This window comes from Aphelocoma coerulescens, chromosome 1A (genome assembly GCF_041296385.1).
Source record: "Aphelocoma coerulescens isolate FSJ_1873_10779 chromosome 1A, UR_Acoe_1.0, whole genome shotgun sequence".
Classification (NCBI taxonomy): Eukaryota; Metazoa; Chordata; class Aves; order Passeriformes; family Corvidae; genus Aphelocoma; species Aphelocoma coerulescens.
In genome coordinates, this window is record NC_091014.1 from 43,685,788 (window position 1) to 43,757,876 (window position 72,089).

Sequence of the window (72,089 nt, forward strand, 5' to 3'; positions counted from 1 at the left end):
AGTGCCTAAAATCTTAGCTATCCACTGTGTTGAAATGGATGGAGTTGATTGAAATATTCACTAGATAAATTTTAAAGACATTCCTTAAAGGGGAATCTGGAAACCTAGTTTCATGTATGATTCCTCTAAATGTGATTCTGTTTCATAAGTGAAGAGTAACAGACTTCAGCCAAGGTTTGATGGATGAAAATCAGAAGTTGCTGCTTGATTTGGACACTCTCTAAGACTACTTGCTGCTTTGAGCCCTTTAGGCAAGAAAGACGGAAAAGCATGAATTTGGAGGGGTTGATGTAATCTACTTAATATGGGCAAGACTATGGTGTTTCCAAGTACTATTGATTCATAAGCAGTGACTCAATGGTTTCAGGAAATTGTAGCTAGAGAAAAAAAATTCTAGAATTTCTGTTTAAGACTTACAGGGCTATGTGGCACCTGCAACTCATTTTGGGATCCTCAGTGTGCCTGCCATTCCGAACAATTTATAAAAAGGGACTAATTTAGATTTCAAAGAGGAAAAAAGATAGGAAGTTAATATTAAAAGATTTTGTCACTACAGAAATAAAGAAGAAAAAACAGGCATATATCAGTTTTTCACTGAGGATAAGGCAACATATTATTAATTGTATTCTTTCTCTCCGATTTTATCCAGAGCATAGTGGAATATAAGTGGAACTGTGTGAAGGTTAATGAGAATGTATATGTGGAAATAGATCAAAGAATTTAGTGAACTTAAAAGGGAAGGTTGATACAAGAATAAAGATGTTAGAAGTGGATCCTACGATAAAGGCTTAAAATATTTAGCCGACCAAAATTAAGACTGTCTGAAAATATACTTGTCCTTAAATATTCAAGAACTTGAAAAGTAGGGAGGGAGGATTGCTATTCAAATTCAAGGACAAAATTGTCACAACAACAAATGGATTTAAGTGACAGTAAGTAATGTTCACCAGAAGTGAGAAGGAGATTTATGATTCTAAAAGAGAAGAGCACTCAACAGCACAGGAAAAACCACAGCTAACGTGAATTTAATTACCCTATGAAACAGACTTAAGATTATATGACATAATTGTGTTTAGGCACTAAGCTCTATTTTAGATCTTTCCTTTCCAATATTTGTACTATATTCCTAATAAAAAGATATTAGAATATATATGTTGATTTCAAATGTGTCACACTTCTATCTAGATTGCTTCTATTTTTTTCCTGTCAATCACTTTTTTACACTACTTTAGGCAGCATTTAACTGATTCCATGTTTTTCAAGGTAGGTTTGATGCTTAGCTTAAAAGAAGGTCTTACTGTATTTGATCTAACATCTTTGTCGTCTTAAAAGCACATACTATATGTATAATAAACATAAGTTCTCATTAGATACGTGCAAATGAAGCAAATCTACTTGCTATACTGGTCTGATCATCTGTAAATTTATAAGAATATTTGCACCAACATTCATAAAAAATAAAAATTTGTCTAAAGATATATTTAGGGAAACAGTGTCAGCAGGAATTCACCTCAATATTTATACTGGAATTTAAAAAACACTGCACTCAGAAGACACCTTTTGTTTTCCCCTACAAAATTAAGACACCAATTTTCCTGTAACTAGAGTGTTTGGATATACACACCTATAGCATTTCTTCATTGAGATGTGTTATCTATGTGACAGTCACAATGTCAGTTTGCACTGATTAGTACTATTGGAAATCATCTCTACTAATGTTGTCCTTCCTCGTGCTCCTCTCCTTGAATGATAGCCACAAAGACAGGGCATAGCCTGTCCCTTCTTTTCAGTTCCTCTTAAAACATACAGCAAATTAGGTAAGACTTTGAGAGAATGAGAGATAGAGGGAGTATTGTAAATATCTTTGAAGTAATTGTCTATATGTTCTCTCACACCGTGGGTGACTGAGAAGAGGAGCAACTAACAATTACCTGAAGGAGGACCCTTAGAGTTCTTAATTAAACAAAGATTGAAGAATAACTCCCAAAGGCAGCATGATCACTGGATGCTTCAGCAAGTGCATAATGCTTAGTATAAGTATGAACAGAGCTCCAGGTGGCCTCTCTGCAAATGCCAAATGTGCAGTGTTCCACAGAGAAGCCGCTGCCACTGTTTAAAATGGCCAAATGAGCCTTTGCAAGAAGGGAGGTTCTCTGCCAGCAGTTTGATAGCATTAATTTGCATGTTATGATAACCAGGATGGCAACTTTTGTGAGGACACTGACACCCCCTGAGGTCTTTCAGCCTTTACACTAGGACATTGAGAAACCTCTTGAAGGAGGTTTTCCAGTGTGAAAGGACAGTGAGAATTTATACTCTAGTGTGTAGAGAGTCGTATTTACTGAGAAATCGTGAGACTCAGAAGAGGCATGGCAGTCAGAAAACTCCTCTGGTAAACCTTGAAAAGCCTGTTAAATGTTGCTTTTTCCTTATGGAAATGACACAAGGGGATTTAGACTTAAGACCCTGTATCTGATCTAAGCTTTCCTGTAGAAATCATAGCTACTGAAAATTATTTTGATAGATAAATGAGGAGACATCATAACATTCGAGGTTAGCAGAGCCTGCATTTTGAACTGAAAGAGCCTATCCATATCATACTGGAAAGCAGATCTTTAGCTGTAGGTAAAGCCTATTAGACCCTTCAAAAATTTCTCCAGGGGAGTGAGAATGCTGATTAATCTTTTACCTGAAGACATAAAGCCACAATGACTGCTATATTGGCTGTAACAGAAGAAAATTACAGGCTGCACATCTTTAGTTTTGAACTGGAAATTTCATTGAGGCTGGGAAACATGACTTATGACAGCACCAGTATACAAATGCAACTATTTAATGTGTCAAGTAGATGTACTAGAATTTCTTCTGCTGTCTATAAGAGTGTTCTCTAGAGAGCAAATATGCTCTAAGTCAAAGTCATCTAGTAGTTTACTCTGAGACAAACTAACTTTCATTTTTCTCATGAGAAAGAGGTCTTGAGAAGGACAAAGCCAGGGTGACAGAGTGGTGGTATCTTAAATACAACAAAAAAAGGATGGCAGAAACCTTGCCTGTGATAGCCATAACTCAGTCACCAGAAATTATAATTTGGGATGTTTAATGTAAATTTGACACCTAGTCCCTTGAAAGAGGCTGGGATGAGAAATTTGATAGTCACTCTAAGGCAGGCAACAATTATGCACGTCATCATACTATGAAAATATTGTCTTAATTCCATCAGTCTTGTCTCCAAGATTATTTATGCAAAGACAGGCCTGTACATAGACCAAGGCCTACCTGGAAAAGAATTAGTGTGTAAAATAAATAGTGTCTGTGTGGACATATATATATGGACTTGGATCAAGACTGAGTCAAATTTAAAGATTTCATTATGTCCATCAAATATTTGTGGGATGTAGTTCACATCAGTATATACACTAAACATGAGTCTTGCCCTTGGAGCTGCAATTCCTTAGAGATATCTGCAGCCACAACCATGTGCTTTCTCAGGACAGTTCTCACCATTATGGACCTAGATGTGATATCCAAAGCAGCATTGTCCTACATACAATTTTCTCAACTAGGATATTTCTATATATATGTTATACATATATATAATTATCTATATTTTCTAGGCGTTCTGCATGGGAAAAAATTCATACATTAAGTTCTGTCACATTTTGAGCTAGCAGCCTTCCAGACTGCAACACATAATCCTAGTTTCTGAATTGCCATTTGTGGATTAGAAAAAGGTCAAGGCCTAACAGCTAACTTATTTCCCTTTTGGATGGTATGCTTCTCTCTTTTAATAATTATAATCAGAAGCAGATATCATGCCATCTTTCGCTGCACAGTGGAACAGGAAACACAATAGTAAATTAATTTTTATTTTCTGGAGAGTAGAATGGTTTCAATGTCTGCACTTTGGGTGAGTCTACATTTCAGATCAACAGTATGTTTTCAGTAAAAATTTCTGAATTTTTGTGACAATGTCCAGGACTGGACAATGAGAGATGCACTGCAGCAATACTGATCACAAACAGAAAAATACTAGCTTAATACACATTGAATAGAAAATACTCCTGTATGAAAAAAAAGGCAGTATAAATAACAAATATTTTTAAAAAGTCATGGATGTTCTCTGTCAAGGCTGAAGACATTTGTTTACTGCTAGTAAGTGTATATAGATGACAGCAAGGAAATGCAGTTCTATTGACTCACTACAGCAAGCAGCAATAGTAGAACAACTCTTTTAATAGTTGCTATACTGCAGTGCACTATGAAGGCGACAACAGCTGTTTCTGAATGACTGTTCATTAAACGTATATACACAAGCTTCCATTTTCACCCGAACTGTGCAACTGAGTGGGGAAGAGCTGATACATCCCCCAACAGCTGATATATACCTCTATTTTTCCCATAAACTGTCCCTGTTATCCCCATCTCCAAGCATTTACAATTGCAAGAGGAAAGTTATAAGTTTTACAAAACATTAACTCTACCACTGGAAAACAGATGTAGCATGCTCGTCTTGGGACAGAAATAAAAAAATAACCTGCAATCACCACAAAATATCCAACAGTTTTTGGTTGCACTGCTGGGATTGAGCACATCTAGACTGAATATATAGTCTTAACTACTGACAATAGGTACTGACTTTAACTAATTAAAAATATTTTCACGATTCTTCTAATTTGTACACTATTTTCACTGTCCACAATCTCATCCTGTAAATTTCTCAGAGAATTCAGGACATTGCCAGCAATCCAAATAACAAACAAACATGAAACATTCCAACTTCAGATTTTCATGCATCAATAGACATAAAAAACCTTTTTGTCTCTCCATAATGTAATGGCATACTGTGCGTAGCCCAATGTGAGCAGAAAGTGTCAACTGAAGAATCTTTTACTAAATAACTAAAGCCAGGAAATTTTTCTGGCCAGGAAATTGCAGAGGCTCTTTTGTGAGGTAAGGCATGATCCACAGCTTCAGAACAAAAAGCAAGAACTTGTTGTACAGAAGCATTTACTTCTGTGTTAATTTGCCGGTTTTATTTTAGGGAAGCTATGATGAAGACTGAGAGCTCTATGACAAATAAAAATATCATGGAAAAAATTGTTTGATATAGAGTTTCAGAGTTGAGTCAGAATTCACTTGTTTGATTAAACATGCCAAATAAATGCAATGTAAAGCCAAATACTGCATTTGCTAAAATAAATACTCATTAAAATGAATATAACTATAGATAGCTACAGTGCTTAGAGAAATAAATAGAGCTCAAACTGAAATAAATGTAACACACTGAAAAAAGCATGCAACTTTTACAGAACATGATAAAATGGAAACTGCACCATTTAAAACTGATTGACAGGTAATGAACTATAAAATCTATATTGAAATGGAAATGACAGAGAAAGAATAGCACAAGGCATGAATGCAATAGTCACAGAGCTGAACGATGGGAAAATTTCTGAGACAACAGCTCCCTGAAATTAAGCAAATTAAATAATGATGAAAAATCTTTGTATTCTGATTGAATTAACCAGTTGCTGAGAGACAGAACAGCACTGTAATTTAACATGACTTTTAAATGGATTCTCTGCTTCTAGCAAACTTCCTGTACAATTGAAAATGAGACACCAGTAAAACACAAAATGCATTCCTTCACATCCAGCCTTTCCTTGGTTGTAGCAACATATCTTAATCATGTTAACAGTTTATTATCCAAGTATCAATATGGCAAGTGCTTAATGAAGCAAACATCAGTTTATTCTGAACTTTCAATCCAGGACTAATTTGCTTTGCACCTCTTTTGAATTTGTTTCAAAGCAAATCTGCCAATCTATTTGATAAGCAAAATTCAGATAGTAGTATTCAGTTGCAACATTTTCTGGGACTTGGATTTATTTACTAGAATGGTTTTTAGTTTCTTTTTCCCTAAGGATCCCTCTGGTTCCTTTCCTGCACAGAACATCACCTTTCAATATTTGTAGTTTGCATCAATGGACTGCAATCCAAAACTCACAGCCTCTAGCTAATCTGCAGAATATATCACTTTGAAAATGTTTTCCAATAAACACTGTGGTAAGAACTCATTAGAATCATGATAAATTTTGTTACTAAAAAGTTATCTGTACTGTGCTAAAAGTCTGAAGATCACTGTTCCAAACCATTCATTTTATTACAACTCTATGCATTAAATCAAACAAGGAGCCACTTTTTGTTTGTTTGTAGGTTTTTTTCAGTTTTTTTTTCATCTAAACAGAAAAAATATCAACTTGGGAAAAGACCTATCTTCAGGAAATCAAGGAATATATTTCCAAATTGATTGGTTCTTTAGGGGCGTTCTCAAAACATCCTATCTGCACACAAGTTGATTTCTATATGAGGCATTCTACATCCTAAGGTACTACCTCTAGAGACAGTCAATAAGCAAGTAGGAATTTTCCTGAAGTTTTAGCAACAATTGAAAGAATATGAAATATTATAGTCTAGCTATTATATTAAAGGACTTTAATTTCAAGATTTCGGTAACTTCAGTCAGATGTTATTAGCCAAAAAAAAAAGTTCTATTAGGTTGGATGTTCAAATCTTTCTGCTAGTAGGTCATTACATTTTTCCTTGCATTGTGTTTGTTTAAACAGGTTTTCAAAATGTAATTTGTTCTTGCTTAGAAGTCATCAATAGTTATCCACTGTATTTTTAAGGATGTACTATACAATTCCAGGCTTTCTCTCTCTTCAAAACCTGCTCAAAGGTTTATCTCTTCAGTTTATAGTAAATTGAGAAACATGGGTGCTCTGTATCTTCTTAGCATAGCCTAAAAATCTCACCCAGATAAGTTCACTGACAATTTCAACTTATCAATCATCAAGATAGCCTTTTAAAGTATATCCCTGGTGAATCTTTGCATCTTATATCTTGCTACTTCTCTTAAGTGTTTTTAATGCTCTGTTCCTCAACTTCATGAAGAAGCAACGTTTAAATATCAAAGACCATGATATTCCTTCACTGGGCACTCCAGATAATGTCTGAGGCTAACAGACATCCAATTTTTCTGGCCCTTTTCCACCTGCATGGTATGGGGGTAGCATGAAAAGGAGCTAACTACCTGCATTATAAAGCTCCTTTTCTGTATTTTTGAAATCCTGAAATTGTGAAAGCATCTGGCTACAGTTCATCTCTGAATCAGATGTCACAGTATTTTCTTTATTTCCTGTATGATTTATTTTTATATTTATTTGTCATTAAACACTCAGTATTATTACATTTTATGTCATGCTTAGAGCATTTCCCTATTTCCATTCCTCCTGAACACATTTAATACTTTTAATGCTAAGCTTATGGTAATTTTTCTGCAAGTTTAAACCAATCTCTACTGTGTTTAAATTATTTCATATAAGTAGCTATTTTCAATAATATGTACTTCAAATAAGAAAAAAATATACATTTTCTTTGTAATGTCTGCTTCAGTTTTAATCATACTCATTTTCCTTTGAAGAATTTTATCATTTTTCAATTCAGATTATCAAGAGGAAAGTACATTTTCTTGAAGAATAGGACATGACTGCAAGAATGCTGAGAAAGAATAAAATCCATCTTTCTGTCACTATGCAAAGGATTATTTTTAACTACCTGTGGTTTTTTCCTAGTCAATAATAACCTCCAAATACACATGTTAAATAAACCTCTGAATAAGGAGGAATGAAATGGAACAGATCTATTAAAAAAAGTATAGTGAAGCGTGTTCGCTGCTCTAGTGCACTGAAAGGAATTTAGTTTGAATTAGTTTTACTACACTGTTGTACTGGAATACTAAACACAAGATTGTAGGCAATTTACAAAAGTAACTGAGTAATGCACTGAGAAAAATTGCAGATCTATATTGACAGATCTCAATCTTCAAAACACACCTCAGAATAATAAATAACAGGATCTCCAGCTACTAAAATATCCAGATAGAGACATTCCATCAATAACTGAAGAAATAAAATGGTTTGTACCACCATGTAAAATGTAAATCCCTGAAGTTACTGTCTAGCAAAAACTTCACAGTTAGATACAGATCTAAGAATACTGTCAAGAAATGTCAAAATTTGGAATAGCAAAAATATTCCTCCGGTGATAAAATATCTTAAAGTGGTCTGTAAAATGGTTTTGTCCAGGAGTAGTTACCTTTGTCAAGGACAAAATTCAGAATGTGTCTGGTTAGTATGGGAAATTTATAACACATAATTCAAGGAAATCTGAAACGTTTAAAATACTTCTAAAGGAGAAAGAAAGATATTAAAGAATACACATAGCCACAGAGCTAAACTACATTTTGATTTAGTACTCATCAATAGGCAAGCTGAAATTCATCCAAAGGAGTCACAATAAGAACAGTACACAACCTAAACATCAAGCTATAAAAATTTCAGAAAAAGAAAAAAAGTCAAATTGATACATATATGATACCAAAGATATGTAAGAAAGACATTTTGCAGACACTAAATTGAAGTGAGAGTTGTATGATGTGGCACTGAACTAAGATATGTTACATGGAAATTGGTATGGGGTTTTTTTTTGGTTTGGGTTTTTTGGTTTGTTCTTTTTAGCAAGATTTTAAAAAAGAAAAGGAAAAAAACAAGTCTTGCTTATTCATTCAACTTTAACAAAGAAACTCAAGATACAATGTTAAGATGGCACCTAAAATGCCAATTATTTGGGCTTTTCAATCAGTAACTGACAAAAATTTTGTTAAAGGAAGAAAGAAAGAAAGGAAGATGAATTTCAGAACTTATTATAGGGGTAATGGAATGGTAAAAAAAAGAAGCCCTGATTTCCTATTGTTAGAGCACCAGTCATTAACTGCTAGAAAATTACCTAAAGAGCATCACATAAAGAGCATGAGATGCAGAAGACGTAGAGAAATAGTGCTTTATATATTCTTAATTTTGCATGATTTATAGATAATGGCCTCTGGGATTAATATTTTCTCACAGCTAATGACTTTGGGGCAAACTCCTCTGGATTGTCATTAATTGTCAAGAAATGCTGACCTCAGAGGTCATTCTTATGGAAGTGCTACACAACGCACATAATAGTTATGTAAATGTTGAATATCACTGCAATAAATATTCAAATGAGGTGCTTACAGAAATCTTATGGGTTATTCTTGAGCAAATGCTTTGGCTGGGTGTGAAAAGTGGGCAAAAGGAGGGTGTGTGAACACTTACAATCAGTGGTAACCAAGCCTAAATGTTTTTATTCTCTGATAAAATGTATCTGGGATTAAGGTTTAGTACTAGCAAAGATAAGGGATACTGAGATTGTAGGATAAACTCCAGTTTGGAGCTCTGCCCTTTATGGTATTTGGCTATAGTTAGAGGAATTTTGCATTGCACTGCAAAATAAATAGAATCCACTGCCAAATATTCTCAATGTGTCACAGAGGCACATGTTCAGAATCACGGCATTCTATCTTGCTCATCCTCCTCAGATTTGGATGGTTAGTTCAGACACCTCCCTTTAGGAGCACAACTATTTTTATCTCTAGTGAAAGCTGTGCATCACCAAAGAGTATCCCTGAATTTTAAGCTCTGAGCCTCCTTGAGTTTGCCAGTCAGACATATTGATGGAGGAGGAAGTTTCCCTCATGAATTTAGATAGCAGGAAAGGAGGTTGCTATCAAGCTCATCTACTCTGAATTCAGGGCACTGGATTTTGTACTGTGGATAGACATATAACTATCATGAGTTATAGAGGCAGCTGTCACTCTTTTTGAAATGATGATGTCCACAGTGTCCACTTTTTACATGATAATAGCCACTAAAAATAGAGAACACATGTAGGAAATCAGTGTTCATGGATCATTTCCTTCCTAAATATGAGAGGAATTCAACTTACTTTACCCTCTTTCCAGTACCTTATCTTCTAGATTATAGCATAGACAAGACTTCAATCACTGTCCACAATTGTTATGGAGGTAGGACTCCTGCATAGGCAGAACCCCCAAGAAGCAAATCCCCAGAAATCAAATATTTAACCTATTCTTCAAGTTTTTAGGTAGAATATTATTCATGGAAAGAAATGTTTTCTTATATGATCCATAATCCAGGTTCTGTTTTGATTTCTCTGTCAGATCAAACACTAAATAAAAAAGGAACTGCTTGTAAAGATTTCCCTATCCCAAATCCTACATTATTTAGATGCTACTTCTGTGAAGAAAAGCATTGTCCCTCTCTAAGATGCTGGGTGTCTGCTCACCATTTATCTGAAATGCAATGAGTTTTGAGCAGAAACAATACTCCTACCTTCTTACATTGATTCACTTCTGTAAAACATTAGACAATACTAACTGCTGCATTAGGGTCACTGATTAGGATAATCAGAGAATAACAATATCCAGTCCTTCAGGTTTAGGGTGGAAATATCCAAGTCACTAAATTACTTTGCTATAGGCATCACAAACCCATTTTATGCATCAAAAAGCCCACTTTGGTTATGAATTCTCTTGTTAAATTGCTAAAAGCACAAATGACAGTAGACATCACTGCTAACAATACAGCTTCTAGTCCATGGTATAGTATAGTCACAGCTAAATTATAATAGAAATGCGAAAGGATAACAGTATTGTGTGTGTGTATATATATATTTATAGGTATTGTATATATATTAATAATGATGCATTGAACTGATCATAAGAACTGATGAATTTACAAAAAGGATTGACCACTTATAAGCAGTGTGTCATTAGCGAATGAACTTCATTTACAGTTGAAAACTGATTGGCTATTAGTCCTCTAAATCTTCACATCCCAGTGATCTTTGATTTCATAAATGATGCTTATATATGTTGCTGCTCTACAAAGATTTTTACAAGAAATTATGCATATGAAAGCAGAATAGAAATAAAATTTAGAGATACTTAACTGTGGGGTGGCCATCACAAAAGATGCTGCATTTGCAAAAAATGGTCATTGCCAGAATGTAACTCAGAGATGACAGTATAATTAAAATCTTTGAAATGCCTCTAAGAACGTATCTGGCATGAACAATTACTATCAGATCATAACTTCAAAATAAATGATAGAGAAAAATGGGTGGTTTTGATTGTCATTAAGACAGATTTTATTGTTATTGTTGTGTTATCTTCTAAAGAGATTAAATTTTGTGTCATATTTTCAGACAAAAATCCAAACTGACTGATGTATACTCCACCTTTTGAGCTTTGACAGGAAGTAGGAACTGCCTTAATCCAAAGCTAGTGTCTGGGATATATTTGAATGCTTTGGAGTAGAGTACACAGACCACATACCAAACTGTCTCTAAATAAAAATGATAAAGATGTAATTAACCAGTATCTCGTGTTTAATGCATAGCACAGATGTACATTCTCACAGCAAGTATATATATATATATATATATGTATATATATATATATATATATATATATGTATGTATATATATATATATATATACACACCAGGCATTCAAAACTAGAGATTTTTTTCCAGTTTTAAGCCTTTTTTCTTACATTTCATAGACTATGTGGGGCAGAACATACATGTGCTCTCTCTCAGATTTGACTCAGCTAGAGAACTGCTGTGCTGCCACATACTTTCAGGATTCTATGAAATTGAAAAAAAAGAGTAAAATATTTTCTGTATTGATAAACAAACTTAAAGGCCTATACATAGTAGGGAAATCTTTTTGTGCTCAAGTGATATACACACTATAACAGTAACCCCACAATATTTATGATTTTCTGAATACAGATCTCAAAGACTGTCATTTGAAAAAAAAAAAAAGACCAACAGCAAAAAAAACCAACCAACCAACAAAACCACCACAAAAACACAGAGCAAAAGTTCATCAAAATGTGTATTATCTCTAAGAGCCTTTGTGCAATGTAGACAAACTTCTTGATAGTTTTGCTCCCTGTAACCATGGTTAGAATTTCAAAGGACTTTTGAGCAAATGAGAGGCCATTGAAGTACCATAAGTTGTTGTTTCATACCCAACACCCTGAGATGGGAAAGTTGTACCATTTAAGCAAAAATGCAAACACAGCTCAGGATGCAGTTCAACACTTTTGCATGGAGAAAATTATGCTATGGGTATTAAACATCAAAACAACAAATCTGAGGCTCTTCAGGACCACTCCTAAAAATAAAGGGGCTTCTCACATTTGCAGAGTCCAGTCACAAAAATATATCTTAGGGATGAGATTATGTTTCTTTGGTTAAAAAATAATTTCCTGTTTTAAGTGGAATTTGGAAATCTTTGTAAGTATCTAACCTCCTTTCTTTCCAAAAATTGCTTGAGACAAGAACACCACTTTTTTAGGTGGGTACAGGGTTATGTAGACTGGTACAGGTTCAAAGTAAGGCTTAACAACCATCTTTGGTGTCAGCATCAAGGGATCCAGGAGATGAAGATTTTTGCAGATAGTTCTGAGGGTTAATGTTCAAGTTCTGTATGTCTGCTCTCTGATAGGACAGATACAGTCTCTAATGCATCTATGTAACCACATGGTGTACCTGGAGAACTTGCTATTATGACACAGTACCTACCATAAGCTGTAGAATACTACAGGAAGTCTGAGCCTTTCTGTGGAACAATAGTTTTCACCCATCAGGCCCTCAGTGTAGCTGTCCTACTGAAAAAACTAGTTAGTCTGAGTATAGGAGACCTAGAGACAAAAAGAAAAAGCTGTTAAGAAATTCAACACACAAAGGGAATTCAGATTTTTGAAGGGAAATAATGTTTGCTTCACAACATTGGTTTGTTTTTATGTATTTAGGGAATGCTATGTTCTAGCATATATTTGTTTAAATAATGATTGTCACATATGCAGTTATCTGTTATACTTTTTTGTTTGTGCTGCTAGTGGACATTATTCATTCTTTACAGCTTAATTTTATGAAACTGTATAAAATATACTGTTACAGGATTGGCATAAAATCATGTGCAAACAAGATTCCAGTCTGAGTTTGTCTTTTTTTTTTTACTTAAGAATAAAAACCTGAAAAGAAAGTTGGTTAATAGAATATTCTTTTCTGTAAGTAAAAGCAGGGGTTTCTGAAAAGAAACATAAATAGCAGAATTCAGAAAAGAAGGTATTTCTGTTACAAAGAAATTATGCATGCTATGCACATGTTCACTACTGCCCAAAGCTATAGGATGAGACGCTGAGTTAAAAACGACCTATTTAGCCATAGCCCAAAAAATGTAAGAAAATCTCTTTCTTTTCCAAAGCAAAACTCCTTGAGAGAGAGATGATACGGCTTCCTCTACATGAAATCTTTACTTTTTAATATTCTTAACTTCCCGTAGAAGTTATAATCATTTTTTAAATATTTTACCTAATCTACTTTATTTTCATTGTCCTTGGAAAACTATATTTGAATTATGTAAATCATTATCCATCTTTCAAGATGAAATGTCATAAAGAACATTTAGAAATAATGTATAACAATAAAAAAATGCAAGTGTCTATGCTGTAGAACTGCACAAGTAAGCAAAACCTATTTTATCCCCTAGTCCTGTTTGCAGGATATTAAATCTCAGTCAGAACTAGAAGGATTGTTTTCATTGTTTTTTGTGCCCTCAAGAACATTATAAGAAGACATGGGATTTTGTGGGGGAAGACTTGAAATTTTGCATTAGCTGGTATTGAAGAAAAGATGAAAAATTCAATTTTCATATTTTGAGAGCCAAAAAAACATTATTGATTTCAGAAGCAATAGCAACATTAGTGAACACAATAAATAACCTAGATGACTAGCTGCCATTTTATTCAGGCTCTGAAAATGCAATCTCATGTTTGACATGAAATCTTAAACCTTTTAAAGAAATATTCTGTTACAGAACCTCCAAAACAGAGTACTTGTATTTAGGAGATAGCAATAGCATTGTTCTAATGTCAACAATACCCTTATCACAGTGCTAAATCCTTGTAACACGTAAATCAAGTTATATGTCAATGTGAAAAATTTCATTTTTATATATTAGGAATAAGAATTTTGCTCACATGGATTTACTTTTCTAGAGAGTCTACATATAAATCACAGGCTTGGTTTGGCTTTCAATTTCTTAGAATTTTGTTTTATTTAGCGAATTGCATAAATCTACTAAATAGTATAATCTCTGCAATAACCTTATCTGACTTTATATCTTAATTCTTACATGAAAAGATAACCAGACACAAATGATAACTAAATCCTCCAGCAAGATGTTTTTAAATTACAGAAAATAGTTCACTTAGAATTTTTGACTTGGAATATTACAGGTATTTTAGCATAAATCTTAGAAAAATTGTGCAGTTTTTCTTAACACGTACTCTTTCAAAAAATACATGACTTCTTCATTGATGAGAAACTATAGAAGATATTTTATGTGCATGCACATACATTTAGATACACAAAGTCCTTTATTTATGTTTTACTTTACAAAATAGTTGTCACAAACTAATTGCCTAACTTTCAGGTAATTTCTAGTGATTCAGATGGAAGGGTTTTTGTGTCACTCAAAACCTGCCAAGTCTCTCTCTCCAGCATGACTTGGCTGTGTAGCTAAATACTAATATTTACTGTACAGCTCTGACTTTTCTTGCCTCCAAGAGAGCATTCTATTTTTCCAGCTGTAGGACTACCACATACCTGAATCTAGTCATCTCTCTAGTAAAGTCAAAAGCATTATTTACTTTACTTTCAACCATGCAGAATTGGCCAGAATGCATCCCATCATTTTGTTCTTGCACTATCAAACCTTACCCAGTAGAGCCCTAATCTGTGCTCAGTGTTATCGCCATTGTATTTGACAGCAATATATAACACATTCTATTGTGAGAACAGTTAGAAATGCGCTGAACTATGTAAATGAGTCTCACTGCAAGAACTTTTATAACATATTTAAATTCAGTGGGTGCATACTGAATCTAAAATTCTGCATTAATATACATTTCACTAAATGATTTACAGAAATGCAAATCAATTCACTTCCATAAAGTAATTATGGCATTTCCTAATCTATCTTTACAAAAAAACCCCCGAAACTTCCTATTCACTTTCCACTGTAGTTTAAATCACACAGTGATACTTAACAGTGAAGACAGAGAGAACTGGGAGGCTTCTCATTGTCTTCTAAAGGTTAGAAAACAATCTTTGTACAGACTTCTGATATTTCTTCTGAAAGAAATATCCAGAACTAAAGGTCTTTCATTTAAAAATATCATGTACCTAGAAAAAAAAACCTTTCTGCCTGAAACAGAAGGCTTTTTCAACCAGGTAGAAGAAAAGTGTCCTAAATGCTATGTAAGATTTTATTATCTTCTACTCCATGATCTTGCTATTCTCTTCCTTAGTCAGATAACCCAACATGCATGATTTAATGAGTTTAAAAATTGTTGTCTCCTTTTAAGTATCGATCATAAGGTCTCCAAGAAAAAATACATTTTTATGTATTTGAATAGTATAGAGTACATGTAGAACAAATTCTGGATCTCTAAGAACCATGTCAACAATATCATGATTTTTCTGTTGTTTAAGTGCTCCCAGATTTCATCTGGATACAAACCAAGAAGTACAAATCTAACATCAATAGTTCCTTGTATGTCCAAAATCCAGACTAGCTCAGTTTTTGAAAAATTTTTAAGCTAGAACTTCCTCACAATATATAAATTTGCTAATTTTTTTTTTTTTTTGGCAACTAATAGAACTAATTATAGATTGCAGACACAGTAAACTATACAATTTTTTCTGACCTGTCTTTTCAGTGAAATGAAAATTTTCACAGATTTTTGAAGTTGTGTCACAGTGCCCATTAAGTCAGAATCAGAAACAAAATTTCCCCTGAAGATGGACCACTATAAACTACAGATTTCTTTTTCTTTTTCTTTTCTTTCTTTTTCTTTTTCTTTTTCTGGGGGGCGGGTAGCTGGTTGGTTGGTTGGGTTTTGCTTATTTTCTCATAAAATAAAAAAGGCCTTGGCACGAATAGGAATATCCAATCATCCATAAGTAAAGCACTAACAGGTTAATAATGATTTAATTTGAATCTCTCCCCAGCAACAGAGCCCCAGACAGCTGTTCATTCACTTGGTGGAATGAGGGAGGCAATTCAAGAGTAAAAGTGGGAAAGGTCTTATACTGAGATAAAGACAGTTCAGCAGGTAAAGCAAAAGCAGCACACACAAGCAAAACAAAACAAGGAATTCACTAACCACTTCCCATGGGCAAGCAGGTGTTCATCCATGCCCAGGAGCGCAGGGCTCCATCACTTCAAACAGTTACTTGGGAAGACAATGGCATCAGTAATAATGTCCCCTCTTCTTTCTTTTTCCCCCAGTTTTATATGCTGAGCATGAAGCCCTTAAGGCCATATGGTCCCTTTGGTCAGTGGGGTCAGCTGGCCCAGCTGACCCCCCCCTCCCAGCTCCTCGTGCAGCCCCAGCCTCCTCGCTGGTGGGGCAGTGTGAGGGGCAGAAAAGGCCCTGACTCTGTGTAAGCTCAGCAACAGCTAAAACATCCCTGTGACATCAACACCATATTCACCACAAACCCAAAACGCAGTCCCATACTTGCTACTATGAAGAAGATTAACTCTTCATCAGCCAAAACCATCATATTTTCATAGATTTCAAAACCTATCCACAGTACACACTGAGAAGAAGGATCAGCCTTGATTACTAGGTTAATTTGCATTGCCAGAGCGAAAGAATCCAAATTTTAATTGGATCAAACAAGATCTGTGTTGATCTTGTTTAAGTTTCATGAAATAATATTGGGAAATAAATACATTTTTATTTAAACTTTTTTGAATTAAAATAAGATGACAAACTCAATATGATGTGTTTAATTGTTATGCATGTAAACCTTATTAACATTGTCAAAATTTAATAAAAATATTTTATTCACTATTTTATAATTATTCTGTACTCTGCTTAAATATATAAACAGCAAGAATAAAACGTGCAACACATTAACGGGGATATCTCATTACTAAAACCAACCTAGTACTATTTTGTTTGAAAGATAAGGATTTCTGCAAGAGCATAGCCCAGCTGATTTATCTCTGGAACTCTAAATGATGTTTCACAGAGCAAGAGTCACTCCATGCAAAAAGCAGTAACAACATTCTTCCCTTCTGATAAATAATTTTCTGCAGTGCCATAATTTTAAACGCATCACCAGAACTGATGCTTCACTGTCCCTTAAAATTCACCTCTCACAAGAAAAATAATTTTGGAGAAAATAAGACTGATGTTCTGTTTATCTAAGCAATCCTGTAATTTTTGTGAAGATAGGTTACTAAATCCACAAGTGAATAAAATATTTCAACTGGAGAAAAAGCATTGAATTACCACCAATAAAAGAGTGCATCCTCTTTAAAACACTTCTGCTTTTTTTTCATTCAACTTAGAAGACTGAGTCAGATCAAGTGACAAGTAGTAAGGCAAGAAACATGGACAAGTTTTGAGAGTAGGTCTTGACTAGAAGTTAGTGATGTCAGATATTAGAGAAGCTAAGGGAGTTGAAGGGTTTGGGGGTGTATAGATTTCTGAAGAGGTAGATGAATCAGGTTATTTTGCAGTCAGGGGCAGGTGGGAAGGAGGGAAAGTCTCTACATTTGTGTTAATCCTGGAGATGACTTAAAACTTCAAGCTCTTTGGGACAGAATAGAACAGATCAGTTCCGGGCTTATAAGCCACTGTCTTATAAGCCACTGACTTATAAATACAAAATTATAATATAAAGCCTTGCCTTTAATGCAGAAATCATCCATTTCTGTTTCTTGACATGAGACAGCATTTTTTTTTTCTACTAGATTAGATTTCTTCCAGCTTGGCATTTTGAATCCATTTATCAAAGGATAAAAAAGCACTAATACTAGCACACAAAAAAAGGAGAAGGCACTTGCAGCTGGAGCTGGAATTGCACTGGGGAGTGAAAGTAGGAAGCAGCTCAGACTGATTCAAACTGTGTTGCAAGTAACACTAAATAAGCTAGATAAAATGCTGTGAAATTTAAGAACAAGTAGCTTCTTCCTGTGGTTGCAAAATCTGTTGGAATTAATTTCATAGTTTATATTACTGATTTGAAGGAAAAGGCACTGAGTATTAGCTCAACCTCCAGTTAAACAGTAGTTTTCAACTACAGCCCTTAAAATGCCTAGTACCTCTATGTAATCTGGTTTGGGATTTCATCACCCACACCATAAAAAGGTGTTCTGTTATATTTAGATGGAATATCCTGTGTTTTCTCCTGTTTGTGTCCATTGCCTCTTTTCCTGTCACTGGGCACCACTGAATCTATCCTGACCCTGTCATTTTTCCCTTTCCCACCAAATATTTGTACACCTTGATAAGGTAAAACTTGAGCCAGACTAGACAGCCTCACTTCCCTCAGCATCTCCTCATATGAAAGATGCTCTAGGCCCTTCATCATCTTCACACAATTCACTCCGGTATGCCCAATGCCTCTGTTGTGCTGACAAGTCCAGAGCTAGACTCAGCTCTTCAGATGTAGCCTCCTCAGGGGTGAGTAGAGTGGTAGGATCATACCCCTTGGCCTGATGACTGCGCTGTACCTAGTGCAGCCCCAGAGACTGCTGGCCTTCTTTCCACAAACATGCTTTTCTGCCTCATGCTCAATTTGGTCCCCATCAGCACCGTCATCCCTTATTTTGCGAACCTTCTTCACAGCCTGTCAGAATCCAGAGGTACATTATTCTTCCCGAGTGCTGGACTTTGCACTTCAGTTTGTTGAGCATTATGTTCCTGTCAGTTCTTTCCTCCCTCAGGGGGAAAGGTCTTCTGTTCAGGTCCCTCTGGATGGCAGCACCACCCTCTGGTGCATCAGTTACCACTCCCAGTTTTGTATTATCAGCAAACTTCGTGAGGGCTCCTTCTGTCCCATCACTAATGATGATGCTAAATAGTGTAAGGCTTGCTATCAGCCTCTAGGGTACATTACTTGGAACTCTCCTCCAAGTAGATCAGCTTCCTGATCACAACACTCTGGGCCTAGATGTTCAGCTAGTTATCTGTCTATACTCTAGTCTGCCCCCCAGTTCATGCTCAATCATCTTGTCTATGAGAATGCTAGAGAGATTGTGTCTAGATAAGTAAAATTCACACAACCCTGTAACTATTTTACAGACTGATATCATCAATATATTATGTATATAAAATAATTCCTTATTTTTCAAAATTCAGTTATCTGCCAAAAATGTTGGAAACAGTAATAAATATTTTACTGCATGACTCATGCTGTCTGGAACAAATTTTAATGAATTATATCTTAATGCTGCAATCCAAGCGTTAAAGTTGTGATTAATAAAATTGCTTTTTAACAAAAGAAAAAAAGGTCTATAAGAGAAAAAAAATCATATTATTATTACAATGACAGTGGCATGATAAGGCTATTGTATCACAAAACATTTTGTAATAACAGAAATTTATAGGAAATATATTTTATGGAAATAGAGCTGAATCACTTTTGAAAAGCCATACATGAGGCAACTACACAGTAACAAACTTCTTACTATTGCCAATGCAATAAAAAGAAGGGGGAACAAATATCGGTATTAGGTTCATAGAAGGTCTACTTTTTAAACAAAACACCAATTTTTAGGGCATAACTGAACTACACAGTAATTATTTCAATATCAAATATTTAATACATTTAAACCTTTTCTTTTTGTTTTCAGCATGAAAATCCAAATCATTAAATGTGTTTATTTCCACAGTTGTTTCTTTCAGCCAATGAACCAAAAAAATCAATTAGTTGCACAGCCTTGTTGTGATGGTACTCTTCTTACTTGACTAGTCTCGGGGAGAGTAAACAGCATAATGATCCAAAGAGTAATCTACAATCAAACACAAGTTCTCAAACTAAATACATTAAAACATACAGAGAACCCTTACTCCATACTAATACTTTGAGAAAGTAGTTATTTATGTGTATATGACAGAATACCATGGATCAACTGCAATTAATTTTCTTTTCATTGCTTCTAGATTCTTCAAAATGTTCAAACACAAATCAAACTATATTGTGCCTCCAGCTTAGAGAAATAACATGGATTATATTTCCAGAACTTTAGTCAAGTATCCACACAATTTATTTGTTGTACTGAAGAAAAACAGAGGCATAGAGGTGAGATTTGAAGTATTTTATCATTTAGATCTAAAAGATTTTTCTCAGGTTGGAAATGTGACTTGATATTTGTGCAAGACATACTTGAGGATTAGTTAATTGTCACCTGAGTAGGAGTGCTTCTCTAACATGTCCTAGTTTACTCTTTACTTTGTGACTTGGTATCAATCCTATTGCTGTGAAGAAGTTTGGAGCAGAGTGCACACACAAAGACCCAGACTAAGACACACTCTTTGAGCCCTAATTTACTTATCCTATAAATAATTTAACACTAATTTACTTAATAGCAAAAGATAGCACTTTTAATTTTACTAATGAGTTTGCAGTAATAAAATGTGTTTGATAGCAAATTAAAAACAAGAGGGTTCTTTTATCTACAGAAGGTGAGGGAGATCCTGCTACAAATAAGTAGCAACATTGCTTTTACAATCATTAGTAAAGTTAAGGAGCAAGAACTAGACTTATTACATTAGAGTTTACCAACTATGAGGCAGGTATTTGTATATTGTTATAATTAGTTTTCACGAGAAATATTTGTAGGACAAATTTTGTATTTTAAACAACCATAAAGAAGATCACAAAGACTTCTTGTTAATTTTAACTGTAAACTGTGTAGCCATTTTTCTCAAGAACAAGACATGAGTAACTGTTTTGGCCTTAATAGAGGGTAATATAATATCTTCAGGATAACTGAAGATAATTTTTACTTCCTCCAAGAGTACAATGCTAAATCAAACCAGTGTATTTTTCTCCATATTAATAAACAGAACTCAGAATCACTGTAAAAATGTGCTGAACATGAAATGCATATAAACAGCTACTCCATTAGTGAAGCAGGTCAAAGGCAGAACCATTTTTGTCTCTAGCTAAGCTGTTCTGACACAATGCCCACTCATCATTAGCATATCAGTTTCTGATATCTTAAGGTCCTGACTCCATTTCTATGCAGCTGAGCTCAATGGTTGATGAAGAAAATCAAACTCTAAGATTTTTCATAGGTATTTAACTCTAATTTTACCCATTAAGGCCATTTGACAATATTAAAGAAATACATACATGAAACACCATACCCATAGATCAGGGAGATTAGTAAATAATCATCCTTTCTGTGTTCTAGAAAATAAAAAAATCAGCAACCCCCTAAGCCTAAAGTTACATTTACTAACAAACCTCTGATGTCCTGAGAAAGAAAAAGTTTTTGAAATCATGTGTGCATGTATATATACACACATACATGCAAATAGATATATTGTTTTAGCAGTACAGTATGACTACTAAGGTCTCCAACAGCATACCTGTTGGTATTTTGAGGGGGGAAAAAAAGATCCTCTGCTCTGATCTGTGAGGAACATCCTGCTTATGGCCTGTTTTGTGCACATATTAATTTCTATTAAAAAAGCATTATTATTTTTTGCATTTCTTAGAAATATTTACATCCAATTTCACTAGACCAGACAATTTTTACTCCTTTACTTCTTTTTATTTCTTTTACTTCTCCTCCAGTCTAACGCAGAAATCCTGGCATATCAATGTAAATGGCTTTTTTGTAAGTTGACTAAAAAATTTGATACCATACTCATTGTCTCATTTCTTCAGATCCTGTAGAACTTTGAGTGTATATCATCACCAAAATTAGAGAGCTCTTGCTGACTCATCCTTGAAGTTAAAGTAATTTGAATAAAGTGAAGTGAATAAAAGCAACATAGTCTTTAATTTTTTCCCTTGAAAAACACACATGGTGGTTGTTAGCTCCATACCATAACTTCTTTTCATAATTAATGCACAGATTCTAAGTACTTTGGATTATTTAACAAAATATGCCAAAAAGAAGACTGTTACCATCTTGCGTTTTCAATTGTCCTGAAAGATTGGCATCATAGGCTTCAGAACACAGGGAGTTTGTTGTCAAAAACAGACTCAGATTTTTAAAGCTTTGCCAAACCTGTGTTTTGAGCCTCAACACAGAACATTTATCAAATCATCGTGCCACACTTGATTTTTTCTAGCAGAAATCTTTAACAAAATAAATGTTAAAAATAAACCAATAAAGAAAAAAAAAAAATACGACCAAATGCATGATTAAGACTATGTTTTTCCCCCAGCTGCTATTTTTGCCTTCTGATCTACATTTTGCAAACACAGGTTTGTTAAACTTGCCAAGTGATGGATGAATTACTCAACATCTTTAATGCACATATGGCCAAAGAGATGAAAAATGAAGAAGTATAAGCATTTGATTTTAAAACATGAATATTTACAACAATCACTATTTGAATGTAATGAATTTTAATTTAGAGCTTCCTACACTTAGCACAATATATTATACCGAGGCTTGTCATTCTTTTTTACAAATGGCCTTCTAAGCAATCAAAAAATTTAGAAAAGGCTAAGTTGAACAATGTTATCACTCACATTTCTTAATTTATTTCCTTTAAATTTGGTAAATATTAAATATTCTTGCTGTTAGAATTTTTAAAATTTAATTAATTTATGCTCCTTTACTTATATCAGTTGCACTGTTTAAAGGATCCTAATATGTATTAAAAAGTTACCATTGAGGATAAAAGTGTCAGCAGATAATCACATTGTTGCTATAATAGGAGTATTCTCTATCTTACATTTCAGCACACTCAATGAAGAATGTTGCCAGACATCCCAAATTAATGTCTTCATTTATTCTGCCTCTTTTTAAACAAAACACATACTATGTCAAGAAAAGAATTCAAAGGTTTGTGGAGTTTCCAAGCAGATATGGCAGGTGAAAGTCAAGGAAAGTTACAAAGCTTCTTCCTATCCTGTCACTTGGAGTTACTCACTAGACTAAGTCACCACCTCACTATATTCCAAATAACTTCAGAAGCAGCCCATATCTTTAGATGAAAAGCAGAAAGACAGAAAAGGGTTTCCAAGTTTGTTGGTTTTTGTAATACTGAAGTTCCAGGTGTGCCAGCAGGAGCCACAAGCACTGTTTTACAAATGTGCCATCACAACTGGAAAAGACACTTGGGCAGTTACCTGCTTTGTGCTGAAAGCCACGTGCAGGCTGCAGGTGGCACTTGTTCCTTCTGTCTTCTCCTTGCCTCAGCCTCCCATCCCTGCAAAGGTGCATTTTCAATGTTAATACTTCCTTGCTCTCCTGCCGTTGCTCAGCCTGCTTTCTTCACCATCACAAAAGAGGCCCCTCTCACACCACAGCCATGCTGACCCTTATACCCCTGTCTTGGCCTTGATCATAGCTATTGGACAGGTACAGCCTGTCTCAATGTCACTTGAGGTTCCTCAACCACATTGGCACACCAATGTGGTTGATTATCTGAAGTTACTTTTGTGTACAATTGTTAATTACTACCAAACATCCAATTAGTAACTGGCTGGTAAATTCAGGTAACTGCATTATTATTATTATTATTATCATTATCATTATCATCATTATTTACATATTCAAGGTAACTTGTCACATGAAGACAGCCAACCATTCTCTCAGTAATAGCTCAACTACAGAAAAAGGGAAGGTGCTGCCATACTGAAACATTTCAGCACTGTCTCTAGTATGTTTTAGGAACCTTGATATATAGGAGATTTGACAACAGATTAATATCATTGTACGAGTATGCGATGTAGAAAAAAGAAAAAGGAAAATGAAAATTCTTTTTGTTAAATATTTCTCAGTGGTAAATTTTAAAAGGATTTGCAGCAAACTTACATGGTCTTTGCAAGACAGGTTTTTGTTTTTTTTAAGATTTCTTTTACCACAGAGCTTTGAAAAACTGCAACCTCTCCAAGATTTATTTGTGCAGTCTACTAGAGTCTAGATATCCCTAGACAAGGTCTACCATCTGCCCTTCACTTTATTCAAAAGCTATCATGGTGGATTAACCTTGTCTGGCTACCAAATTCCCACCAAGGTGTCCTTGCATACCTCCTCAATAGGACTAAAGATTAAAAAACCACATGTGAGCCAAGATAAAGGAAGTTTAATGGGGCAAAGAAGGGAAAGGGGTGGGGGGGGGGGGGGAGGGGAAAAAAAAAGGCAAAGGCTGAAGCAAAGCAAAACCAAAGGAGATTTATTCTCTGCTTCCTATCAGGCAGCAACGTCCAGCCAGTTCCTAGGAAGTTGGCCCTCAGTATGCAACAGTGTTTGGAAGACAGAGAGGATATTTCCTTTGCACATCCAGTTTAACACATACAATTGTGACACTAAGAGGAACTGTGCTTCATTAGCAGCAACTTCTGAAGTGGCTTTAACTCCCTCATAATGTGCTAGTATTTCTTTTCTGTTGGGGTACTGGGCTGCAAAATATTCCTGCCTGAAACCGAAGCAATTGAAAACACATCTCATGTACCTATTCCTTTGACAAGATACCCTAGTACCATGAAGTCCCTTTTGATTTCCCTAGGGCTTCTTCCTTCAATCTCATCACTACCAGCTTGGATAACCAACAGAGAGTAACAGTCAGAGGGCCATACCAGATCAGAGAGTTTCCTAATGAAGTATCGTACCCATGCCTCAGGGAGGCAGCAAAATTCCCTGTGGATGTGTCCTGTCAGTATATTGTACCCCTCAGAAGGGAGTTGCCTATGATGATTCCCTTCTTTTTTGCTTTGTAAAGCCAGTTTCAATACAGGAGGTTGGCTGACACCCGAGGCAATGTCCAACATGGTCTTTCACCTACCTTATAATTTTCCTGGCTTCCAGTTTCTGGAGCTTTGTATCTTTTCCATAGGAGCAGCCAGCGTGGGAAGGGAGACCAAGAAGGGATTTGTCTGCTACCCCAAACAGAGACCTGCCTCCACTCTTTCCTGTCTCTTAGGTCCCCCTCCTGCCTGTGAGGCAGAGCACAGGAGATCATCCACTTCCTGAGGTGCAGTGGGCTGCTACCCTGCCTCAGGGCTGGTACAGAGCAGCTCCAGTAGTCAATCCTCCTCACATGTCCTGATACTCCCTCACCTTTCCACCTTCTCTTTAAGTTGTACCACCAGGCTGAGTAGAACATCAACCTGCTCACACCCCACACAGGTATTGTCCCTGATGTTTTTGACACCAATTATATATATAAGAAATATTATAAATATATATATATATTTATGAAATAATTTTATTCTGAAGACTATACAAGAATGAAGAACCAACTGTTTAAGCCATACTAGAACATCAGAACTCAAATCTTCCATGGGCTTCCATGGGAGCAGACAGCACAGTGACTAGTCTTACTGAGAACAGTGTTACGCTACAAAGAGAAATTGACCTTCTGAACTGACCTTCTCAATCTAGGAGAAGCACCTAGGGCATGGTATTAGGAACCATGAATGTAACAAAAACCACCACCTTTGGCAGGAGCCAGCTCCTCTCTTATGGATTAAAAGCCTGATGCTGGAGAGGCTCAAAAGTACTATTTAGGAACACTTATTTATTGAAATATTTGTGTATTTCAAGCCAAGTGAGCCAGACTTTTTTTGCCTTCTTTTTGTTGTCCATAGGCAGGATAGGAAACAATGGATTAAAATAAACAGCACAGATCAGGAATTATTTAGTCTGACTGAAGGAAGGAAACATTATGTATTTTATGAACATATACATTTACCATGTACATACTGACTAATGACTTAATTCAGACTGTTAGATTTATGTTCCACTCATTTCTTTTCCTTGGGGAAATACTCAGTAAATGTAACACATTGTTTATGGAAAACAATGAAAATGTTTAGAGTAAAAACCAAAGTGTTGCTATTTTACACTGGTTGATTGGAAAAATTATTGCTTGCAAATTCAAATGTCTTCAAAATAAATACTAATAGCATTAATACATGAGTGACATTTATAAACAATAGTCACTGTTAAACCTTCATAATAATCATTAGCATTATTGTGTGGTATCATGGAATAAAAAGAATGGTGGCTTTTCAGCATTTTCTGGAAGAGTAGCATTTTATTTACACCTACAAAGGACATTTGAAGCTGCATATCACGCAATTTAGTTGAAAATCAAAGGACACGATTTGTTTATATTTCTTAGCAAGACATTTCCAGCTCATTAACAATATAGTTGTGAATTATTCTTAGATCATTCTTTCTGTTTACTGAAAGAGATGTAAAGGTCATGTCTAACAAATTCCTCCTTAAAATGAGGACAGTAATTTAATGGTACATCGGGAGAGAGGTAGAAAAGACAAATAATTAGAGCTAGTGACATTGAAACCTAACTGCATGAGGCCTGTTTACTTCAAAGAAACAGTGTGTCACTAGAGTAAGGAAGGGAAAAGAAGATGGCAGTCTGCCAAGGCGAGCTTCTGCTGGATGACAGTGAGTATTCCAAAACTAGAAATATGCTTGTTATTTAAGCAAATTTTATAATGTGTTTGTCATTTTTGTCAATATATTGCATATTTGACAAGGTAATCAGGTTAAAAACATATCCCTCAGTAAGATACACATCATAATAGGGGCCGTAGCCACTCTCAAGTTATTAAAAGAGTTTTCTTGTTTCATAAGTACAAAAGCTGCTATAAAATATTTATATATTTTGGAAAGCAACCTGAACTGTGTTTCTTTTGAAAGTATTTTTAAAGGGAAACATTGTGGTTCAAATTTTTTTGAATTTTTTTTATTCTAACTCTGGGGTTTCTAACTCTTAGACTTTTTGAGAGTATTTTAGGTCTAAAAATGTATTGGTGGGGAATGCTGCATTAGCGAGACTACAGAAACAAGCTACTAAATCTGCAATTAACAATAGTGTCAGAAAAAGGCCGAGACTGCAAAATATGCTTTCACTTTTGAAGCTTTGACTAATCAGTTTGAAAAGCAGTGACCACTGTTCCTCCACTTTACATCCCTGGGAAATATGACAGTTGCTACCATCTACAACTCCATCAGAAGCAGAAAGAAGTCCCAACCCAGAAAAATCTTCCTCTCCCTTCTCAGCAGACTATGAAATGCAAGGAGCTGAACAGGATCAACATCTACAGAAAGAAGGCTTACTTCTTGTAATAAATATTAGTATTTATTACATAAAATAATATTAAACAATTAACTAATATTAATTCTTGCCATCAAGAGAATTAAAGAAATATTAACTTCACTACAGTGTGTTTGACTAGATCAAGGGAACAGAAGATGCAAATCCAAAAAACCCTTGTGCTTAAAAATATTTTTCTCAAATATAAAGAGATAAATTAAACAGATTGTTTGGCTTCAGAAGATTTCCCTGGAAAATAGGGACAATTTCTACCAATTTTGTTGCATTTTTTCTTTGGTCCATTGCACTTTTGATTTCATTGGCCCTTGAAAATCCTATATACAGAAATAGAGTAAGAAGGAGAAATCTTTTTATATTAAGAGAAAAATTTTCATTTTTACTGTTTTTTTCATAGTTTTTTGTGTTTTCTATATGGTCTACTTAGATCAAAAGTTCAATTCAAATCAATACTAAAATGCCCATGACACTACAGTCTTTGAAATTATTGCAAAACAATGTACCAAAGCTTTCAAAGTGACAATTTTATGCTCATATTTACTGAAATATCAAGGACAGTATATAAATTAGTAATTTTTTTTCCTAATTCTGTTATATATCTAGTCATCTAATCACATTATATAATTTACTGCTCAAGCTGTGTATTTCACTAATCAGCCAGCATACTTTTGTGTGTTGCTTATTTTGGTATTTTAGAACTTGCATATTTTACCGAGTTATACAATTCACCAATCCAACTGCATATTGTAAGGATCCACCTGCATGTGAAAATCCAGGTAGATGTGGAGCTGATTAGCTTTTAGCAATATTTTAAGGGCTTTGATTTAGCAGTATTTTAGGAGCTTTTTTCTTTTGCTTCAAGTATTATTTATAAACAAAATACTCTGGGTTTGGACAGTTTGTCTCGTCCCAGCTGCTGCAGATGTTATCCCTACACATACTAGGGCATTCAAGTTTTAACATTATAACATAGAATTATAGAGTGGCCTGGGTTGGATGGGACCTTAAAGATCACCTAATTCCAACATTTTCCCTAGCCCAGGTTGCTCAGAGCCCCATCCAACCTGGTCTTGAACACTTCCAGGGATGGGACATCCAAAACTTCTTTGGGAAACTTATTCCACAAACCTCAGAGCAGAGAATGTCTCCTAGATACCTAATCTAAACCTATGCTCTTTCAGTTTCAAGCCATTCTCCCTTGCACTCACTACATGCTTTTGTAAATAGTTTCTCTCCACCTTTCTTGTAGGCTCCCTTCAGGTACTGGAAGGCCACAGTTAGGTCACCCCAAAGCCTTCAGTTTTCCAGGCTGAACAAGAAAAATTTCCTTAGCCTTTCCTCATAGGAGAGTTGCTCCATTCCTTGGCATATCTCTCTGGTAGGGTGAAGCAGCCTATACTGTGCTGTCAAACCATTGGTGCCCATGATAATTAGTATAAAGGCATTTCAGGGAAACATTTTCTAATTTTTTATTAAGGCAGTCTAGCCAATCTGAGCTTAAATTACCAAATAACAGAACAATAACTGAAGAGATGAAGAACTGAATAACTTCTGATACTTGAAGAAAGGAAGCAGAAAGAGACTGAGACATCTGCACAAATTCCCTGGAATAGGAGCTGGGGAGGAGTATTTCTAAGTAGACCTCAAATTTCTCTTTTCTTAGGAGGTTTATGTACAGGAAACACTTAGAGGATGCTGAAATGCGAAGAAGGACAGAAAGGTCAACCACATATTCCCCATCAAACACATTAACTAGAAGGAACTGAAAAGTTTTGAAGAGGCCAACATAATGATATTGCCTGTTGTATTCTATGAGGGGACAGGACTTTGAGAGTCATTATGAAAGCTTTATTGTTATGTACTACTGTCCTACCAAAGCTGGAAGGAGACAGGAAAATACAGGCCAAAGAGAAAACTGAGGAGAGAGAAGGAACCTCTCTCCAACAAAGGATCAAGAGGACATCTTTCAGGGAAGAACAAGAAGGGACTGAAGTACAAAAAGCCATGGTGACAGTTTGATATAGGTGCTGAGATACAGCAACAAAAAGAAAATACTAGTGCTAGGTATGTTTCTACAAGATTCTAGGGGGTAAATCTGAAGGCTATGAGCACAGGCAATCAGGAGCAATGTGTTGGGAAGTTCAGAATGATTTTTCCAGGTAAATACTTGGGAGTTCGAATTATAAATGTTTCTGGTCACATGCAGAAAGAAGGGTTAATGAAAACCTTGCAGATGTACCACTGCTAGTGGTAGTTTTTACAGAAATTACATTTTGTTGCTGCATTTCAGTTCATTGTCCTTGAAATATACATTTGGCATCCTGCTTTCCTACAAAATATTCCATGGTGTTGATTTACCATGCTTTTGAAGGTATATGAAAATGGCTGCATTTTAGTTCAACTAGTGCTGAACTGCTACACTATATTTGTTATTTCTGAATAGTAAACAGCTGTTGTGCTTCCACTTACACACACATGTATATATGTATATTTATTTTAAAATAAATGCAGAGGGACTTTTGTTTTTCATTCAGCTTATCCCTCATTTCTTGACAGTATTTCTGTGTTTTCATACCACCTTGGTCTCAGTTTAATAATAATTACCAGTGTCCGTTACAAAAGGAGTATTTCTGTTAGGTTTGTTATTCAGCACAAAAAAACCCAAGAGTAGCACTGTGCTAAAGTATAATCTATTCCTTATAACACTGAAATGAGTGCTGAGCAAGTTACTTAAAAATCTACATGAATAAAGTATTGGAAAGAGGCCCTAAGGGAAAGCTAAGGTTTAATGGTTATACGCATAACAGTGATATGTTTCCTGACACACTGCATTCAAGAGAATAGATTCCATGATGAGTGTTTCTAAAGTGCTAGGTTAGCTGGAGCTAAGCAAAAATTGGTATATTTTTATGACCCTTACCATTTTTTATGCGAACAAATTCTACCTTGGAGCTAAGTATTAATCTATGCTCATAATAACCATCAAAACTGTAAGTGAAAAGGAAATTGAATGAAGACTTTGAAAACCCCCTGTCCTTAGTTTCTTTCCACCCTATAGTCAAATAGTATCCTGAAATTTTAATAAATAAATATTATGAAATTAACTACTATTCAAATTGTACTTTGGTGACAAGGGTCACTGTAGCACTAGGCATAATGGAAACTAAAACATAATTATTTAAAATTTTTACCATTGGGTTTTTTATAAAGAATTCTTTCCTTCAAAAAAATTGACTATTAACTAACTTACCATAGGCTCTCATTTAGCATGGGGGTTCTGTTACTCTTGAGTTTGTACTTATGCAGGTTACACAGGTAATTATGCCTCTACCTATATAATTTAATCTTTAAATCTTGTTATATAAAGATGTGTCTATCATACCCTTTTTTTTCCCCTACTGTAAGAAAAATTTATTTTAAAAGGTCAAGATTTTTTTCATATAAAGAGTGATTTCATATAAAGTGTGATTTCATTAAGAAAACCTTTTAAATAGAAGCTTATTCTGTTCCAGCATTTGGCTAGTCCAAGTTAATGGAAAAAATTTACTGAGTACAGAAGTGGAAAGAACATCTTAAGAATATGTTTGAATTCCAAAAATTTCTTTCTAAAAAAATAAACTTTAAGTTTTTCTAAAAACACAAGTCTATAATGACTGAATTAAAGAATTTTAAAATGTTTACCACTTTAAGCAGTGACAAAACTTATTTAGTAGTCATTTTACACTGGTGATAGAAAAAAAGCCTAAAAATCTTCATTTCACTTTTTAATTATGTGATAAACTGTGTTAACTTGAAGTTTCAAATCATAGAGTCATAGAATATCCTGAGTTGGAAGGGACCCATCAGGATCATTGAGTCCAACTTCTGGCCTGCACAGGACACCCCAAAAATTGCACCATGTGCCTGAGAGTGTTGCCAAATGCTTCTTGAACTCTGTCAGGCTTGGTGCTGTGACCACTTCTCTGCAAATCCTGACCAGAGCCCAAACACCGTCTGGGTGAAATATTTTTTACTGATATTTAACATAAACCACCCCAGACTCAGCTTCATATTATTCTAGGTATTATTATCCTCTCTTAAAAGTTAAATCTTCATTCAAACATGAATGATTTTGCTAGAACCACCACAGGGATAAGTGAAAACTGAGATTACAATATGAGAAGCTCTACTAGGAGACAATTTTAAATTACCACTGTAAAAGCAAGATCTATTTCCTATTTACTTTTCATTTATGTGCAAAGAAAGTTAGTGAAGGACTGCTATGAAAGACTATTCCAAAATTTGATAATAGCTCTATCTCAGCAAGAAATGCTGGAATCAAAGAAAAACTCACATATTTTAACATAAAAAAGCTACTAAATGAAATGTGTCCTGCTGTTTCATCTATTTTGACTGCATGTAGTATACTAATCCACTTTTGTTTATAGATGAAAACAATTAGCAATTATATTAAACCTTCCAAACCACAGTGTTAGAACGATACACAATCTGGTTGTAAATAACCCTTTATTTTCCATGTTTCCACTGGAACCAGCCAGTATGGTTCTTAAAACATTTTATGGATCAAGATAAAACATTTAGACATCACCTCAAAAAATCATAAGTATTTTTTCTCTTATTATAGGTGAGGTATCAGTGAAGGCCTTTTACAGGTGTTGCACAGCAGTACCAGAAACTATCCCTTTAATCTTTTCTAGAACTGAGTCTATGACAGAAAGAAGTACAAAATGCGTTGTTGGCTTCAGTACCCTTACAGTTCCTTTCGACCACTAATGTAGGGCCATTTTGACCATTTCAGGCCATTACAAGTTGAAAAACACACTGTACAAAAAAAGTCCAAGAGAAGAAAGCCAAAGTGGTCAGAGTACCTGCCAACAGCTGTGGAAAGCAAGCCAACTTCCAGGTTTAGCATGGAATATCATAATTTTACTCCAGATTTAACTATCCTTCCTCTCTTTCTGCCACATTTTTTGTTCAAGATGCTACCAATAACATCTCCACACACATACCAATAATATCTCCACACACATTATGCAAATATTCCAATATTAGCAACAAAAGCACAGTATGGAGAACCATCAGTAAGATTTCTTGAACAATCACGGAAATAGAGAATCTACTCTACCTTACCCTGTGATATGTCACATGAGTCTTCAGTGTCATCTTTATTCTGTGAGAAACAGCAAATAGACTCCTCCTTCTGACCAGAGCACTTAAAGGGTTATTCTGCAGCATGGTCAGATGAACCCTCTGTTGGGAATAACATCATAATTCAGCTGTGAGAGCAGAGTAGATGCTCTCACATTTATACGTTCCACCTCACTTATGCATCAAAAAAATTTCATGTTCTGGAAATATATGTCTGATATCGAGGGACAGGCAAAGAGTGAATTGATAAATATCAGCACAATTGGTTTATTTCAGTGTTTTAAGTTAGTTCTATAATAATTACAAAGTGAGCCTTGCAAGATGTTTGGTGGTTAAGATGTATCAAAGATGAAGGAAAATGAAATGTAATCCTTTCTTTTTTTTTTTTTTTCTTGTGGTCTAGAGCATGGATTCGAATCAAAATCCGGTTATAAATGCATCTTTCAACAGATAACAATACTGAACTATAAAAAATCCTATGATTTTCCCCAGACTAAACTGTATTTTATGTCTCAGTTAATCAGAGTTCAACATTTGCTACTGCTTATTCTACTTCCTTCCTATGTAATTTTTCTGTTTGCATATTCTTGAATCTTTTTTTGAAGGTACTCTGCTGCTCCAGTCCTTTTATTGATCTGATCCAACCCATCAGGATAGGATGAAAACAGCTGTTGTCAGGTTACTTTTTGATCACTTTAGCAAGCTCTTTCAGTGCACGGTCAGGATCCCCCCAGAACAAGAAAAGGAGTCACAATCAGAAAAGACAGAGCAAGGAGAAAATTTTTAATATATCAATAATCTGTCAGATTAAAAATAGGGATGTAATTTTATCCTGAATCTTTTCTTCAAAGTTGTTTTGCACTCTGTAAAACAATTAAATCTCCATCTGTCTAAAGAAATAGAATGATTATTGCTGGTGCTTAGAATACTCACTGGTCCTCAGTTTCTACCTCCTTTCTGATTTCCTGTGCAAATTTCCATACATTGTCACTCATTCTCTTCCTTCCAATACTGTCAAAGTGTTCACATTGATGCCTTTTTGGGACTACCTAAGAACTAGGCTAGATAAAATTCAGATAATAAAAACCAGTTATATTTATTGAAGGGCCTTCAGGTACATTTAGAGCAGATAAAGCCCGCCCTAGGGGCTACACACAAAAATGGACAAAGGGTCATGGGTTGCCATACTTTTATAAGTTTGGTCCTTTTGCATATTGGGGATTAATTCTCCAATTACAGCTTCAGGTAATGAAGTAATTTACCCCAAGTTTGCTCCCCCCCAAATCACTTCTGTTTACATTTCTTGGGGCCTGAGACAGTCAGGTGTCCTTGATTCCCAGGTCTAGAGAGGAATTGTTTTGTCTTACCAAAATGGCAGAACAGCAGCTAACACTGTATATGGAGTTTAGAGCTGTATACTAAAGAATTACAGGATATGAAAAATATAAAAGCTAAAATCCTAAGGCATCAACATACCTCCTCTTTGGATATACATCATGCCCATTCCTGTCTAAATGTCTAACTCCTAGACCCTGCATCACTGATGAGCCAGAGCCTCGTGGTAGCCACATAGCAGCTCCCAAGCAGAGCCCTGCTCAAGCACAGTTTTCCAGATGACTGCAGCCACATTAAGGTGGAAAGTTTTAACACATCTCATTGTCTCAAGCTTTGTTTAAATGTTAATGGCAAAGTCTTCCAACAAAATGTCAATAGCCAGAGTCACCCCTGAGCTAAGACTGCTCCTAGGTTAGCAGCAATAACCACTAAAATCACAAGCCTCTTGGAAAACTCAAAGACATACAATGTCTGCTACAAGATAACTTACAATTTGTAAAGTACTGATGATCTAAGACAATGATGGAATTATAAAGTACTAATGTTGCCGTTTTGCCTCAGCTACTCATGATGACACATCTCTAGGTAAGAAATATAAGTAGAAGTGAATACTGTTCATTTTTTTAAAAAATCAACATTAAGTCATCATTATTAAACTGGCTTCTATAAGAGTCAGTCAGGAAAATTGCAGAGAACAATACCAAATACAGAATCAAAATTTTATATTACCGTGTTACTTTTTTCCTCTTCCTCAGTGATATGGCACTGACGAAGAAAGTACTTTCAGAACAGTATTATTACCTTAGGCAGTTTAACCATGAAATAATTTTCAAACAAGGACTGACTAAGGACTGGAAATGAGCCAAGAACTCAAAGAAAAAAAATCTAAAGCTGGAAAAATGTTAAGTATCTAGAACAACTTCCCTGTTTCTGAATATGAAATGTTGAAGGCTTCTGAGAAAGGAAAAAAACTTATGTATGGTTTCAGAAACGTGCATCATTAAAAAAAAAGGTATGAAATAAATGAAATAGTTTGTGTTCAGTATAGTATAAGGAAGCATCATCATTATTAGCCCCAAGAAAGAGCCAGGAAATTTACACCAGAATTGTTGTTTGTAACAATAACTTTAGATAGTGCTCTTCTAGGAAGCCACCCAGAGGGTATGAATTAAATGGAACAGTCTGCCAGCACACTTAAAAAAGAGACAAAAACTGCACTACTTAGTGCAAAAAAAAAAAAAAAACCAACCTGAAAATTGAAATAGTATACAGCTTTAGGTAAAACAACAGGTTGTTAACAGGAGGAAAATGTAAAAAAATGTAAACTGTAAATGTAACATGTAAACATTAGGGCAGATAACTTTGGTAATTGAAAACAAATGAAAACAATCTAGTCTAGTTTTAACAGAATTTATATAAATCTATCTAAGCAAATAAGCAAGCTTGTTGATACACTTTTGGTGTCCTCATTTTGCTGCCTTCTGTATTTAAATGTTGTGTCTGGTACTTCCCTCTGCTTCCAAGATACAACATATTGCTTTGAAACACAGCAATTTGTTAAAAACTTACTTAATATTTCATTGAACTCTTCTGTAAAAGCACACATCCTTTAAAAAAACGTAATTGCAACTATTTAAATACCTCCTATAAGTTTTCTCCATGGTTGTATATTCAGCCTCATAAAAGAAGTGGTAGGGATACTATGGGGAACTGTATTAACATTCTCAGATAGCAGAAGAAATTTGTTTAAGGGTTGAAATTTTGGATAGACCCTTTGTGGTACCTACAACTCTTATGAGGGATTTCCTGTCCTATCATGCAGCATAATTTACAGAGAATGCCTGTATAAACAAAGCCTGAAGGACTCCAAAGAGCTAGAGGACCTCCAGATACTCTATAAGAAAAAAGAGGGCTCAGAGAGTATCTCGATCACTGTAACTTGGGTAGTACTGAAAAGCTACTAGAATATGTTCTTACTGTCTGATGCTTTCCAATTTTCAGTATTTCAGTTATCCTTTCAGAAAGAATATTAGTTTGGTTGGCATGGTATGTTGCAGGTAAATCCACTCCACCTGTTTTAATAATTTCATTAAGTTTTAGCATCATATGGATTATTCACTGCTTAATTCAAAATTACCTTGAAAAAGTTACTGACACAGGCAATTAGGAGTAAAGGCTTAATGTTCTTGGAATAACAATTAGTATACTTAGAAAAAAAAATGTACCACTTAAATAGATCTGTTGGAGACATGGAGATACTGGACAGATTCCAGCAAATAACTGTGAAAATGATTAAGACATTAAGCATCTCTCTTATGAGGAAGGTAGGTTTATCTGGGACTTTTCAGACTGAAGAAGAGAAGGCTTTGGGAAATCCTATCAATGCATAAAAGAATGGAGGGAAGATGCACTGAGGACTGTCAGGTGTTGCCTAGTGACAGAACAAGGGACAATGGATGCAAACTGAAACCCAATGCCCTGGTTTCACCTGAGTTAGAGTTAATTTTCTTCTTAGTATCTGACAGGGCTGTGTTTCGAATTTAGGATGAGAATAATCTTGATATCACACTAACGTTTTTGTTGTTGCTAAGGTGTGCTTACTCTGTGTCAAAGACTTTTCAGCTTCTCACCCATGCCACCAGCCAGCAGACCAGGGAGCAGAGGAAGCTGCTGGGAGGAGACACAGTTGGTACAGCTGAACCCAACTGACCAAAAGGATGCTCCATACCATATGGCATCACACTCGTTATATAAACTAGGGAGAAGCTGTCCATGGGGCTGCTACTCAGGGACTGGCTGGACACCAGCCAGCAGGTGGTGAGCAATTACATTGTGCATCATTTGATTTTTATATTCAAATTCTTTTATCACTATTATTATCTTTTTCTTTTCTGTCCTATTAAACTGTATTTATCCCATCCCATTAATTTTACATTTTTTTCCTTTCCATTCTCTCCCCCATCCCACTGTGTGGAGGAGTGAACAAGCAGATGTGTGTTGTTCTAACCACCTGCCAGGTTACTTCACAACACAAGGAGGTTCCACGTGAATGTCAGGAAACACTTCTTTTCACTGTGAAAATGACTGAGCCATGGCACAGGTTGCCCAGAGAGAGTATGAATTTTTTTGTCCTTGGAGGTATTCAAAAACCACCCAGACGCAGTTCTGGGCAACTACTTCTGTGTGACCTTGCCTAAGTAGAGGACATTGGACCAAATGACCTCCACAGTCTCTTCCAAACTCAAGCATTCTGTAATTCTGTGTTTCCATGTTATTATCAACTGCACATATACTAAACCTTCTTTAGCACATTTAACTGGTTTTTGTGGTAACCAAAGCATTAACTCACCAGAGCATATATTGTTTATATCAACATAAAATACACCACTACTCTTGTAGATCCTAATTCCCATCGTCCTCCAGCATTTCAATTCACAATTTAGTCTTCTGCTCTTAGTTATTTATTTACTTTTCTGAGCAAAGCTCATGCTGGAATTCTATCAATAGGAAAACTTCTCCTCCACAGTATTTTCAAAAGCTATTGCACATAATATAGTCCTTCAGCACACAACCTTCAGAAAAAAGGATTGGTTCTTCCACTGCATTTTCTATTAGCAGTTAAATTACATTAATCACCCCTAAATGGAAATTAAACTTTCTAATTTGAACTGAAATTATATTAATGGATAAGATTATTACTACATGACATTTGAACCATTTCACAGTTTGGGAAACTGAAATGCCCCTGGATTTGAAGGATTTGGTTGTGATTACAGGAGAACATTTACAAGTACAGAATAAAGAACTAATCTATTAACTTTCAGATGTGCCCTGTCTTTATTCAAAGACTGGTCCTTACGTAGATTTCACCTTACTTTCCCTCTCTTTGATTAGTTGTAAGTCAATGAAATAACAAAAACTATCAGTAACCCAATGCTGAAGAGCAGGTGCACAGGTAGTAAATATTTATTTTTCCAGAAGATAACTGAATAATGTCATTCTTGGAAGTACCAGGACTAGGAATCACAGAGTAGTTGAGATTGAAAGGGACCTCTGTGGGTCATCTGCTCCTACTTCCCTGCTCAAGCAGGGACACCTCGAGACAGTTGCTTAGGACTGTGTCCAGATGGCTTTTGAGTATTTTCAAGGAGGGAGACTTCACAACCTCTTTTGGCAACCCGTTAAAGTGCTTAAGTCACCCTCAGAGTAAATGAGGGTGAACGAGTGAATAATTTTCTTGAACTCTAACTTTCACAGAATGACTCTTTCCCAGATATTTTTGGTATTTCAAATTAGTTCAAAGAAATGTCACAATTTTTGTCACTCAAGAAACTTTCAGTATTCTTTTTGCTATTTTCACCCTTTTCTGCTAATAGCCAACACAACTTTTCACAATCTAGCCACCCTCTCAAAGGTTCCTCCTATCCCACATCCTCACAGTTTTAAGAGAAGTTTAATTGGATTTCCAAATCTTAGAGGCACTATTTTCAACTAACAGTCTATTATGTTTCTGACAGAGGCCAGCCTTGCAATTCAGATGGAAAAGAGTTGTAGTTCACATAAACAAAGTGTTCCAAATAATTTGTAAAACCAAAAAAATATATATTGCTATGGATTAATCATTAGTATAGTCTAAAAAGCAGTGAGATTGTCAGAACAGCAATTCTTAGAACTACAAAACAAAAGTCTTCTCTATTTGTGTTTCTTTTTTTTTAAGAAACAATCAACCTGGGAACATATCATAGCAATTCACTGGTGAAAACAGAAGGGAGAGACGTACCAAATAATTGATGGCTGATTACAAAACCAAGATTGGCATAGGGTGTTTTTTGGAAGATATTTTGGTTTTCATATTGAGCCCAGATTTCTAGGTCATGGAGTGCTTTCTCTGCACAACATAGGAAAATGTCTTTTTTTTTTTTTTTTTTTGACAGAAATATAGCAGCTCTGACTGTTGACAAAGATGCTCTCTCAGGCAGCCAAGATCAATTGCATTTGTGACTGTTCCAGTCATGAAAGCAACTGGTTTCAATTTTATTTAGAATAAAAAACCCTCAAAATAACAAGTATTGAGGATTAGCATTTTAAATTCTGGACAGTAAATCAATTGAAGATGATTTACATTTCAAATCTCCACCAGTTGTCATGAAAGACACCATGGTGTTTCTCTTTGGCTTTTCAGTTTGTTTTGGCGAGTAAGAAATAGTTAGCTCCAGTCCTTTGGTTGAATTCCAATTTAGCAATTACATTCTGTCCACTTAAATGATCTTAGAAATTTCATGGGGAAAAGTCCCTCCTCCCTTCTTTCCTAAATGTAACATATTGCTGCTTCTTAGTGCTCAAATACCAAACTCATTATATCCCAATGCCATGTCTGAATAAACACAGTAAGTTCTAAATAGAACTGTTTTACAGGTTGTGCTTAGGGATTTCTCTGAAAGACAATGTTCTAGACAAATGGCATGAAATTGTTATCATTAGAAAATAAAAAGGTTTTACTTTCAAAAACATCTTGTTAACTATATTCAGACTGTCTTCTAAAATGTGTTTTCTTATTTATTAAAAGTAGAATGAAGCTTAAAATATGCTAAAATGTAAAATAAATTCCGATTTCTGACTTTTCTGACTTTCCTATTTTCTCTGCAATATGTCAGGTTAAGAAAGATGAAGGTGAATATAAAATTACCCAATTGCTCTGGTTCCAGGAAAGTGTTTATTTATCAGAAATAAATCTTTGATTCTCAGTAATCTAAGTATAAAAAGTCTGGTGAAGGAGATTGAAGTCAACATCAAAACAGATCATTGGTGCAGTTATATTTTCCTCTCTAAGAGTTCTTTTCCCCCCTTCAACTCAGTTCTGTGTCTCATACTGAGATGAGGCATCTTCTAGATGTAAAACACTAAACATCTAAGGTACAACATATTCCCAATATTGAACAACAAATGAAATCCTTCTCACCAATGAGAGAAATATGTTTCAAGACTAAAGAACTGGTTATGCCTTATTTCGAGGGCCAATTCCAGTTCTGCTCTCCACAGTATACCAGAGACATGGACATAATGAGAGAATCCAGCAAAAGACAATGAATATAATTCAAAGACTAGAGCATCTCTCCATAAGAGGATGAAAGAGCTGGTACAGTATGGAGAAGAGAAGGCTCAGGAATCTCGTCAATGCATACAAATACCTGAAGGGAGGGTGTACAGAGGACACAGCCAGGTTGTTTTCAGTGTGTCCAGTGTCAGGAGAAGATGGAGTGGGCATGAAATGAAACACTGGAGAGTCCCTCTGAAAAACAGGAAAAAGTTTTTCCTCTGGCACAGATTGCCCAGAGAAGTTGTGGAGTCTCCATCCATGGAGATATTCAAAAGCCATCTAGACACATTTCTGGACAATCAGCTCTGACCTTGCTTGGGGCATCCATTCCTGATCAGGTGCTTCCCCACCTCAGTAATTCTGTGATTATTTGGAAGCTTGCACCATAAATATATTTTGACAAATCTAAAATATGAGTTAATACAATGGAAATTATCTTGCCAGTTGTCCTGAACACTTTATTAGTTGTGATAAAAAGTGTAAACCAGACCCCTGCAATTTTACAGTTTATCTGTAGAATTCCTATTGTGTAGTATTCACATTACTACTTAACAACACTAAAACACTTATGCCTTTGTTAATTATAGTGAAAACTCCTCTCATACACATTCCTTTTGACTCTTGAAATTCCATTATACTCTGCTCTTTCATCCTTTTCTTTGTCTTTCTGTCAGTCTGTTATTGTTCACATTTTTTTTCACTGCAAAATTGGTTTTTTTTCCTTTATGTTCTCAAGTACTTTTCAGAAAGAGAGAAAGAACTGAATTAGATGTTTGTTCACCTGAAATGCATTTTATTTTTAGAAAATGGAATCATGGCTCTTTAAAATTGTCCTAAATATTTTCTAGGCATGAACTTTAATTGGTTCTTGGTCCTTGTTCAGCTGAATAACGTACGTAAAATAGAGGAAAGAGTAGCATTATAATATCCAGTTCATTTCTTTTTCTATGTGACATGATGTAGTTCACTACACACATACACACACACCCATATATATATTTATCATCCATAGGATACTTTTAACTTCATTTCTTTGCTGAATGCTTTCATATATACATATTTCACCTAAGAAGACCTTACTTTTCTTTCACTTTTCTTCCCTCTATTATACCTGTGCAAAGCAATCATATGATAGTTTCTCATCCAATGTTATCAAACTATAAATATAGACGTTCTGCTTAGCCTTCTGTCTTCATACACATTCCTCTTGTTCAACCTGTGTTTCCACTCTTCCTAGCTATTTTCCACACTATTTCCCCAGGGTTCTGCTCAGCTGATTTTTTTATCACATACATTTTACTTGGTCTCTGTTTTCTTACCAAGATAGGAGTCAAACAAGCCATTCCTGTGAGCAGGGGATATAATGCAAAACAGTCTCCACAAGGGAAGGTCCTGATGGGCAAGTTCCTACTGCTGCCTGAAATAATAGAGAAGAAGAATGTGTTCAGACAACCAGATAAGATAAAATGCAGCAGACTTGTTCAAGGATGAAGTAGCACCAAATGACTGCGTCAACTGAAACAGAACAGAATTGAAGCTGCTGGGAATGAAACAGTGAATGGCAAAGGAACAGAAGCTGATGAGATTTGAAGACACTATTTCCCTAGACAGAATCAAGAGGGCTTTCTTTTAGAGTCCCTTATAAGAGCCATAGTGACCATTTAAAAAGAACTACTAAAAACTCATTTCTTCCTTTTCTGTACACAATGCTGAGTTGAAGCCTGACAGCTGCACATTTTGCTAAATATTATCACCATCATATTTTGTGAAACATTACCACAGTCACATTCAAATACTTGATAAAACCTGTCCAGTTGAAAAAAAGAATGATTGTCTTGGCCAATTTGGGTAACTCATTAAAGTTTGCAGTGTCATTAGTGTGCTACACCCTAAAAAGTACTAAAATTGAGACAACAAGATGAAATTTTCAACAGCTGATCCTTACAGTGAGTCCATCCTCACTCTGTTTCTGAAGGCATGTGAAAACTGTCCCTTTCCTTAGGTGGCTGAATGCCAAACCAAAAGGGTCCTTATTCATTTCTGTATGGTGCTGTACTGCAGCAGCACCAATTCACTGCCACCTTAGTACAGTGGCATAGATTTTCGTTTGGAATTGGTTGAGAGTTTGCTCACATCCACAAAAGGGAAAATCTTAATGACAGCACCCGTATGGGCTAATACAAATCTGACTGGCAGACTCCCTTGTAAAGTAGCTAAAGCATCCATGCACAAGCTGTAATCTTTTTTCCTGCATACGGAGATACCAAGTGCAACCATCAAATATATTTGACATAACAAGTCAATGTAAATTGTGCCAAGTAATGATAAGGGAAACTTGAGCAAAGGAAATGGGAATAGCTAAGACAACTCAGCAGCAAGAAATACAGAGGTATAGTTAAACTGTGGACAAATGACAAGAGTAAATGTATCTTGATTGCAGAATAGCTGTACTTGCTAAGATTACTGAATTATAATTATTACAGACCGATATTCATACATATATACCTGACTTCCTATTAAATCTGAGCTTTCAACCTGTAGGTATGAAACTGTAAAAAGAAAGTAACCTTCAAATGTGAAATAAATTTTCTCCTTAGAAAATTTAATGCCTATTTGTTTTCCTGGGATATCAAACAGCAGAAAATTAAGATCTAAATTTTTTCTGCCACTTTCATAGTCACTGTACTGCATATATGATTTGCCTTATGCACCACTTGGATATTACTATTATAATTTTGTGCATTTTTCATCCAAGATTTCCAACAAATTTCTGTTAAAATTGCCTTTTCTGAAACATGCAGTTATTTCATACTTCCTGGACATCTCTTCAACAGTTTATAAAGAAAAGGTGGGTCAACAGTTTAAAAATTATCCATGTGTCTGTTCAATTTTGATTTGGAGGGAAAACCTAAGTACACATGTGTTCTATCTTTAGCTTGCAATTTACTTCAGTGTGGCTGGTAGCTCAGTAAAATACAGAGGCAACTGGAGGTTTTGTTGCCCAGCTACTGAATCTTTTGCACCTGACAAAGTGATTAACTCTCAAAATCTTTTCTAGTGTGGTGGAAATTTTTTTATACTTAAGCTGAATCATTTAAGTTTTGGAAAAGAGAAAGCAAAAAAAAAAAAATTCTGAGTTTCACCAAACATTATTTGTCCACTTTCTAAAAGTCTGCACAAATATTTGTATTTCATATCACATATGGTCACCAGTTTAAATTATAAGTTACATTCAAACAGCCTCAGACTGCCTTTACTGGCCAAAATTCTTCACATTGGCACAATATATGACCTCCACAAGCTCATCAACAAAAACAATGCTTTGCTATGTTCACTTACAACCCTGTTTGAAATGGCATGTATTCAATTCTTACTTTAACTTTTTCTCCTTCATTATAGAAGCATTGGTTATGGCAGTCTTGTGATATGCCAGCTTTCTAGCATACACTATTTTGAAAATGAGTGGAGAGATCGAAGCACCATGTACTTCAATTCATGCAGCAGCAGAGATGGCCACTGCTCCAAGAAAAAAGGATTGTAATGTCACAACAAATTATCATCTGAAAAATCAATGGACTCCTCTCTAGAAATTACAGGAATAACTGCTTGAGTCACCAAACATTTGAGAGAAAATGAATTTATTTTATGTGGTCTTCTGCAAAAATGGTGGATGAAGCAGGTTTTTACTATGTTCCAGCTGAAAAACAGTGAGATTTGACGTCTATACATTACTAGTTCAGTCACAGTGAGTGCAAACAGGATCACGCTAAAAAAACCATTCAACCCAGAACAGTAGAAAACACTTCCTCAGAGTCAAAATTTACTTACAAGACCTTTATTTTTATCACAATGTGATTGCCTTGGATCAAAGGCCAACTGTTTTGAGTGTTTTCAAATGTCTAGTTTGTAGAAATACTACTATAAATAAAAAATATTTTTGGCTTGCCGTGCTGAACAGCAGTTGTACAAGAAAGGCTTTGGCATGCCAGTCAATGCATCTCAAGAATGCAATAAAGAGCTGCACAGTATCACATGAATGCTCTATGGAATTGTTTATACTAGGAGTGAAAATTTTTATGTATCCAAAAATTCCAAGGTTTTAATACATTTCAGAGCAATGAATGCAATATTCCTTTTTACGTCTCATAAAATTAACAATTAACATCCAATTAAATAACCTAGCTATAAGATTTAATTTTGTCTTTTCAGCAACCTGATTGATTCAGTATTACATTTTGCTATGTTTTCTGCTGGGATAAAGGTTTCATACAAATACACTTTCAATATGTGTCAAAGGGCTCAAAAGTGAATCAGATAAATCAGACATATTTCATGAAGATATTCATTTGTCCATTTTAATAGACAAAGTCACACAAATATTTGGAAATCAGCTTTATCTCATACTGAAATCAGTAAAGTCCTTGGGTACATTCACAGTCATGTATGTAGAGACTACTTAAATATTTGCATAATTAAAAGCCACGATTAAGGAATAAAACTTTTAACTTCAGTGATTCAAGTGTGCTTTAAATCATCATGATTGTGTATCTGTGGGAGCAGAAAAAGAGCTACTACCACCTCTCCAACTTTTCTCCTGCAGTGCCCACAAATGAATTTGATTTCTACCTGATATTTTCACACAGGTTTAGCAATATAGCATGCTTTTCATTTCTTCTTTGGGGACTTGCACTAAGAAATGTGTCTGTGCTCCTCACATATAATTTGGACTATGTCTCTTTTTTATAGAAAGATACCTTATCCTAATTTTTATTCTTTTGACCTATGCCATACCAAAGTAATACAATTAGTGTCAGTATTTTTAAGTGGTGGGAAATATAACAGTGGGCAGACAATGTGCATCATTTAGAAAACAATATGAACAAAATAGCTTGGCAATGTGTTAGCAAATATTTGGATGTTATAGTTTAATATGTCTACCATAAATGTGTCAGCTCAAACTAAAAGTGTGTTGTATACTGCTACATTGCAAGGACAATGAAAATGAATCCATCTTAATTTCCATTGTCCAAATGTGCAATTAAACCCTGCTGATGTGGTAAATATAAAGCTGCTTTGTTGCTTCAATGTGAGCTGGTTATTACAAGGAAGCCTCCCAGTTTGAGTTTAAATGAGAAATCAAATTGATTAGCATATAATTAGAGATAAACAGGCTCATATAGAAATCTAACCTCATGCAGGCATTGTCTGTTCAGTTAAGTAGGGCTCAAACTGAGCTTTCCATTTATAAACATAAATTGGACTTAGCTGAAAATTGCTCTGTCTCCTGGCTTTCAGTGATATGATTCAACGTATTTGACAGCCTGTCATTGTGTACTGACATTCAGAACACTGAATACCAATATGCACTGCACCAAAGACTGCTGAACTTCACATTGGTGATTCAAGTTTAAGCTTCACATCTGCTATTTAAGAAGAACCTTGATGGCTTAACGGATAAGATGCTGATCTTTGCCAGTCTACCTTCTAAGCAATGAGCACAAGTGTTGTTTGTGGTTGATCCTACAGAAGCAGGAGGCTGCATCCTGCACAATCAGCAACCACTTTTCAAAGAAAGATTGAGAGATGTTTGCACTATGTCCCTCTAAAACTATTTTAATGGATCCTAAACGTTATTTTAGCCATATAATCAAATACAACAAGGTTTATAAGGGCACTCTTAAGTGTGTCAAGAAAAAAACAGGAAGATTTTAGACTTTAACTGGAGACTTTTTTTCTAAGTGGACATAACCAAAGAGGTGTAAATTGATCTAGGAGACATTTCCCATTCAGGAAAATCTACAAACAGAGAAATGGAATTTATACTGATCACAAAGACTGATCTTAATCGATGTTTTTGTGACTTGCTTTGGAAAACACTTCTTAAAAGTATCTCTGCAGATTTTATTATAATATATGAACAGCATGAGAAATAATATTTGAAGTCAAAATATTTCAAAATAAAATTGTTACTGCTTACATGGGTCCCACTAGATTTGCAGTCTTATATTTAGCAATTATAAACAGACAGCTGAATCATTCAAAATTTTAACTTTACCATTTTAATTCCTTAGAATTAAGATAATTTGTTTTATTGCATTAAGAACTGGGAAGGAAGATTTTTTATGTTGTTTTTTTTTCCTTAAACCTGCTTCAATGCTTGGCTTGTCACATGCTGTTACTAGCCTGATGCAGATCATCTCATCTTTTTTTTTTCAAGGAGTTAACTGCAGGAAGTATAACTTCAGCTTGATATCTCAAGCAAGTAGCATAAGTACACTGGGTTAATACTCAAGGTGGAGAGTCACTACATGAATGACAACTTAAAGAGATCCGAGTACTGTGGCACATTTCCATTGCAGATATTTTACTTGCCAAACACCATATGCTATGCTGATTCATAACCAAAACTTCCTTGGAAATTGATAAAATGCGTTAAAATTATTTCAAAGAGAGAAATGTAAAATATAAGCAATACTCTTAAAATCTCTCTGCATAAATAAAAAAAAATAAATAAAAAAATAAAAAAAAAAAAAGGATATTACCCTAGGAATGTTTTGTAGAGGGGAAAATATAGGCCTTAAGATTGATTTAAATGAAAATACATGATTTTCTTTGCCAGAATGATTTTTTATTCAAGACATATTTCATCCAAATCTTTCTTCATTTTACAATAGATTGTTCTGCATCTCCATAAAGCATTGTAACTTTAGTGTCTCTACAGACTGTCCAAAGAGCTTATGTAGTCTCCATTTTTATAGGTTTTCAATATCCTAAAGTTCCTTGGATCCTGAAGGAACTCTCCTTTTATGTGTCTGAAAAATGCCCTCTAACCATAGGCTGAGTTGATGAGAATTATAGGATAGACCATTACTGGTGGGGAAAAAAAAACACTCAAATGTCTGTTAGCTTTTAAAAAAACACCTGTTAAATGAACAACAAAATCTCTTATCTGAAATGTATGGTTTCATTTGCTAATTGCTTTTCAGGACAGTGAGGTAGAACTGATATCTTCTTGCTTGATCACTTAGACCCTTGTGGTGATGCTGTCTATCATAACCATGCAGCCTGACCCTTTTGTTCAGCTAGAAAGGCCAAAACCTCCAGATTCACTGCTACATCCTTTGGAAAAGACAAATTCACTGTGAGATCTCATAACTCAGCCTGCCTTTGAACAGAGAAATGCTTGCCTTTCCCTTCTTTTCATACTAGGGAAGAGAAAAACATTCCCTTTTCTTCCAATTTTGTTTCCAATGGTTCCAGGTTGAAAACTTTGCAAGGTCTTTTTTAATTCATATCTATGTGGCAAACAGTGGGGCAATAAAAGGACTTTATTCAGCAGACAATTCAGGCAGGGCTAGCAAATGAGGCAATCAAAACATGGCCCACCTCATCATCACAGACAGGCCCTTCATTTCTACCCTAACTTTTTCTAATTTTTCCCTCACTAATGGAATTATTTTAAAATATGAGAGAACAAATATTTTTCTACTTTGAAAATGTATTCTGAAGATGTAAAAGCAAAATTGCTAATTACTCAGGTTCGGGTTTTTTTGAAACTTGACAATGTGAAATGATTGACTTCTAAAATTTAGTATTTAATGTGAGCTCCTGATTTGCGAGGAATTGGAGAGAAAGGTAAGATAAGAAAATAACAGAAAAAAATCTGTCACAAAATGGAGAGGCTATTTCTATCTTTCAGAAAATACAGAAGAGATTTATACCTATAACTGCTACAAACAATAAAGGTATGATATCCTGCTGGAAAAAGGTGGATGAAGATGACCTTAAAATTAGAGAGAATGATCTTTTGGAATTTTTTTTGTCATCTATTACTTGATATTCCATTTCAGGATTCCATTCAATTTCTTTCTGAGTTTTTATATAAACAAACAAACACATACATACACCCCATGCAAGTAAAACTACAAAAGAGCTGGGAAATACCACCAACAAATTGCATTTTTCAGTACAACAGTCAAATTGATGGTCTGGGAAGAAAAAATAGCCTATGTGCAGCAGGAAATGAAATAAGAAAAATATGTCCCTTTGTGAAACTGTTGTTTTCTTCTCAATCACTACAAAAGTTTCTGAAAAAGGCTAGTAGCACAGTGGAAAAAAGCTATCTTGTCTGAAACAGGTGGTAATCTTCTTTTCATTGGGAGAATAAATAGCCAGTAAACAACAGGAGACCAATTCCTGAGCTTTTGCCCACTGCCTTCAAAGGCGGTTTAGATTCTAAGGGACTCTATCGTAATAGAGAATGCTTTGCAGCACAAGGATAACTGAAGAGAAGGCCTGTGTGCAAAGTAGTGCACAATAAAAGGATCTAGCACAGATACTCTTCAAAGCAGTGTCACTGAGTCAGCATAGAATCACACTTATGCTAATAAACCCTGCCAAGCTCAGCCTGGTCACAGACACCTGACTATCAAAGTTCCTACTAGAACATGCATTCCATGAAAAGATCCTCATGTAACTAAATGTTAATTGGATTTCTTCTGCACCAGGCTCTGAAATCCAGACATAATTTCCTCTTTACTTGTTTTGTAGGTAAGGCTTTGAAACAAATTTCACTTACAAAACTTCAAGTCCTAGACATCTAAGAATCTTCAAATATAAATAAATTTCTTATGTATCTGATAATTATGCATGTTTAAAAATATTCTGCATTGTAGCTATATATGATCTATCATTCAAAATAGAAGAATGCTATGAACATGTATTTTGTTAGTATAAGTGCTTATTTTTCCCTTCGTAATTAATACTTCAGTGGAGCACATAATTTTTCTTTTTTCTTATACAATTTTTCCTACAGTCTTATTTTTAACCAATATTTGTCCTATCAATTGACTTTTTCATATATGTAAATTCTCCCCAGGATATGTGCTATAAGAATCATTGACCTCTGGAGGACTCAACACTTGGTGACAAAAGCAACAAAGCTGTTCACCTATGTAATCTGTTGCAGTATATCCATTTAAGTTACCGAGATACAGCAGTCAAAAAGCAACAGTGCAGGTCCTTCCAAGTTGTGCAACCCTTGCTAATTCAAAGCACACACCTCTCAGTTTTCAGATGTGTTGCTTGCATGCCTCATGAGGGACAGGTTAAAGGAATTCAAGCAGAGCTGATATTTTAATCAGCAGAACTGACTCTTTCAGCGCAACAATGAGATTTAGCCAAAGTCAACCAAAAACTAAAATACAAAGGTTTAAAAGTTATTTGAGAGGATTTTTGTTGGTTTTTCTCTGGTTTTTGGGTTTGTTTGTTTTAAAATTCCTTGAAATATATGTTGTGATAGCCAAGGAATAAATGACAGTAAAGAAAGTATTATTTCAGCAAAAAGTGATTACTTAGGTTTTATAGGCGATTTTGAGTCCTCTTTCTCTCCTCCCACCTTCAGTTTTCTGTATTAACAGAATATGTTTCTAAAGGAAGTAGCACTCAAGAGATGCATACTGGTTGAACGCTGTTGTGTTTCAAATAGTCATTTTTGAAGTGAGAAAGAGCAAAACAAACCAACTGCTGTCATGTTTCTGCATATCATCAGTTAGTCTGTATGCCTAGAACAGAAACCAAACATGCTATCACTTTGTTCTCCAAGCCCTGTTTGCAATGACAAAATAGTATAATTGTAAAATGTTTGTCCCTGAGATGAAATACTCAAGATATAATAGCTGAATAAAAATACAGCACTTCTACACTTACGACAGAAGAGTCATTGCTGCAAACTCTTTACGGAATCTTCATATCCTAAAAAACATCTGTTCCTGAAGCATTCCCTGACATGCATTATTTCCTCTTTCTGAGCTTCCTGTGCAGCCTTTGCTATCACTACTTTGCAAAGAAGTACAGAGAATAAAGAAGTGAAGTAGTACAAGTCTCCAGACAAGTCTCCACACCAACTAACATCACACTGTGCTATCCATTCTGGTTCTTATAATAATTTGTTTGAAACCATGCAATTTCTGACTCCTTATTACACAGTTGTGCTCTAGGTTATTTACCTAAGTCTGTCATGCAGGTAAAATTCTTAATCACACAAGATTAATGGCAAACTGAATTATATCATTTCCATGAATTTTCGAAGAACATGAATCAGCCCCAGCGTATGAGCATAGCACATCAGAAGTGTAAAAGTCCTTGCATACCTAAATGTTTTACTAAAAGGCAGGAAATAGATGAGTGGGAACACATTTTGAGTTTCCCTACAGTCACCAAACAAATGCCACTAGAAGAACTCTGCAGAGATCTGACCTGGGATCTGCACTAATCCTCACAGCCATATGTAACAGCAAAACAAAATTAGGAGTTAAATCTGCTGATGAATCTATATCACATAAAGTTAGACATTGTAGAATTTTAGAAGCAACTTGTAAGATTAACTGATTGAGAAATAAAATGTCATATGATATTTCAGGTAGACAAATATAAAGTGACTTGTATGGAATAATCACAGCATCACTTTTTATATTCACAAGAGATGCTGAAATTACTTATTAACTAAACAAAGAATCTTGGCAGAAGGGAGGCGGAGGAATGATTTTGGTGACAGGTAGCTCCATGAAACTACCAGCTCAGTGGTAGAGACCCACTGCTAGCATTTGGTATGCTTTTTAAATTAGAAAAGAATGACAGGCAAAAAACCCCCTTCATTATTCCACAGTACAGATCCATGACTTGCTTACACCTTGGACACTGTGTGCAGTTATTTTCATTCACCTAAACAAAGAATATAGCACAGATACACATAAGTGGTTCAAAGAGTGATAAAGATGGTGAAACAGCCTCCACATATTTAAAAGGGTAATGGTCAAGTACTTTTAGGTAAGAAAAGAGATTATTTACAGGGTATGTGATAGAAGTTCAGAAATCTCAGAAAGGACAAGGGTGAAGAAGACTGATTTCTTATTCTGTATTACTCATATAATCTTTGTGTCATCCATTTGTTAAGACAAATCATTATGGTGCTACTTGAGAAGTTAAAGAAAATACCTTCCAGCATGATACTATTGATCTGTTCTTTTCCTCTGGGTAATCACAACACTTTCTATGCATCCTTCTATATTGAAAATATTGTTCAAGCTTTGTTACATAGTTCTTTAATGCATAGCCCAGAATTAAAGTTTAGGAATTATCTGCCACAGAAATGGACAGAGAATTAGAGGATGTAATTAGAAATCACAGGGTCAGAGAAACAAACATAAGAAAAAAATCATTACCAGTAATGAAAAATTCCATGTTAGCATTTTTTATGTAATTGTTAAAATGTATATATTTTACCGGAAAAAGTATTCTCTACATAACCTGTTTAACCATAAATGTGGAAGAAGGTTGCTTTGGACAGAAAATAACCTTCCCTAAGAAAATTTGAGGGAAATGAAAGTCAGACTTTCTATACCAGTGCTTCAGAGAGAATTTTACTGAAATACAACTCTAGTGAGGACATTTAGAAAGAAAAGGATTATTTTTTTGGATGTTCATTTTATTCCAAGGGGTTTTTTACGTAATAGACTCTACTACCAGTCTTTATTGGAGCCCTTATCACAGACAGATCTGGAGTCACAGAATAACAGAATTATTCATGTTGGAAAAGACCTCCAAGAACACTGAGTCCAACCTTTGTCTGATCACAAACTTGTCAACCAGACTCTAGCACTAAGTGTCCTATCCAGTAATTTCTTGAAAAACTCCAGGGATGGTGATTCCACCACCTCCCTGTCAGTCCATTTCAATGTTCAACAACCCTCTCCATGAAGAAATTCCTCCTGATGGCCAGCCTAAACCTCCCCAGGCACATCTTGAGGCTGTGTCTTCTTGTCTTGTTCTTGGTTTCCTGGGAGAAGAGGCCAACTCCCACCTGGCTCCAACATCCATTCAGGTAGTTGTAGAGAACAATGAGGCTGAGATTTATCATAGAATACCTGGAGTTGGAAGGGTCTCATAAGGATCATTCAGTCCAGCTTCTGGCCCTACACAGGACAAGTCCAAGAATCACACCATGTGCCTGAGAACATTGTCCAAATGCACCTAGAACTCTAGAAAGTGGCCAGAGAGATCCCATCTACACTGATGATCTTGGTTGTTGCTTGCAGCCTGGACCTAAGAGCATGACAATCACCCTCCACAACTACTGGTAAAGGAGTAGTGGTACAGGAGGAAATACACGTGCAACAAGATGTGGCTAGACTAAAAACCAGAACACAGTTTTAGAAGGATTTGAAAGGAATCCCTGAGCCTCCTTTTTTCCACCATCTCTCTCAGTCACTCCTCATATGACACTCTCTAGGTCCTTCATCATCTCCATTGCCCTTCTCTGGACATGCTCCAGCACCTCAATATCTTTCTTGCAGTGAGGGATCCAGAACTGGACACAGCACTCGAGGCGTGGCCTCCCTAGTGCAGAGTACAGAGAGACAATCACTGCCCTGGTCCTGCTGGCCACACTATTCCTGATACAGGCCAGGATGCCTTTTGCCTTCATGGCTACCTGGGCACACACTGGCTCGTATTCAGCCAGCTGACAACCAGCCCCCCCAGGTCCTTTTCAACTGAGCATCTTTTCAGACACTCTTCCCCCAGCCTGTAGTGCTACAGGGAGTTGTAATCCAGATGCAGGACCCAGCACTTGTCTTTATTGAATCTCTTGCAATTCTCCTTGGCTCATTGGTCCAGCCTGTCAAAATGCCTCTGCAGAGCCTTCCTGCCCTCCAGCAGATCAGCACTCCCACCCAGCTTACTGTCATCTTCTCCGACCTTAGTGAGGGTGTACTTGATCCCCTTGTCCAGATCATCAATAAAGATATTAAACACAACTGGGCCCAACACCGATCCTTTGGGAACACTAGTGACCATCCACACTAGTGACCATCCACCAACTGGATGCAGTTCCATTCACCCCTAGTCTCTGGACTGGACCTTAACCCAGAAAAGACTGTACCTGTCCAAGCCATGAGCTGCCAGCTTCTTCAGGAGAGTGGGATGAGAAACGCCATCAGAGGCTTTGCTGAAGTCAAGGTAGACAACATCCACAGACTTTTCCTCATCCATTGGCTGGGTTACCTGGTCATAAAAGTTCAGGCTGGTCAGGCAGGACCTGCCTTTCCTAAACCCATGCTGTCTGGGCCTGATCCCCTGGTTGTTCTGTATGGGCTGTGTGGTGGCACTCGAGCTGTTTCATAACCTTCCCAAGCACCAAGGTCAGTCTGACAGGCCTGTAGTTCTCCAAATACTCCTTCCAGCTGTTCTTATGGGTGGACATCATGTTGCCTAATCTCCAGTCATGTGAGACCTCCCCAGTTAACCAGGGCTGATGATAAACAACGGAGAGCAACTTGGGGAGCCCTTACACCAGTTCCCTCAGTATTCTTGGAAAAATCCAATCCAGTCCCATAGACTTCTGAGTGTCTAAGTGGCTCAGCGGGTCACTGATTTCTTCCTCCTGGATGACAGCAGAAGCCATTCTGATCCCCAACCCTATATACTAGCTCAGGGGGATAGTTGCCCTGAGTTATGTTCTCCTATATGAGATATTGGATTAAAACTTTTTCTGGAAGGGTTTAAAAAGAGAATAGGTGGACAACACAGAGATAACTGAAAAGTTTATGAAGTCTTGTTTTCTAGTATTGTTGTGAAATCACTCTATGTATCTCAGTAGCATGCTACATATACCATGTCTTGCGTAAAACTCTTCTATCATATTTTTTTCATTTTATTAAAATGCTACAGGCAGCTGCTACACAATAAAGACTGAAAACTGCCATTTTATTTCCTGCTTACCATGCCTTCAGGAATAGGCTCTGTACAGAGACAGGTACAGAAACCTGTAATTTATGGCTCCCACTGCAGTTTAGACAGGAGAGAACTTCCAAACAGATTAATGTTGTCAGAATTTCAACTATCTCTTCATACTCTGCAGCAGAAAATTAGATATCTATAGGATTTTGCTAAGAGAAATTTACATGCCCAAGAAATTGAGCTTCTTTCATGCCAGACCAGGATTCTGAGGATCTACATTTTAGATGTTATTGCCCAAATCCCCCAGTAAATCTATTCATAAAGTTGAACTGCCATATTGTTTCTAGGTTTACAAAAAAATCATATAAAGTCAAATTTCCATAATTTTTCAAATTCCGAATCAACTATATAGCTAAATATAAAAGGAGATCTCACTAAAATTTTCTAAAACAGATCAGAGATAATAATTGGCAGCAGAATATATATTATACTAACTCTTGGCAGATTTTTTTTTCTTTATTTTCATTTTATTACTTAGCCTAAGAGCAGATCCTGGAAAAGATTTTTTTCTCACTTAGCAGTTATGGAAAGAAATTATTTAGGAGCTGCTGTAAAAATACCAAGAAATGCAATAGTTTTTCTCTCAGAGAACACACTGACTTTCATGCTAAGAAAAACATTTTATCTTTTTCTACAACTCAGAATTAGAGATATATTTTAAAGGCCATTGAAGCAACTACAACTTTCTATAAAGAAGGAAACAAAAACATTTAATGTAAAGAAAATGGTAGATTTTAATAGAATAAAACACAACAAAGTTTGACTTATTATAAGGTACAGCCTACATTTGTAACCTACAATTCAATTCCAATCGGTTACTGTTATTCACGTTAAAATAGTTTGCAACATCTTTCTTGTTTAAAACACTTAAAAATTGAAGGATGAAAAAGTAATATGGGTGCATACCTGTCAAGGCACCAAGTTATTTAATATTCAGGTAGAGATGCTCTGCAGTCATGAAAATGTATGTAACTTTCTTTTATTTTCTAAGAATAAACTGAAATTTATCTGCAATCATATCTAAAATGCTCACTTCTAAAAAACACCCAAGAATCTCTGCTTCTTCTGAGACACTTGTATACAAAAGTATTATTTCGTAGTTATGATAATCTACTGTAAGATGCTGAGAACCCCAGGTCAATTCCCTTTCACTTCACACCAAAATAACAGAGCCAGTTTAGTAATGGCATCCCCTAGAGATGAAGTTTACATGAAATTTTATCCATTTTTACCAGTACGGTATATTCAAACTCTTCAATAAAACATGAATTGAAACAGGAGCTCTAGAAATGTAATTTTTTTTTACTGTACTTAGACACAGCATTGAAGGGAACTGGAAATAACCAATAAGAAAAAAACCCCATCATCTCAAAGGTTTGAGATTCTAAACACTGTGACTTCATGTCATTCTTGCAAGGACATTTTACTAGATTTTGTCAAATGAAGGTGTAATATTGCATGTTTCTGTCTGTTTGGGAGGGATTATTTCTTAAAGGAAAAAAAGATATTGCAAATAGATAGGTCCTTAAATGGGCTTAGAAAAGGCTGCATAAGGCAGAGGCACTGTTGCCTCAGTTATGAAAATGTGTCTATACCTTTCAAAGTGTAAACTGCAAAATATCTGTTAATTCATTAATTTTAAACCTAGCTTCTTTCAACATGTCTGCAGGAAAAAGGAAAATTGCTGCAGACAGTGAGTGACTGACCTTAAATATCTTCCCATATCCTTAATACTCTCCCTAATTTTATACATATATATGTTAGATATTAACACTAGGAAAGCCCAATATAGTTATTGTATAAAAAAAATACAAGGCAAATAAACCCAGTTAATAAATGCTATTCTGGTTTCATAAAAATCTTGACAGTGTTCAATGATTATTAGCATGTGAGAAGGTTTTTTTAAATACTGTCTCAACTAAATTCTTTAACATTAATAAGAATTAGAATTAAGAAAATAAATTTGTCCACATTGTGCAGTTTCTTTTTTAACTTCTAGATGGTAGATTTATCTGTCAGTAACATAAAATAGCTATAGTGCAAAAATAAAATTCATAGCTGGTGAAATAATTTGAAATGCATTAAAAAAAAAAATCAATCCTGTCAACACTGTTTAATGCAGAAGAAAGAGAAGAAATCAAAGTCCCAGGGGTTTATGTCTGGCCAGTTTTATTCTAAGGGACAAGAAGAAGAATGACAATCCACAAACACTGAGGAAATATTAACATACTAACAAAAGTTGATCAGCTCAGGACAACCTAAAGGTACAATAGCTGAATAATATTTATATTATTATTTGCAGTATATTATCTATGGAAGTAAGACTGTGAGTAAGACAGAATTGGTGTGATTATTAAACAAGAAGGGAAAGCCTTGAAAACACTGGGTTTTGCAGCCCAAATAAAGAATTTCTCCCTTGAATGATCATTTTACAAATCTATCTGACCACAGAGTGAAATTTCTTTATGCAAAACAGTGGCTTCTTTAAAACATATTATTATCTACTTTGTTTGCCATCTCTTTATTAAAGCACTTAAATCAATAGCCAGTCTAGAGGGAGCTGGGAAGAATTAAATGATTTAATAAACATGGAAGTAAACAAAAAGCCACTGAGAATTACCATTTGTATTCCAGTGGTGTAAATACACAAGCTCAGGTGAATCTTCTACTTTTTCATCCATACTAAGGAATAGGAAGGAATCTGCACTGTACTGTACTTTCTTACACCTTAATGCTGAGATTCAGGGTGAGATTAGTCACAATATTGATGAAGTGGCTGTTGTTTCTATAATGCAAAATAATACATGTCCCTGTAATCTTCCCAGTGAAGATGGGCAGATTACAGCTGTGCAAGAACCTCCAATAAATCTGGGATATACCCATTCGCAATTGTGTCCAACTTTTGAAATCATGATAATAAGCACAGTTATATAGATGTTGGCACCACACACACCAATTTTTTTCATACACACTTTTAAATACTGATATTTTATATGTATTCCAGCATTTGCTGTATTTACACATACATATAAATATGTATGTGTAAAAGAAAGCTAGGACAGGAAAGAAGGAAACAAAAACCCACTAAAAGCATTTTTATTTGCTTTATGGTGTAATTTAAACAGAATATAGTATATATATATATACACTCTATATATATATCTAGGCAATGGAATAAATATAAGATGAACACAGATCTTCTACATGTTAATTAAAACCATAATCCCACTCAGTGACATTTTTAGAATTCACATAGTGTATCACATTATTCTTCTTTCTTATACTCTAATCTTACACAATAGAGCTTTCTGTAAACTTAGAGAATAAGTCATGCAAGGAGTCAAAAATCTGTATCTAATTTGTAAACCTATTTGATGATTCAGAGAAGCTGACTGATTCCAACATTCTCTATATTCCATTTATTTCAGTTTATGAAATACATAACCATTTTTGGTACTGATGTATCTATTTTCTGATGTTGTAATCAGATATGCACTTCTACATCTCATACAAGCCTTTCCATAACTGGATGTGGGAAATATTTCCAATTGGTATGGAAGTTCACCAAAATGAATGTCAATTATTGTAATCAATTAATCTCAACAATTAAGGTTTAAAACACCTGACAGCTCTCCAGTACTCTTAAGCATGTCAACCAACTGGACTTTAAAATTAAAGCAAGTAACACTGAAAATCTGTGCTCTCAAACCCATTCACACAGTTTTTTATTTTCATAGATGCAATACTCCATTGCTGTGATTTAAACCCCAGGAAGCAGCCAAGCTCCACACAGCCACTCACTCACTGCCCCACTTCAGACTGGGGGAGAGAATGGGAATGATAAAAGTGAGAAAACTTGTGAGTAGAAACAGAGGCAAGGCCACATACAAGAAGCAAAATAAGGAATTCACTCACCACTTCCCAACAGCAGGCCAGTGTTCAGCCATCTTCAGGAAAACAAGACTCCATCATGTCTTATGGTGACTTGGGAAGACAATTCAAACGTTCCCCCACTTCCTCCCTCTTTCACTAGTTTTTGTTGCTGAACAAAGCATGATATGGTCTGGAACATCCCTCTGGTCAGTGGGATCAGCTGTCCTACCTACATCCCCTCCCAACTCCTCATGCACCCCCAGCCTCCTTGCTGATGGGGCAGCGTGAGGTGTACAACGGGCCTTAACATTGTGTCAGCACTGCTCAGCAATACCTAAAACATCCCTGTGATACCAATGCTGTTTTCAGCACAAATCCAAGTCACAGCTACTATAAGGAAAATTTTCTAGTCAAAACCAGTACTTCCATCTCAGTCTCTAACACAATCTACTCTATAAGAAACTGAACAGCTGCAATTTATAAATTATCCACAGACATCCAATATATCATAAACACCTGACTGAGTTTAACCCTTCAACATGTGTTTGCAATCCCCCTGACATCATCACAACAACTAATTTATTGAGAAGTGCTTGAAACAGATCCTTCTAGAAGCTATGTTAAGGCATGTGGAGGACAGGGACGTAATTTGAGACAGCCAGTATCCTGGCAAAATCCTATCTGACCAAACCAGTGGTTTTCTATGATGGAGTAACTACATTAGTGGATAAGGGAACAGCTACAGTGTCATTTATCTGGACTTCTGTAAAGCTTCTGACATGGTCCCCCACAACATCCTTCTCTCCAAATTGGAGACAGATTCAATGGATAGACTGTTAGGTGGATTAGGAACTGGTTGAATGGTTGCCTCCAGAGGGTAGAGGTCAACAGCTTGCATTCCCAATGGCCATCAGTGACAAGTGGTGTCCCTCAGAGTCCATACTGGGACCAGTATTATTTAATATCTTAAGTAATGACATAGATGAGGGGATTGAGTGTGCCCTCAGCAAGTTTGCAGATGACACCAAGCTGAGTGGTGCTGTTGACACACCTGAAGGATGGGATGCCATCCAGAGGGATCTGGATAGGCTTGAGAAATGGGCCCATGGAAATCTCATGAGGTGTAACAAGACCAAGAGATAGATGCTGCACCTGGGTTGAGGCAACCCTGGGTATCAATCCAGACAGGGAAATGAACAGATGGAGAGCAGCCCTGTCAAGAAGGACTTAGGGATTGCTGGTGGATGAGTGGCTGGACATGACCCAGCCATGTGCACTCACAGCCCAGAGGGCCAAATGTGTTCTGGGCTGCATCCAAAGCAGCGTGGGCAGCAGGGGAGGGAGGGGATTCTGTCCCTCTGCTCTGCTCCTGCAAGACCCCACCTGGAACACTGCATCCAGCTCTGGGGTACCCAGCACATTGATCTGTTGGATCAGCACATGACATTGATCTGTTGGATCAAGCCTAAAGGAGGGATACTGAGTTCACCAGAGGGATGGAAAACCTCTTCTATGAGGAAATACTGAGAGAATTGAGACTTTTCAGCCTGGAAAAGGGAAGGCTTTGAGTTGACCTAACTGCAGCCTTATATTGCTTGAAGGAAACTTATAGGAAAGATGAGGCAAGACTATTTACAAGAGCATGTGATGATAGGGCAGAGGGGAATGTGATCACATTGAGAGTAGATTTAGATTAGGTATCAGAAAAAAATTTTTGCTCTGAGGGTGGTGAGGCAATGAAATAAATTAGCCAGGGAAGCTGTGGATGCCACATTCCTGGAAGTGTTCAAAGCCAGATTGGATGGGGCTCTGAGAAACCTGGTCTAGTAGAAAATGTCCTTGCCCACAGCAGGGGCATTGGAACTAGATGATATTCAAGGTGCCCTTCCAATCCAAACCATTCTATGATTCTATGAAGTGGAATTGTTGTTATCTGATATTTTGTAATATCCACTGTGATGCTGACTTGCATATAAAATACAACACCAGATAATTCCAGTGTCCAGCCTTGTGGTAGTATTTCATCTCTGCTTTATTTTACCACAGTTGTAAAAACATAAGGAAATGCAGCTTGGAAATAGCTGGGCTAGATTCCATGTGTTATTTAACGGGTTTTTTTGCTAATTCCTCATGTTTGGATAAGAAAAATACATTAGATCTTGGCAAAGTTTATCTTCATTTTAATTAACACTGTCTTCCAACCAAATGGCAAAAATGAAAGTCCTGATCTAAATGCGGAATGACAGTATGAAGTATGAAATCAGACAATATCTTCCTGGAGGTAGACTGCAGCATTACGCAAGCATAAAATAAAACCTCCTAACAATTTACCTCTACAATATGCTAATTCAAGTATTTCTTTACCCCAGCTTTCCTTAGTTTGTTTTTGTTAAAAGTTAGATTCCTTTTGAAAGAAGAATGTAGGATACTAAATTAGTAATGGGAGAGTTGCTAATATGTACTTCCTTTAAACACACACAAATGTCATCTTTTCAGGAATAAGAATGAGTGTAGGTTAGGACCATTGCCATGATTAAGACAAATTTAGATGCACTTGAAGCCTTCAGAGAAACAGAAGAGCAGAATTTTGTAATTCTTAAAGATAAGCCAAACATTCAGTTTTACTTTACCAGAATTCACATAAATGTGAAAACAGAGCCCTCTAATATTTCAAACAAGTTATTAACAAAGTACTTGATAAAAAGATCTAATTCGTTTTACCATATTGCCTGGACAGAAGTAACACTGTGTGTCTTGACCATTTGTACATTTTAGTGAAGCAGGTAACAGGTAATAGGGGTCTGTTACTACCACCAGGAAAAGTCAAGAATCTTTTCCTGATTCTTACTTTTTTTCAGACCCATTTTGGACCTTAAAAGCTGACAGTGATAACACAACACCAGAAATTATTTTAGAAGTTCATTTTAATAGGATACGTTAAAGGACTGCTCTGTTTTAGAAATATCAGTCCTCCAATGGCTGTCATATTTTTTTGCCACAGAATCAGCAATGTACAGAGAAGGCACTTATAACCATAAGATATGTTTAAACATCATTGGCTGCACGTCAGTACTGAAACATTACCTTGTTGGAATTATTTCAGTTGGAGCATATGTGGCATCAAAACTTTATTTTTTTTAATTGACTTGACAGTTAGAAAAGATTAATTACTATGACCAGAAAAACAGGTTTGAAAATTTACTGTTCTCTAACTGCAAAATCTGGCTAAACTACATTTAGTTTCTGAGAGACATGTCAATATTTGCAGCAAGTTTCTAAAAATGTAAATGCAGCTAGTGTCATTTATTGATTTTGGAAGTATATAATTTTCCTTTCCGTACTAAAATATATTTTAAAAGTCACTTATTCAATAACAATATATAACAGAATCTATAAGGTGTACTTGAATTTAATATGTTTAAAGAATAAATATATTTGAAATAATTTGGAAAAATAAATGTTTTCTTGGCTGTTGGATAATCATACTTGTATTTTTGATTAAGAGAGATTCTACCTTCCTAATAAAGTCTTTAAATAATTACAAAAATTTGAGTCTCACAGAGGTGTATACAATCAAGAATTGTCACAGAGAGAAGTCATGGGTTAGAGATAAATTAACTTATCAAAGGAGAACAGTAAAGACGGAATATCATTTATAATCCTGAATTTACATGTCTTTAAAAGACCCAAAATGTTTTGTTTACTTTAGAGGTTTATGATGCCATTGGTTTTATTACAAAATTATTTTGTCTATGAATAAAGTTTAGGAAAGTGACAGATCAAGTTAACACTTGATGGTATTTTGTATGCTTTAGGAATTAAAAAACTGATATTTTGAAGTGTCTTGGAAATCCCATAGTCTAGTTCTATTCCTGTTCCAGATGGTAGTCTAAGATTAAGAAAGCCTACAATTTGTGTTGAGTATACTTTAGGCTGTTAGAATGCCTAAACTTAAGGACTTATCTTGCACCAAAAAATTATTTTAAATGCAAAGCTTAAGCAAATGACAAAACTCATTTAGTATACAAATCTCTTAGGTGTGATATATTTTTTATTACTGAAATATTGCATTTTTCCCCTTGATGACATTTTCTATTTTATGTGCTTTATAAATAGAACACTCTAACACAGGGAAGTGGTGGAAGCCTTGGTTGTCATTAAATGTGTTGCACATCATATTCATTAAATCCATGAGCTTTTTCACACAGTGAGATCAAGTTTAAAAGTACGCTACATAACACAATATACTGAGAAAGGCTTATAGGTGTTCTGGTTTGTGGATAGGTTACAGTTTGATTACTACTACAAACCTATTGGAAATCAAGCATATGAAAAAATGGGGTTTTTTTTAAATAGGAGCTTAAATAGGCAAGACTTATTGGAAGCCAGGCTGAGTTTGACATTTTGTAATATTGCAACAGATAAAAAAATGGTTCCTTAGTCATAAAAACTAAAAGAAGAACAAACTATGGCTACTATGCAAGGAGGATGGCCATAGGACAAAATAAAAACAGAGACAGTGCTTTTGTGTTGACCAAATTAGACAAATTTCACCAAATGAAGGATGTTTAAAATAATAAAATATTAACTTCTGGTTTTCTGTCCCTGATTCCACAAGCTTTCTTCCTATTCTGAACACCACACATTTTTAGGTGAATTTCCTATGTGCTACAGACCACACATACACATTGTACAGTCTGTCTCACACAATCTGACTGTCTGAACATTAGTCCTTTCAGAATAGAATCCCATTTATACTGAAAGCCCATACAAGAGAAAACCTGCAGTGAATTGTCTGGTGTCTCAACAAGAGGAAAGCTGGCAGCATTATAAATTTCTTGTTCCACACTTCAAGTCAGCAGTCAAGCAGAAGGCTTGAAAAGAAATACAGTATTTTAGAGAGAATATTGTATGAGTCGAAGACACTTCTCTGGTATGTTTTCCTTTTCTATGGCTTTCAGCCTCAAAAAATGTAGACTAGTGCTGACGTCTTTGATATAGCCACAAACTTTGAGTACTTCTGGCCGTCTAGTGAGGTATTTCCATTCAATTTTGTTCTGAATAGGAAAAAAAAAGACATAGACACCAGTGCATATACTTGACCATTGTCAGCTGTGAAAACAATGTGATTCTGCTGCTTACTACTGCTTTAGTTATTTTTCAATCTGTGTGAGTCCTAGCTGTATCCCTCAGTCAAACCAAAAACACAGTTCAAAAGAATGCAGCCAGTGGAAGTCGGTTCTCATTCATCAATGCTGATGTTTCTCTAGGTGTCTTTGGACACGTTAATCAAATCCAATCAAAAAGAAAAAGCACTGTGAGAACTGCTAGACATGAACCCGAATTGTTTAGTATGCAAACTATACAGAGAAAACTTCTAATTATAGAAAGAACACAAGTCAAAACTTTTATTCATAAAGAGCTCATAAATTACTCTCCTTCATGTGTCTAGAGCCAGACAGACAAAGTCCTAAACAAGCACACACATAAAATCACATTTGTATGCTAAAAGTAGAAGTTGACCAAGACTTTTAACCTAATGAGGAAGCTGACTTTGACTAAGTTAAGGATGTAAAATGAGCTAGTAAGTTTTCTCTCAGTACAAAAATTCCCTCTATCTCCTGCTCCGAAACACCACTAAAGAAATTGTGTTAAAACTGGAAGAAAGTTTTTAACAAAAGTAGAAAGTTTTTAACAAAAGAAGAAAGTTTTTAGCAAACCCTTTTCTTTCTGTATGTGTGTATGATTCATTACACAAGCATTTTATTCATGGCTTAGCTTTTCATCTATTTTTGCATTGTGCATACTGCCCATGAATTTTAACACCTTAAATAACCTTTAGCTCATTAATTTCTCAGCCAGCTGATGTTTAAAAGTTTAAAAGCTGCAAAATTTATATTAAAAACCTAATCTTTTCTGGTAAGAAACTGGTGAACCTAGAACATGTAAAGCACTACAATAAAAGTAGCTCAGAAGACCTGAGGCGGATAGCCTCACTATGATTAAAAATTGTTTGAGGCATTGCCAATGTAAGATTGTATTTCCAACTTTGCAAAACCTCCAGTATTTTACGTGGATTTTTTCACCGTTACTGTGTTCTTCAGTGCACACTTTTTTTTTGTCTTTGGGATTTATTATTATCCTAGGGTGAGACAAAATATTTGTTCTCTTCTATAGAAGTCCTTGAAATTTTGCTCAAAATATCCTAGCTCTGCTTTGAATAAAGGAAGCAATGTTAAATCATTCAAGAAGGTTCACTTTACAGACAGAAGTGTCATTTTGCCACATCATTAAAAAATCTCTTGATATTTTTTCCATATTTCCCAGATAGTTCAACTAAACTTGTTTTAACTTCCCAAAGAATGAAGCAGAACAAACAATGTTAATCAATGTTAAAATCTCTCTGTGTCTCCTTGAAAGCAATCAAGCTACACCTTCAAAAAATCCAGATGTCATTTCTGTTACAAGGTAAATTAACAGGAGCAGTTTGCAATACAATGTTATATTTATGAGCCAGGAATATAATGATAAATTTCTCACTGTCTAAGACAGACAAATACACTATTTGAAAGTGTCCACTAAGATCTCTCTGCCAAACAAAAGATCATTCTTTGTTATAGAAGAAAAAGAAATTAATTAATAAAATAGAAATTAAAAACTACTTAAATCATACAGAGTAACCTGAAATGATGTCTTTGACTGCACTCAATTCACACTTAAAATGTAAGTAAGCCATTCATTAACAATAGCTTTATCTCACAAGTCTGTTGTCCATGGTCATGTTGATTTTGTGATAATGGTTTGTTGTAATTTCTATAGTTTTGCCACTGCATATGTGTTGTTGTTGAAAAAAAAAGTAATTGTGTGCATTTTAAAATAGCATTTCATCAGTTAGACTTGTAACTCCAATGTAGATTCACAGAAAAATCAGAAAAACTTCTTAAGTTGTTCTTATAAATCTATTTAATGTAAATGAATTCTGCAAACACTATTTTTATTTCGTCTTTTTGATTCACAGGATGCTCTTCCTGACAACTCTCTGAATTCCTCATATCTGCTTCCTAGAAATAATCTTCTATTTGTTCTCACCATACTTTTGATAACATAATAGTTTCTTTTAGCCAAAAAAGGAGTTAACTTGTTTGTTAGATGAGTATCCTGCTTCCAACCTGAAGAAATTGCAAAATCACCAATTTGTTTCTACAGTCTCAGTCATATCATAAACTGTAAATCCAGTGGCCTTTTGTATACTTTGTTGTTGTAGACTCACAGAAGCCCTTTACTCATTTATCAATGATTACAATTACAACTTTAAATAGTTTACCAAATACTTTGAATTCTAACATTGTATTAGATATTAAGGCATGATATAAAAGATAAAATTAATATCTTTGACTTGCTTAGCAAATTCATGCAGAGATTTATCTTAGCAAGCTTTGTCCCATTTACTATGTCTATACAAGTGTATACTGTGTCTGGCAGTGCCACTGTGTCAGCTGAAGACCTTGGTTTTCTGTGATTTTTTTACACTGCATAACACGTAGGTTGTTCTTATTATCATATGTCTCCAAAAAAAATTACATCTGCCAAATCCATCTCCAAGCTTTGCAGCGACATTGTGACAATGCACTGCTATTAGAACATCTTGTCATAAAGCTCTGCTAACTGAATGGTAATTTGTACAGGAATAACCCTGGGTGTCACAGATCACTTCTGTGTGAGTGAGCAGTGAAAACAGAATTGAATTTAACGTAGCAAGATGCTGCACTCTCACATTTTCCACTCCTTACTGTTCCTGTTCTACTCCACTCTTCTTCTAAATATGCACATTTAGATTAAACCAATGGCTCCCAATTAAAAAAGACAGACATTTCTACAAATGTTGCTTCAAGGGAGTCCTAACAGTATGTAAGTAGAACAATTCAAGTCTTCAGAGATTACTATCCCATAATCAAAAAAAAAAAAAAAAAAAAAGGCTGTTTTGAGTTACTGTATGGGATTTAGGGATACAAGGGAAGTTATATAGTTACCTTTCAAATTTTCCCAAGTGACCACATATGTATCCATGGCAGTGTTTGTAAAACTCTAGCACAGAAATGCATAGATCAGTCTCTTATACAATTTTAGTGACAGTGGAACACATAGGCCAGGAGGTTCCTCATTGGACTAACATTTTCAAGCAGGTCTTTCTTTGTTATGGACAACCCATTCAACATTTCCTTAACTCTTGCATCAGCTGTGTCAAAAAAAAAATTATATATATATCTAATGGAAGCACAGACAATTTCTCCAAGGTGGCAATCTTGTTTTTGACTACCTTCCCAGAAACGTGATCAGTCTAGTTCGAGAAAATTACTTCTTTTCATCTAAAAGTGTATTTTACATAAAATCTGAATGTCAGAGTACTATTAACCATCCTGATCCTTCAAGCATTTTTTATTGTTTCTTACATTTTCTCTACATCAAAAACAGGTTAAGACAAAACATTAAGACACATTTTCTGAAACTGAGGCTAATTTGATAATAGATTACCTCTAGCTTGACACTGATGAGAAGTCAGGTGTGAGAAGGGGGAGACTCAAAGTATATTTGGGCCCTTTCTATGCCAAATCTTGAAATCAAGATATAAGATCTATATACACTTTTAATGAAAACATACTAGGACCTGAAAGTATTGTCTCAAGTTTCTAAATACTTTTGCTTTGATGTTTTTACATATGTAGGACTATGTTATATCTTAAAAATCCTGAAGTAATTCCTTCCAGAAGAAGGAAGAATTTGGATAAGATTGCAGCCTAGGATTATAGTAAAATTGGTTTCAGAAGTATATTTCTTTGTATTTAATTTCATCCATTGCATAAATTCTTACTGTGAAACCAAGATTCTTGCTGATTCTTTGCAAATTTCAAAATTCTATTCAGTAAGAAAAGGTTTTAACTGCCTATTTGAACTAAGCAAATACTGTGATGAACCACTCTTACAGCAGACTTAATTCAGTACTTTGTTACGTGTTCCATTCGTCCTTTCAACACCCCTTCTTTCACACCTATGGTCTGCAATTCTGGCTGTATATCTTCATTAAAGTTTATTTCAAATCCAGGTACAGAAAAGCCTAAGAAAGTCTAGCCTACATTGACAGACACAAATATTCACACACTTCCAGCCAGGCAGATTCAACCTGTGTTGCTCAGAAGCTGCACAGCTTCAGTAGCACTGTCCTTGAGCTAAATGTACACTGCCTCTCAGCAGGAGAATGACAGTCTATCTCATAAGTGGAAAATAAATGAAAAAGACATTTTTTGTCTAAAATAAAGCAAACAGTGAGAGAAAATATGACTGCTTTCTCAAAGCACACTTGAGCTGAAGGGCACTGTTGGCAAAAGAATGAGTTGAGACTTACCATTAACATGTTCAAGCTGCAAATCAGAAGATTTCTATCCAGTAGAACATGAAGGCTTTTATTTGCCTTCCAGCAGTGTTGTCCACTAACAGTTTTTCTAGTTTTATCATGGCAATTCATAAGTTTATGAAGGATCCCATAAATTAGACACCCATTGTAGTAGTGGTTGGACTGGATGGCTCTTTGAGTCCTTTGCTGTCATATTCATTTGGCAGATGTGTGAATAAATACTTCTGAATTATCCCATATTCTTACATGTCATCTTGTAATTAGCATATCTACCTATTTTCATATAATGGATTTGACTTTGAACACAGACTGGAAGCTAAAGAGGTGTTCAGAGTAATATAGTTTAACTGCAGCCTGCATCATCTTCCTACAGAAATGGCTGCCCAAGCTTTTAAAGTCTTAGTTCATTCAGATTATCTATGCAATTTGAAAAATCCTTTACCTATTTTTGAATAAAAAGTGTACCATGCAGTCAAGATAACAGTGCACTTCTGAAATATATCACTTCCACAACATGGTGTGCTGATTGGACAGGTTCAATTGCACTCTTATTTAAAGCAAATGCAAGAAAATGATGCATCATCAAACTTTTGACTTCAAAACCAATGCACTGTTTAATACAATTAATTACCTCCAAAGAAACGCTGCCATTTGCAATCAAATACTCCTAAAAATTTTGGCACCAATAGCTTTATTCTATAAGTAAACAGAGGCTATTAGAAGATATTACTTTCTATTATTATTATCTTTATATTAAATTAACTAAATGGAAATACCTGCAAAGGAAAACTTCAGTCAAAGGAGATGATTCCCAGAAGGCTTTTTAATTTTTTTTACAGCCAGAAAAAGAAGAAAGAAAAAGGAGGCATTTCCAAAGAAAAATTCAGGTATAACTTAAGTGTCCTGAAATGACCCTTGAAGATCTGGTGTCCTGAAATGACCCTTGAAACACTGATGGATCCTCAGACCTGAATACAATAACTTTAATATTCCCTGAATATCAAATCAAAACTATTTTCACAGTCCAGCTCTGCTCTTTTGGTCATGTTTTCACTCAGCTGCTGCTAGGTCTGGCATAGTCTATTTTTCATGTAATTCAGGTACTATTTTTCTAAGAGTATTCCATAGTTTTGTTGTGATTTAACTCCAGATGGAAACTAGGCACCACCCAGTCACTCACTCACTCACACTCAGTGGGATGAGGGAGTGAGCTGGAAGAGTAAAATACTGAAAACTCTTGGGTCGAGATACAGTTTAATAGGTAAAGCAGAAGCTATACATACAAGCTAAGCAAAAGACAGGAATTCATTCACTGCTTCTCATTGGCAGGCAGGTGTTCACTCATCTCCAGGAAAGCAGGGCTCCATCATGTGTAAACAGTGACTTGGGAAAACAAATGCCATCTCTCCTTCCTGTACTCCGTACCTTGAGGTGGCCAGTTTCTGGCACACAGGACCTGAAATGTGGCAAGAAGACAGTAAGGATACCATCTTTCTCTGATTTTCTAAAGGGTGTGATACTTCTTTGGCTCAGGGAATCACTGTAAATTGCAAAGAAGTGTGTTGCATAAGCATTGCTTATGAACTATACAAATAAAGGGACATCTATTATTTACTCCAACTCAAAAATACCCCAAAAGACAGCAAATGTTTATATCTGATGTAATTTACAGTAAATTTTTAATTTACTGCTTTAGAAGGACTTTATTTAATTTCTTTATTTTTCTTTAAATGCTTGATAATATGTTGTGAGAGACTGGACTATTAATGATTAATGAGCCAAAATGTTTGCCCATTTGTGGAGGTGGCAGTGTGCTTTATTGAGGCCAGGTTTGTATCCCGAGAGAGAGCTGAGTTTTTGGGTGTGTTATGGCTGGACTTTTCTCTCTTTCTTTCTTTCTTTCCCCTTATACATTTTCTTAAGTGATATTTTTAAGCTTTCATATTGTTATATTTCTGTAGAGAATAATAACCAAAATGGCTACATACCTGCTTTCAATTGCAAACAATTTGTTCCACAATAAACCCTATATATATATACATATATATATATATATATATATATATATATATATATATGTATATGTATATGGATTTACAAACAAATCATTCAGCATCATTTCACTCTAGTCAGCGCCAAGGGATCTATTGACAAAACCTGGGTTGCTCTTGCCTTCCTGGGGGCAAGTGGTAACATATGTTCGGAAGTATTTCATTAAATACTGAACAGTTGGGAAAAAAACAGATGTTCCACTAAGGTTAACAGAAAACAAGGCTCTTTCCTCTTCGGATGTAAAATGAGTTATGCAGAATGGCAGCTCTGAATACAAGTAGTAACACTTATAAATTTTAAAATCCTAGATTTAATCTAAACCCCGTCAGACTACCAGATGGCTCTTTGCTTAGAAAACAAGGATTTTTTGCTAGAATTCCACAAGTACACACATCTCTGGAGAAAGCTTTAAAATTTATTTCTCTAAAAATTCTACTGCTGTTTTTCATTTAACTTTTTAATTACAGATAATTTTCTAAAATATTTCTTTATTATTCTGTAGCCCTTTTCTTATCAATTCAAAATTATTCATCTGTGAGCATATAAATATTTTACTTTCTTCTTTCCCTTGTTCAAAATAATTTAATTTAGGAAAAAAAATCTATTCAAATATTTCAGAATAACTTCGAGCATTCTGCCATAAATTTGGTAAATTTGAATAAGAGAGAAAATATCTCTATCCATGCTCAGAGGTCTGAAAAATGTTCTTTAATCACAATTTTGCCTCAAACTTGAATGTACTTCCCATAATTATTTTACTTTTTCTCATTGGTTCTCATATGTGGTACAAGCATCTACCTGAAGGATATTCAAGTGCATGAATCAATTTTCCATTGGTAACAGATACGAACAAAATTGTGTAGCAGTTCTATAAGAAAACAGACCACTTTTCAGTGCAACAAGAAAATTGTATGTGCACGTGTGAAAAGATCTAAATCTGATTTGTGGATCAAATTTATTATTCTTTCTAAAAGAAATAAAAATTCCACTTTCGGTTCCTATGTTTCATCCTGTTTTCAGAGCAAACCTTGTCAGCTGTGTGGCACAGTCAAGGCAACAGACATCTCAGGCTTTTATTATCTGAGGATGGAATAATCATAGTACACCTGAAACAGATATCTCCTCTGAGATATATACTGGCCCCTATTATTTATGTTCAAATCACAATGTACTTTCCAAATAGGCCAAATCGAGGAGGTTTTTAATGGTTTCAGTAGAAAACTCCTAGATGTAAAAGTAATGTCTTATTTCTATTTTGTGTTTCTTACCAAAAATATGTTGCACTTTCCTTAAGATTATCCTGATAAATCAGCCAGTTAAAACTAAAAAACCAGTCCTCCAGATTATTATTAATGATATACTTGGAATGTAGTATTTTATCTCAAATTGTTAGAGTTAAGCAAATATTTATAACCTTAACCTTGTAATTAAAAGTATAGAGCGATATTAACAAAATTGTCACTGGAATATCCAGGGGTTTTTTTATTTTATAAAAAACTTCAGTAGCAAAAATTATTTTTTACAGAGGAAATAGGTAAAATAAGCAAAACTGCTGTAAGGAAGAGCAGGACACATAGATCTGCCTTCTATCTAGGCTGTAAAGTATTTTTTAAATGTTTCTAGTCAAAAGACATATTATTTTCTTTTGTGATATTTTCTGAATATAACTTCCTTGGGGTATAAAATAGCAATTTAGTGGCTATACAGTGTCTAAGAAGAACTTCAAATTCGTTTTCAGGCTATACATCAGTTTATTGCTTCTAGAGTATTTGAAGTATTGAATTTAAAGGTTTGGGATTTTTTCCAAAAAAACACTAAGCTGTCATATAAAGCTATGTTGCATGATATAGCATGGTAAAGTTAAATATTACCATTCTGAGCTTATATGAAACTTCAGTTGCACTCAAAATATAAACATGTAAAATATTGACTGTATTTCATCTACCATTTAGACTTTTTCTCTCTTCTTTAGAGCAGTATACCTGAACACTCTCTTACTTGGATTAACTTTGAATATTTAAAAATGTAACCTAAACCAGATGGCTGTGAAAATGACTGAAAACCAGTAGAAAGATGTGAATTGCAAGTTTCACCAATAGACCGTATCAATCACAATGACATTGCCAATTACTCACTTTAACAGCCTATGTCCATTTGGCATTTCTTCCAAACAGATTTGATTTAGAGCATCCCTTCATTGGAGGCTACACATATTGAGACAGGATGCGAGACTGAGCCCATCCGGTGTTCTTCCCTCTCCTGCCAAAAAGTGATCAGAAAAATCTCTCTTTTACTCTTTGGATTTGGAGCAACATGGCTCTAGTTTTGCTCTCCTTCCCACAATTCTTCTAGACAGATCTCTTTCTGCAGATTCAATCTATTTCAGCTATTGACTTTTGGGTTTGAGGAAAAATTTAAATGAAAGTTGGCTTAGACCAGCGTGATAGAGTCTTGGCCGAAAGAACGGTTGCTGATTTTGGCCTTTGTTGAAGTACAGCTTCACAGAAATGGAAGTTGATAAATTATCAACATTAAGAGTTTGACAGAAATTGATAGTATTTTAGAAACATTGACAGAGGATGCTGAGGCCATTTTTCTGCAAGCCTACAGGTTAGTGATGGAAAGAGAAATTAGACGATTTAGGTCAATTAATAATACACTTTTAAATCACAATAATAATATGGTATGCATATATTAAATCTATCAGCAATGAAAATCTTAGCATATTAACTAGAATAATTAGGACATTTTGCAAATATGTAATTAAATATGTAAAAAAATGTATAATTAAAATGTGCAATATGTATTTAAAGGGGTCATTCGCTCAAGTATTCCAAGGCTGCTGGTTTCAGCCCTCATAATATCCTACTCCTGCCAGGACATGATAAGATGAATGAGCTGAAAAACTGATTTGAATTTAAGAATCTGGCCTCTACACAAATGCTACATGACTTCTGCTTGAGTGATGTCCTGAGACTAACTAAAGATAATATGAGTTAATTGGGCCCTATGTTGTCTTCTTCAGTGAGACAAACAATACCACAGGCAGCAATTCCAACTTTTAACACTCAGAATCACTGATTTTTACAGAAGTAAAATTACAACATTTGCTGAATCTTGTGTGGATACAGCCAATTCTAACATTGCTGTATATTCTCTGTGTGCAGTTGTATTTGTCTGTATTATCATCTAAACTCATTCTGTTCTCTTCTCTGAGCTGCTGTGAAGTCTTCAAGAGAATTTTAATCTCTGTCAGTCTAACCTAAATTTCATTGACTGTC

General features: G+C 35.3%; 1 long non-coding RNA gene across 1 annotated transcript; it reads right to left on the reverse strand.

Annotated features, from left to right (window-relative positions):
• Positions 1-19,347: 19,347 nt before the first annotated feature.
• LOC138104668 (uncharacterized) lies at positions 19,348-57,775 on the reverse strand. Its single transcript, XR_011148208.1, has 4 exons — positions 57,390-57,775; positions 40,997-41,094; positions 23,142-23,221; positions 19,348-19,836 (listed from the first exon to the last, which is right to left on the reverse strand). It is a non-coding gene; the product is annotated as an uncharacterized lncRNA (long non-coding RNA).
• Positions 57,776-72,089: the final 14,314 nt, after the last annotated feature.